At 45.7% G+C, this 60891-nt stretch overlaps 1 protein-coding gene across 3 annotated transcripts; it reads right to left on the bottom strand.

Moving 5' to 3' along the window:
• Nucleotides 1-23817: 23817 nt before the first annotated feature.
• Nucleotides 23818-33675, bottom strand: LOC114199780 (zinc finger protein with KRAB and SCAN domains 4-like). Of its 3 annotated transcripts, XM_088024174.1 has the most exons (7): nt 33420-33675; nt 31104-31274; nt 30133-30581; nt 28647-28791; nt 27486-27568; nt 26329-26452; nt 23818-25433 (listed from the first exon to the last, which is right to left on the bottom strand). In XM_088024174.1, the coding sequence occupies exons 3-7, from the start codon at nt 30517-30519 to the stop codon at nt 24571-24573; spliced, it is 1602 nt and encodes a 533-aa protein (XP_087880300.1). In that variant the 5' UTR covers nt 30520-30581; nt 31104-31274; nt 33420-33675; the 3' UTR covers nt 23818-24570. The 3 variants fall into 3 exon arrangements, with proteins under 3 accessions (XP_087880300.1, XP_027947583.1, XP_027947585.1); XM_028091782.1 differs by lacking the exon at nt 31104-31274; XM_028091784.1 differs by lacking the exons at nt 30133-30581; nt 31104-31274.
• Between the last annotated feature and the right edge of the window lie 27216 nt (nt 33676-60891).

The raw sequence follows: 60891 nt of genomic DNA, 5'->3' as shown, positions 1-60891 counted from the left end.
TTTTGAAATGCCTGTGCATTTTTTTTTAAGGTGGTGTTACTGAGAATGAAAATAAGGACTTGTCTCCAACACAAAAAAATTCTGAAGGTTACAAATCATGTGGTGGGATCTCTGTAGAACTTCAACACCTATGCAGTAAGTGTAGGAGTTTTTAGTCACTGGTGAGTCCTTACTCAGCATTAGGGAGTCCAGATGCCGAAGAGAATCTCTTTGAGAACAGGTTTAGAAAGGCTTTTGTTTAGAGTGGGTCCCTCCTTTCCCACCAGGAGATCTGCCACATGGAAAAATGCTCAGTGCAAGGAATGTGGAAAAGCTTTCATTATGGTGGCCTCATTTTACATCAGAGAATCACATGAATGAGAGACTGCAGAGATGTGATGACTATGGAGGAGGATTTCATTCAGCGCAGAAGCCTTACCGAACCTTATGTGCAGGAAAGAGGAATGCCTTCACCACAAGTCAGGACTGACTGTGCACCAGAGAATCTACACAGGAGAGAAATCTTGTACATGTGATGAATGTGGAAATGCTTTGCATGGAATCACCAGCTTTATTCAGCGTTGGAGAATTCATGCTACAGGGAAATCCAGACTGTGATGAGTATGGAAGTCTTCAGACAGTGGTTGGACCTTGGTAGACATCAGTGAATCCATATCAGAAAAGTTCTTATAAATGAGAGGATTGTGGGAAGTTGAATGGACAGACACCAAGTCTCCAGAACAGAATCTCCACAGTATTGGAAAATTAATTTAATTAATGTAAATGGGCGAGTTATATGGGGAATGGGTATTCTTAATTGCCCAATTTAGCGAGTAAAAACAGTCAGTGAATGTCTCAGGTCAAGAAGAGGAAAGGCCAGCAGTTCTTTTTTGCTTTCTAGGGGAGTCTGTAGATGTAAGCAACCAGGACTTTTGAAACAAGTTGCTTCCTTGCATCCCAGGACTTGTGATACTGTCTCCTGGATGACTGTGCATACATGTTTTCCCCAGCCTGCTCTAATCTTATAGCTTTAATTCATTCATCAAGAGTAGATTATTGTCTACTGTTACATTTTATTTTCTTTATGGGCTAAATAGGTTTGTGTCTCTACCCCAGGACATAAAAATCACATTTATAAAGTTTCAGTACATGCAATGAAAGTAACCACATCATTAATTTTTGGACACTTTCCTAAATTTGAGACTGCTTCTGTGTTCTCCAGCATAAGGTCGTGTAAGTGTCCTTCATAGAATATATATTTTCCAGCTTTGGTTTGATTGTTTTTTTTTAAGATAGTGAAAGATAATTAACATACAGCCTATTGACAGATAACGATGGAGATATTTTCCCTTACAGATAACACATAATATAATGTTGTGAAGGCTAATACTTTAAGTAACTTGCTTATTATCCTTTTTAGTTCTAAAACAGGTGAAAAGAATCTTTAGAAGCTTTTCAGCAAGTTGTTAATATAGCCCAATCTCTATGAGAGATAATGAGGCTTATGTAATTTATAGTAGGTCACTAAATATAGGAAACATAGATTTTAAAACTCTACAGTGATTATTTCAGAACTCTGAGTGTATTTGTTGTATATTCCTAAATTTTTTTGAATAGGTATTACAGGAGGTGCCTGGGTGGCTCAGCCAGTTAAGCCTCCGACTCTTGATTTCGGCTCAGATCATGGTCTCAGGGTGCTGAGATGGAGTCCCATGTCGAGCTCAGTGCTAGACATGGAGCCAGCTTAAGATTCTGTTCTCCCTCTGCCCCTCCCCGCCATATGTGCTCTCTTTCTCTCTCAAAGGAAAAAAAAAGGTCATTTTAGAAGACGGACTGCATTTGGGGTACCTGGGTAGCTCAATCAGTTCAGTGTGTCTGCCTTCTGCCCAGGTCATGATCCCAGGGTCCTGGGATTGAGCCCTACATCGGGCTCCCTGCTCATCGGGGAGTCTGCTTCTCCCTCTGCCTCTGCTCCCCCGCAACTCGTGCTCTCTTGCTCACTCTCTCAAATAAAATCTTAAAAAAAAAGAATGACTGCATTCTGTAAAAGGCCTTTATAGCATCTATAGAAATCATGGGTTTTTTTTTTTCTTAATTTTATTATTGTCTTATATTATGTGAAAGGATTTTCTAATATTGAACCAACCTTGCATTCCTGCAGTAAGTCCTACTTAGTCATGGTGTATTCTTTTCTTAATGTGTTAATGAGTTTGTTCATATTTTATTTAGTACATTTTTCTTCAATGTTTATATGAAATTGGTCTGTAACTTTTTTTTTTTGTACTATATTTTCCAGGTTTAGGTGTCAACATTTTAATTGCATCATAAAAGTAATTATATTTTTGTTCATTTTTAATACTGTAGAACAATTTATAGAGCACTGAAATTAGCTGGTCTTTGAAGGTTGAATTCTGATGTAAAGCCATCTGGACTGGGTGCTTTCCTGTAGGATAGTTCCTTGGTAACTTTTTCTGTTTCTTCTACAAAACCAGTCTGTTTAGGCTTTCTATTTATAATGAGGGTCGATTTTAGTAATATATTATTTGCTTAGAAAATTCTCCATTTCATCTAGATTTTTAAATTTGTTTGCCTTGAATCTGCAATATAATCAGTTACAATTTTTTAAACAGTTTAATGGAGGGAAATTGATACACAATAAACTGCAGAAGTGTACAGTTGTACATGTTTTAACACGTGCACACCTGTGAAATAATCACCACAATCAATATAATGAACATATCGATCACCCAAAAATATTAATGTGTGTGCCTTGATAATCCCTCTCTCCCACACTTGCCTGCACCCACTTCATCTCCAGGCAACCCCTGCTCTGCTTTCCGTTGCTATAGATTTAGTTTGCATTTTTTAGAATTGGATAGGAATGGAATACAGTATGTACCCTCTTTTTTTGGTCCAGCTTCTTTCATTCACCATAATTATTTGGAGATTCATCCCTGTTGTTGCATGTATCAATAATCCATTCTTTTTCTTGTTGAGTACTCCATTGTATGGATACACCACAGTTTGTTTGTACATTTACCTATTGATAGATGTTTGGGTTATTTTCATTTGGGGGCTCTTAAAAATGAAGTTGGTGCAGACATTTGTGTACAAGTCTTCGTATAGACATATGCTTTCATTTCTCTTCAGTAAATACCTAAGAGTGTGGGATGGTTAGATCTACCTGCTAAGAATTTTTTTTTTTAAAGAAACTCATATTGTTTTCTAATATATATATATATATATTTTTTTTAAGATTTTATTTATTCATTCATGAGAGACAGACAGAGAGAGAGAAGCAGGCTCCCAAGGAGCAGGGAGCCTGATGCAGGACTCGATCCCAGGACCCTGGGATCATGACCTGAGCCGAAGGCAGACGCTTAACCATCTGAGCCACCCAGGCGCCCTGTTTTCTATATTTGTTCTCTTTCACATCCCTACCAGCAGTGTATGAGCTTTCCTTCACTACACATTCTTGCCAGCACTTGGTAAGGTCAGTCTTTCATTTTAGACAACCTAATAGGTGTGTATCTTACTGTAATTTTAATTTGCCTTTCCTAATGACTAATGACATTGAGCATCTTTTCTTGGGATTATTTGTCATTCCTATAAAGCCTTTTGCTAAAGTATCTGTTCAAGACTCTGCCCATTTTTTCCTTGGGGTGTTTGTTTTCTACACTTATATATTCTGGATTCCAGTCTTTTCTCAGTGCAAGGATGTATTAATATTTCTTGCAGTCTGTGGGCTTAATAGTGTGCTTTGAAGAGCAGAATTTTAAATGTTCATGAAGTACAATTTTATGTTTTTTTTTTAATGGTCATGTTGGTGATATGGCTGAGAAATCTTTGCCTAGCCCAAGGTCACAAAAAATGTTTTATAATTGGTTTTATTTTTTTGTTTGTTTGTTTTTAAAGATTTTATTTATTTGACAGAGACAGACACAGCGAGAGAGGGAACACAAGCAGGGGGAGTGGGAGAGGGAGAAGCAGGCTTCCCGCCGAGCAGGGAGCCCGATGCGGGGCTCCATCCCAGGACCGTGGGATCATGACCTGAGCCAAAGGCAGATGCTGAACGACTGAGCCACCAAGGCGCCCCTATAATTGCTTTTAGATGCTGTGTAATTTTTAGTTTTTTTCCTCAACTGAATTGCCTTCAAATGTTTGCTGAAATGTTGTTCATATTCGTCTATTTCTGGACTTTGTATTCTGTTCAAATGATCTATTTGTCTACCTTTACACTAGTACCTTTCTCTTTTGATTACTAATATCTTTACAGTAATTCTTGAAATAGGGTGCATTAGCCCTTCAACCTTTCAAAGTTGTTTCAGCTATTGTAGGTCATTTCCATTTCCATATGAATTTTGGAAACAGCTTATCAATTTCTACCAAAAAGTCTGGGATTGGGCGCCTTGGTGGCTCAGTTGGTTAAATGACTGCCTTCGGCTCAGGTCATGATCCTGGAGTCCCTGGATTGAGTCCCGCATCAGGCTCCCTGCTCGGCGGGGAGTCTGCTTCTCCCTCTGACCCTCCCCCCATCTCATGTGCTCTCTCTCTCAAATAAAATAAAAAAAAAAACCTCTAAAAAAAAAAAATCTGGGATTTTACTTTTGTTTTAATTTTAGATATATATTAAAATATTCTTGATAATTTTGGAGTATTCCAGGTCATATGGTTGAATAAAGCTTGTTTCCAGGTGACTCCTCCAGAAAGACTCATGGACACAGAAATCCCTAAGTTCTTCTAGATTTCAAACTATTTTTCTAATATTGATACTTGAAGGACAATTGAGCTGAATATTAAATTCCTGAGTCACACTTTAAAATTTTTTTTTTTAAAGTAAGCTTAACGCTGAGCTCATGCCTCAGGGATTGAACCATGATCCTGAGATCAAGACCTGAACTGAGGTAGAGTCAGTCACTTAACCACTGAGCCACCCGGGTGCCCCTTATTTTCAGTGTTTTAACACTGTGATGTTTTCTTGGATTATGGGCTTTAATATTAATTTTGTTTCATTGTTTTATTTTTCAGGGACTTCATTGGCCCAGCTTCCATTTTCTTCTTTCCTTTCACTTTCATTCTCTTTTTTTTCCTGCCTTTCCTGCCTCAGTGCACCTTTTACAGTTTATGGTTTATGTTTAGAGTTTCCTTCCCTAGGCATATTTTAATATAGTGTTTGTTTCTGAGGTGACTCTCTTTCTTCCATTTCTTTCCCGAGTTCAATCAGCCCTCTTCATTTCCTCCTGGTTTTTTGATCCGTCTTTGTTTTTAAATTTGAGTTTCTTTTTTTTTTTTAAGATTTTATTTATTTGACAGAGAGAGAGTACAAGCAGGGGGAGCAGCAGAGGCAGAGGGAGAAGCAGGCTCCCTACTCAGCAGGGAGCCCGACAGGGGACTCGATCCCAGGACCCTGGGATCATGACCTGAGCGGAAGGCAGACGCTCAACTGTCTGAGCCACCCAGGCGCCCCCTAATTTTTGAGTTTCTGATTCAAGGTATTTTTCATATCTCCAGTTCTTGTTTGAGATGTTCAGTTTACTTTGCAGTGCTGTTTCATTTTTCTTTTTCTTCAAGGATTTTTGGGGAAGTGGTCTAGGTGATTCTTACTAGTTGAGGTGCATTGATTCTGATTTTCTATTTCCATGTAGTACCTTTTCCTAGACTTTTCCATGTTTTTTCCTATTTATAAACTTAGGGTGTGTGCTGGATTCCTTATTCAATGGTCCCTTCTGTTTGTGTAACAAAATCCAGTTTCTTTAGTGGATTATTTTATGCGGACTCTGATTACTGGTTTTGAGATTCTTTATGTGTATATATCTTGCAGGAATCTAAAAATTTTTGCCTCACTCTGTATCCCTTTCACTACACGTTTCCCAAAAAGTACTTCTTTTCTTTTCTTTACTCCTCTCCCTGCCAAAGTGTGTCTTTTGAAGACGCCACCGTCAATTACACACCCTTTTAAGTCCCTTTCTTAGCGTTCTCATCTCCTAGTATATTTTTCCCAATTTTCACACTTAGGATAGACTCCCTCCTTCTGGTGGTGATTTTAGAGCAATTTTTAGGGCCACTACTAGCTCCCCTCTTCTCTCTTCTAGGACTTTCTCAGACTGTTTCCCACCACAAAGCCTAGCTATAGGGGGATTCTGGTGTTTTCTCATTTTGTATTCCAGGTAATTTAAAGTTTAGGCATTTTCTGTCTTCTGGTATTTTGAAGGCATAGTTTTTGTTTTTCTTGTTCTACATTGTTTTTGGAGGATGTTTGGTGACACAGATTGAAGCAGCTGTCATTATCCTCCATCAGTAGGTTTTCCAAAAAATGAAATGGAAGCATTTAGAACAGAAAATACCAGAATTCACTCATAATGACAGTACTGTTTCACAATACTTTTTTGTTCCAGTATTCTGTATTTGTATGGGTAACTGTCATTTGTAAAGTTACCATTTTTATAGGTCACATTCAAAATAATTTAGAGAATGTTGTACCGGATAATCTCCTAACCCCCTCCAAACTTGTACGTCAATAGTTTTGATCCCTCAGTCTTTACATTTTATTGTTCAGCTTCCTTCTGGCATATCCATCTCAAAGAAGTACTGTTTTGTCAATCAACTTTGATAGGTCCATTGTGCTGGGTCAGGCATTTGTTAAATGCAAAAGCCAAGTAGAAAAACATGATCTTCTAACCTCCAGGGCACTTACTAATTGGGAAGAGAGAACTTAAAACCTCAAGAATACCTATGGAGCTACTGCCATCATGTAGAAATGACCAACTATCCCTCACTCCATACACCCCTTCATGGTAACAGTTTTCTTCACTGGTCTGTAGGTATGAAGGAAATCCATGACCTGGAGCCCTGACATTTTATTCAGTAGTTTCTGACATTTTATTCGGTAGTTTCTACTGTTTTTACCCTACAAAATAGAATAATGATGTCTCATCATAAGAGCCTGCCCTTGTTGGGGTGCCTGGGTGGCTCAGTCGTTAAGCGTCTGCCTTCGGCTCAGGTCATCCCAGGATCCTGGGATCGAGCCCTGCATCGGGCTCCCTGCTCCGCAGGAAGCCTGCTTGTCCCTCTCCCACTGCCTCTGCTTGTGTTCCCGCTCTCGCTATCTCTCTCTCTCTGTCAAATAAATAAAATATTTTAAAAAAAAAGAGCCTTCCCTTGTTTGGAGGAAAGGACAGTAATGCTTGGGCAATGCTGTCAGCCATAACAGAAGAGGTAGAGTGGTGATACATCATTAGACTTCATGCTAAAAATGAGGTAACTTAGATTTCTTTTTTAAAAAGTCCTTTTAAATTCTTTTTTAAAAGATTTTATTTGAGAGAGAGCGTGCATACGCACAAGCAGGGGAGAGGTGCAGAAGGAGATGGAGAAGCAGTTTCCCCACAGAGCAGGGAGCTCAGTCCAGGGCTTGATCCCAAGACCCTGAGATCATGACCTGAGCCCAAGGCAGATGCTTAAATGACTGAACCACCCAGGCACCCCAAAGTCTTTTTAATTCTTAAAGATTATTCATTCTTTATTTTTTTGAGAGATTGCAGGAGTGTGCATGCACGGGATGGGGGCCAGGGGCAGAGGGAGAGGGAAAAGCTGACTCTGCACTGCAGGGCGGCGCTTGATCCAAGGACCTGAGATTATGACTCCAGCTGAAACCAAGTCGGAGGCTCAACCAACTGAGCCACCCGGGCAACCTGTAACTTAGATTTCATATGGACTACGAGATTTTGAAAGGTCAGGGAAAAAGGGCTGCTTGGACTGGTTGGGGGCTAGGAGTTGCCATGAGATGCAAATCGGAAAAGACTAGATGAACAAGGTCTTTCAAAGTGTTTTCAAATATCTTAAATAGGCTTAGTTTAAATCAGTACTTCTCAACCAGGGTGATTTTGTCCCCCAGGAAACATTTAACCATGTCGAGACTTGTGGTTTCCTAGCTGGCAAGGAGGTGGGGGGTCAGTGGGGAGGGGCAGGTGAGTGGTTGAGAGGGGCGAGGAAGGAGCTACTGGAATCTAGTGGGTGGAGGTTAGGAATGCTGTTACTTTTTTTTTTTTAAAGATTTTATTTATTTATTTGAGAGAGAGAATGAGAGATAGAGAGTACGAGAGGGAAGAGGGTCAGAGGGAGAAGCAGACTCCCCGCCGAGCAGGGAGCCCGATGCGGGACTCGATCCCGGGACTCCAGGATCATGACCTGAGCCGAAGGCAGTCGCTGAACCAACTGAGCCACCCAGGCGCCCCAGGAATGCTGTTAATCCTACAACGCACAGGACAGCCTTTCTCGCTTGAAATTCTGTATATTTGTAGCTTTTTAAATGTACTACCTGATTCCTTAGGCTGCATTCTCTTGACCAGGAAATAAAGGACTGAAACTGTCATCCTCTGACTCATGTCCCCACCATTATTGAACTTAACACCCCACAAGGTTTTTATGTAGGAAGTTTGTTTTCTCAGTAGGTTATATTAACAACGGAAAGAGGGAGGAGAAAGACGATGCAGAAGAGGAGGGGGAGAAAGAATCAATGGTTCTGCCCACTCGTACTTCCTGCCAGCAAGACCCTTCCTTTGGATTTCGGGTGTTCGCTGGCAGGAGACAGTCCCATCGCAACAGCTGCCTGTGTGGCTTAATGTCAGCCCCAAGAGGTGCATCTGGAAGTACCTATTTCTTAGATCCTCAAACAGCCTTTTTTTTTTTTTTTTAAGATTTTATTTATTTATTTGACAGACACAGCGAGAGAGGGAACACAGGCAGGGGGAGCGGGAGAGGGAGAAGCAGGCTCCCCGCCGAGCAGGGAGCCCGCTGCGGGGCTCGATCCTGGACCCCGGGACCGTGACCTGAGCCGAAGGCAGACGCTTAACGACTGAGCCCCCCAGGCGCCCCCTCAAACAGCCTCGGGGTTGCGGGGGACGACCTGGTGTTTCTCCGAGCACAGCACGGGACACGGATCACTTGAGTCCTGGGCGCCTGACGACACCGGTTAGTTTCTTCAGACACCTCCTGCCCTGGTGCTGCTTTGGGGTCAGACACTCTGTACCCAAAATACCCTTCCAGGGCCTGGAAGGGAAACCAGTCTTCTTCCCACGCCCACCACGTAGCTTTCCTCCTTCAACCTCATCCCGGGCCCTGAGATTAGAAACACAGCGACCAGGCTGGGTCGGGGGGCGGAGGAGGGTCGGGCCAGGAGGGACAAGGCCCTGCCTCGGGGAAACACTCCAGAAGCACTTCCCTACGCCCGTCCGTAACGAGTCTGGTCAAGTCGGCGGACAGCCTGATAAGGAACGTGGCCGAATCGCACAGTCAGAGGGAGGAGAGTCCACGCGCACAACCACCGCCACGACGGGGGGCGGCCCGCGGGGCGGAGGGGCGCGGCGCAGCGGCCTCCGCGGGGAGGGGGCGGGCCGGCCGCGACAAGGCGACCACGCGGCCCTCTGCGCCGCGCCGGCCGCGCCCGGCCTCCGGCCCCGAGCAGCCACCGAGTCTGCGGACCTTCCCGCGATGCTAGAGCGGCCCCGGAAGTGCCACGCGGCCCTCTGCGCCGCGCCGGCCGCGCCCGGCCTCCGGCCCCGAGCAGCCACCGAGTCTGGGGACCTTCCCGCGAGGCTAGAGCGGCCCCGGGAGTGCCACGCGGCCCTCTGCGCCGCGCCGGCCGCGCCCGGCCTCCGGCCCCGAGCAGCCACCGAGTCTGGGGACCTTCCCGCGAGGCTAGAGCGGCCCCGGGAGTGCCACGCGGCCCTCTGCGCCGCGCCGCGCCCGGCCTCCGGCTCCGAGCAGCCACCGAGTCTGGGGACCTTCCCGCGAGGCTAGAGCGGCCCCGGAAGTGCCACGCGGCCCTCTGCGCCGCGCCGGCCGCGCCCGGCCTCCGGCTCCGAGCAGCCACCGAGTCTGGGGACCTTCCCGCGAGGCTAGAGCGGCCCCGGGAGTGCCACGCGGCCCTCTGCGCCGCGCCGGCCGCGCCCGGCCTCCGGCCCCGAGCAGCCACCGAGTCTGGGGACCTTCCCGCGAGGCTAGAGCGGCCCCGGGAGTGCCACGCGGCCCTCTGCGCCGCGCCGCGCCCGGCCTCCGGCTCCGAGCAGCCACCGAGTCTGGGGACCTTCCCGCGAGGCTAGAGCGGCCCCGGAAGTGCCACGCGGCCCTCTGCGCCGCGCCGGCCGCGCCCGGCCTCCGGCTCCGAGCAGCCACCGAGTCTGGGGACCTTCCCGCGAGGCTAGAGCGGCCCCGGAAGTGCCACGCGGCCCTCTGCGCCGCGCCGGCCGCGCCCGGCCTCCGGCCCCGAGCAGCCACCGAGTCTGGGGACCTTCCCGCGATGCTAGAGCGGCCCCGGAAGTGCCACGCGGCCCTCTGCGCCGCGCCGCGCCCGGCCTCCGGCCCCGAGCAGCCACCGAGTCTGGGGACCTTCCCGCGATGCTAGAGCGGCCCCGGAAGTGCCACGCGGCCCTCTGCGCCGCGCCGCGCCCGGCCTCCGGCCCCGAGCAGCCACCGAGTCTGGGGACCTTCCCGCGAGGCTAGAGCGGCCCCGGAAGTGCATGCGGCCGGCGGAAGTCGCGGCCGCGGCGGGGGCGGGGCAGTGCGCGAGCTCCTCTCGGGGCCCTTGGACGGCGGGCAGGTCGGGGAGCGCCGGGAGAACGCGCCGTGGAGGCTCGGGGCCGGGGGCCGGGGGCCGGGCCGGGGAGGCCTCCGTCGCGCGTCCTTCCCGCCGGTGCGGGGCGGGACCGGCCTCTCCGAGGCGCTCGGCCCACCGCGGGGAGGCCTGTCCGAGCCGCCGTGTTTACGTCCACGGCTCTCGCCAGCGCGCGTGCTGTGTAAGCCGCTGTTTCCGTCGGCCGTTCGCCTCGGTGCGCACGTCGCTTCTGCCCTCGCGTTAGTCGGAGCCCCTCCAGGGCGGACGTTTGTGTCTGTCCGTGGAGCTCGTAGCAACTGCGGATTGCTGGAACCGCGTCTGGCGGGAGTGAACCACGAAACGTGGCGGCTCGTATTTTGTTCACTGCAGCCTCCGGGGGGCCTGGCACAGAGTAGGAACTGTTTCTTGAATGAGTGAGTGAGTGAGTGAATGAATGAGGTTCTTACCAGAACCGTATGACAAAGGAAGGGAGCATTTTCTGTCATTAGCGAAGCTGTGTCGCTGAGCTGGGCTCTGGAGATAGGTTCCTAGCAGAGAGGAGCCGCTGGAGCGACGCGGGGGAAGGATAGCACTTTTTAAAGTGTATTATAGATAGCAAATCACCACGTGGCCAGCGGTGGCGGGAAGTGCCAGTGTCGTCTGCGCGCTTTGGTAATGCTGACGGAGAGCTGGCGTCCAGTGTCAGCACCACGAACGTCAGTGGCCGCATGACTTTCGATTACAGTGGATTTTTCAGCGAACGCAGAGCTAACAAACACAGCACTCCGTTCCCTGGAAATAATGCAGGTAGAAATTAAAATGTGAAGTGAAAAGGAAAATGAAGTGTTTTTGATCTCATTGAGAACGCTGTGGTATACAGGCTTCACTCCTAGGTTGTTTTTGTTTGTTGGGTATTTTTGCGGGTTGTTTTGCTTTTGTATGAGTCGTTGGGACTTACTTGGATGTAAGCTATGGGCTGTTTGCTGTCGGACATGGAATGAGACAAATGGGATTAACAATTTCTATTTTCTGACATTTTAGCAACTTAATTTTCATGCTCTTCACATTGTACAGTGTTATTAGCCAAAGAATTCTCCATACTTACAGTCCTTAATCACTTAAAAGAACACATCTTTTAGAGATGGAAGAAGGCATTAATTCTACAGGATTATTGTTAGGACATAACATTTTCTTTCTTTTTTTTTTAAAGAGCTTTTTTTTAAAGATTTTATTTATTTATTTGAGAGAGAGAGAATGAGAGATAGAGAGCACGAGAGGGAAGAGGGTCAGAGGTAGAAGCAGACTCCCCGCCGAGCAGGGAGCCCGATGCAGGACTCGATCCCGGGACTCCAGGATCATGACCTGAGCCGAAGGCCGTCGCTGAACCAACTGAGCCACCCAGGCGCCCAGGACATAACGTTTTCTATTCACAGGAATAAATCCAGTTACTGTGAGGTATCCATAAATAATTTGAGGGTTTAAAAAAATACATACCAACTGAATTGAACATATTAAAATAAGGAAGTATAATTTAGCCCAAGACTCAAAAATTAATGTCATTTAAAATTTACTATCTCCAAAATTGTATTTATTTGGGAGCCTGGATATCAATGTTTTAGTTTCTATCTCTGGGTAAAACCTCCTGTAAAAGATGGCTTTTAGGGCATAAGACATATCCTTGTTGGTGCCCGTTGTGGTTTTGTTTATTCAGTGTGTCTGTAAATCTGACTATACATGCACATATATCTCATACTTTGGAGCACCTTTTATGGATTTTCTTTTTAGATTCATTTATCACCTTTCAGTTTTATGGTGATAAAACTTTGTATGCGTAACTTTTTAAAATTCTATTTCCCTTGGGGCGCCTGGGTGGCTCAGTTAAGTGTCTGCCTTGGGCTCAGGTCATGGTCTCAGGGTCCTGGGTTTGAGACCTGCGTCAGGCTCCCTGCTTGGCGGGGAGTCTGCTTCACCCTCTCCCTCTGCCTCTGCCTCTCCCCTCCGCTCGTGCCCTCCCCTGCCGCCTCTCACGTAAATAAATGAATACACAAAGTCTTCTTTAAAAATTCTGTTTCCCTCAAAATACACACATATATAGGTATAGGAGACCCACATTCACAATGACCTCCTTTTAACTCTTTCCCTGCTTTTACCCCTGGAAGGGCAGCCATCTTGCTCATTTAGTACCTGTTTGCCTTTTTCACCCCCTCTTCCTCTTTCCTCCCTCCTCCATCTAGTTATTCCTAAATGATAGTCCTCACTGCAGACCACAGCTGCTTTCTTTCCTTCAGTTATTTGGCCTGAAGTGTAGTGAAAGTCATGAATTTTGGATTTGGAGACCTACATTTAGATAAAAAACTTTAGGGCGCCCGGGTGGCTCAGTCGGTTAAGCGCCTGCCTTCGGCTCAGGTCATGATCCTGGAGTCCCGGGATCGAGTCCCGCATCGGGCTCCCTGCTCGGCGGGGAGTCTGCTTCTCCCTCTGACCCTCCCCCCTCTCATGCACTCCCTATCTCATTCTCTCTCAAATAAATAAAATCTTCAAAAAAAAGAAAAGATAAAAAACTTTAGTTTCTTCCTTTTTTCTTGTATATGCCACTGAACTATTCTGAACTTGAATTTCCTCATTTGTAAACAGATTATAAGCCCAAAATTGGTCATTTGTAGGAATTAGATCATCAATATAAGCACCATAAATATAAGCCCAGCACAGTGCCTGCCACATAGAGAATATTCAATAAATATTTGTACCAGTCTCTTCATCTACTTCCCTTCCCATTAGATGTCTAGCAGCACCCAACCTTTACCAATGGCCATTTCTTTACATGTTTACCTAAAGGCCATCTAAGTCAAATCCAGCTTTGGCTCACTACTCCCTAAAATAACCCAAACTTTCCAGACTCACCCTTTGAGTAGGTTGGGTTATAGCCCCTTTTAGTGCTCGTTTAGGAAGTAAAAACTTCCACATAATAGAGCATATCCAGAACTGTCAGTGGTAGATAGAGATGTTTCCTAAAAACATTGGAAGATCCCAGTGCAATCTCTATCAAAACACTAAGCATTTTTCACAAAGCTAGAACAAACCTAAAATTTATATGGAGTCACAAAAGATCCTGAATAGCCATAGCAACTTTGGAGGGAAAAAAAAAAAAAAACAAAGCTGGAGGCATCACAATTCTGACTTCAAGTTCTATTACAAAGCTGTAGTATTCAAAACAGTATAGTGCTGGCACAGAAATAGACACGTAGATCAGTAGAACAGAATAGAAAACCTAGACATGAAACCACAACTCTAAGGTCAATTAATCTTTGACAAAGCAGGAAAGAATATCCAATGGGAAAAAGTCTCTTCAACAAATGGTGTTGGGAAAACTGTACAGTAACTTGTGAAAGAATGAAACCAGACCACTTTCTTACACCATACACAAATATAAATTCAAAATGGATTAAGAATCTAAATGTGAGACCTGAAACCATAAAGTCCTAGAAGAGAACACAGGCAGTAACTTCTTTAACATCAGCCATAGCAACTTCTTTCTAGATACGTCTCCTGAGGCAGGGGAAACAAAAGCAAAAATAAACTATTGGGACTTCATCAAAATAAAAAGCTTATGCACAGCAAAGGAAACAATCTACAAAAGTAAAAGGCAACCTATGGAATGGGAGAAGATATTTACAAATGACATACCTGATAAAAGGTTGGTATGCAAAATATGTAAAGAACTTATACAACTCAACGCCCCAAAACCAAATAATCCAGTTAAAAAATGGGCAGAAGACATGAATAGACATGTCTCAAAGAAGACATCCTGATGGCAACCAGACACATGAAAAGGTGTTCAACATCGCTCACCGTCAGGGAAATGCAAATCAAAACTACAGTATCACCTCACACCAGTCTGAATGGCTAAAATCAACAGCACAAGAAACAGCAGGTGTTGGAAAGGATGTGAAGAAAGGGGAACCCTCTTGCACTGCTAGTGGGAATGCAAGCTGGTACAGCCACCCTGGAGAACAGTTTCCTCAAAAAGCTAAAACTAGAACCACCATATAGTGCAATTCAGTAATTGCACTACTAGGTATTTACCCAAAGAATACAAAAATACTAATTCAAAGGGACACATGCACCCTGATGTTTATAGCAGCATTATCTATAATATCCAAATTATGAAAACAGCCCAAGTGTCCATCAACTGAAGAATGGATAAAGATCTAGTGTATATATACCACAGAATATTACTCAGCCATCAAAAAAATGAAATCTTGCCATTTGCAGCAACATGGATGGAGCTAGAGAGTATTACGCTAAGCGAAATAAGTCAGAGAAACAAAATACCATATGATTTCACTCACATGTGGAATTTAAGAAACAAGACAAAGGAGCAAAGGAGGAAAAGAGAGGCAAACCGAGAAACAGACTCAACTTTAGAGAACCAGCTCATGGTTACCAGAGGAGTTGGGTGGGTGGGGGGAATGGGTTAAATAGGTGATAAGGAGTAAGGAGTGCACCTGTGGTGAGCACTGGGTGTTGTATGGAAGTGTTGAAACATTACATTGTACACCTGAAACCAGTAGTACCTTGTGTTAACTAACTGAAATTTAAAAACTTAAAAAGAACATTGGCAGATCTCTGTAGGTTAATCACAGAAGAGACCCTTAGGATTTTGGAGCAGAGCCATGCCATTCTCTTCAAATAATTACTTTCCTTTTGAGAAATAGCTTTTGGCTTGCTACTGGACCTTAATAGAGAATAAATGTGTGGCCATGGACCATTAAGTTACCATGTGACCTGATCTGCTCATCATGAATTGGATGTTGTCTGGTATACCAAGCCATAAAATTGGGTGTGCACAGCACCTTCATTAATAAGTGGAAGTTGTATATATATTGTCAGGCTTGAGCAGGCTTGCAGACACAATTAAGTTACATGAGGAAGTGATCCAAGTACTCCAGGCCTTTACTCCTACTACATTACTTCCTATCTGCCTGAACCTATGGCCTCATGGGGGAGTTCTCTATGACCAGTTGAATGAGGAAGAAATAAACTGGGGCCTGGCTTACAGATGATTCTGCATGACATCTACGAAAGTAGACTGTTGCAGCAGTATGCTGCTGGCCTACTCTGGGACGGTCCTGAAAGACGGTGATAAAATGAAATCCTCCTAGGAGACAGAACTTCAAGCATTGCACCTGGTTGTTCATTTTGTTTAGGGGAGAGGTGGCCAGAAGGATGAGTCTAACAATTCACAGGCTGTGCCTCTTGGTTTGGCTGAATGGTCAAGGTACCATTGGAAGGATTAGAATATTGGAAACAAGGAGGTTTGGGGAAAACTGTGAGTAGACCTCTCCAAGTAAACAAAAATGTGAAGTTACATGTGTGCCATTGAATGTTTACCAAAGGGTGACCTCAGCAGAGGAGGATTTTTATAATCGGGTGGAGAGGATGACCTGTTCTGTGGCTATCAGTCAGCTCGTTTCCCCAGACACTCCTGTCCTTGCTTAACAGGATCCTGAACAAAGCGGCCGTGGACGCAGGGAATCAGTTTAGGCACGGTCTAACTTCCGCTCACCAAGGCCAGCCTGGTTAGAGCCACTGCTGAGTACCCAGTCTGTCAACAGCAGAAACCAACAGTGAACTCTCAGTATGCATCATTTCTCAGTGTGATCAGCCAGCTACTTGACTGAAGTACACTGGACCACTTCCACCATGGGAGGGGAAGTGTTTTTGTTCACACTAGAATACACACTTATTCTGGATATGGTTTGCCTTCTGGGCCTACAGTGAGTGCTTCTGCCACAACTGCCTTCTGTGGACTTACCATTTACTGTATTCCACACAGCATCACTTCTGGCCAAGGAACCCATTTCAAAGCCAGTGAAGTGGGCATTGGACCTGTATTCATGGAGTTCACTAGTCTTGCCATAGTCATCGTCATCCTAAAGCACTTGGGTTGATAAAACAGTAAAATGACCTTTAGAGACTCAGTTACGGCACAGCTAAGTGGACTTAGAGACTCAGTTACGGCACAGCTAAGTGGACGTGCAGAGTTGGTACTGCCTTCCAGGATCGGTATATGCTCGAAATCAACATCTAATATATCATGCCATTTCTCCCATAGCCAGGATTCAAAAGTCCAGAAATCAAGGGGTAGAAATAAAAGTTACTTCACTCACTCTTACCGCTACAAGAAATCCACTAGCAATATTTTTATTTCCAGTACTGAGCTTAGTTTCTGCTGGTCTAGGGAGGGACATCCCCCTAGATGTCCCCACGTGACACAAGGATTCCATTGAACTGGAAGTTGAGACTGATGGCTGACTGCTTTGGGCTCCCTAATGCCCCTGAATCAACAAAGGACCTCTGTACTGGCGGGGGTGACTGACCACCCCAAGGGGAAAGTGGGTTGTTACTAGTCTACAGTACCTGTGGTTAATGCTGGTGGACAACTGTGACAACCCAGTGCAGGCCTGAGACTGCTAATGGCTCAGACGCTTTGCGAATGAAGGCTTGGGTCACTCCACCAAGCAAAGAACCACAACTTGCTGGATCGATGGGAATATGGAATGGATAGTGAAAGAAGGTTGTTATAAATAACAGTTATGACCATGTGACTAGTTGCAAAAAAAAAGGACAATAGTTGTGATTGTTTTATTGTTTTGATATGAATGTTTATATCAACCAGAGTTTTTGTTTTCTCTCTTGTCCTCTTATCGTATAAAATATGTCAATGATAGTTAACTTTATACTTCAGTATTTAGGTTAAGGGGTTTCAAAAGGAGTGTGAATCGGGTAGGAGATGAATGAACATCAGTAAAGACATTTTTTAAAAGGTGGGGGAAGGGCAATGAGAGGCAGAGGACGTATCCTCTCCTGAGAAAAGAGTTAGTGTGGTCCTGGTTTTGTTTTTTAATTTTTTATTGTTATGTTAATCACCATATATTACATCATTTGTTTTGGTGCAGTGTTCCATGATCCATTGTTTGTTCATAACACCCAGTGCTCCATGCAGAACGTGCCCTCTTTAATACCCATCACCAGGCTAGCCCATCCCCCCACGCTCCTCCCCTCTAGAACCCTCAGTTTGTTTTTCAGAGTCCATCATCTCTCATGGTTCGTCTCCCCCTCCGACTTACTCCCCTTCATTCTTCCCCTCCTGCTATCTTCTTTTTCTTTTTTCTTAACATATATTGCATTATTTGTTTCAGAAGTACAGATCTGTGATTCAACAGTCTTGCACAATTCACAGTGCTCACCATAGCACATACCCTCCCCAATGTCTATCACCCAGCCACCCCGTCCCTCCCACCCCCCACCACTCCAGCAACCCTCAGTTTGTTTCCTGAGATTAAGAATTCCTCCTATCAGTGAGGTCATATGATACATGTCTTTCTCTGATTGACTTATTTCACTCAGCATAACACCCTCCAGTTCCATCCACGTTGTTGCAAATGGCAAGATCTCATTCCTTTTGATGGCTGCATAATATTCCATTGTGTATAGTGTGGTCCTGGTTTTATGGGGATCCTGGTATCATTTAGATGGAAGTACAGTTTTGTTTTGTTTTTAAAGATTTTATTTATTTGACAGAGAGAGACACAGCGAGAGAGGGAACGCAAGCAGGGGGAGTGGGAGAGGGAGAAGCAGGCTTCCCGCGGAGCAGGGAGCCCGATGCGGGGCTCAATCCGGAGACCCTGGGATCAGGACCTGAGCCGAAGGCAGACGCTTAACGACTGAGCCACCCAGGCGCCCCGGAAGTACAGTTTTGTAACTGTCTGTATTAGGCGATTAAGTATGGTTAAGGAGATGTGTATTAGTACCAAGTTGACAAGGGTTGGATTGTGATGGCTTATGATGTGCCTACTTGCCCAAGCTGAACTACATTCCCCAGAATTCTCATTCTAGTGTGTTGCAGTTAGGGTGGGTTGCGCGAAGATTGTCTCCTGAGAGTTACTGGGCAGAAGGGGGTTACAACCATTATGTAGCATACATACATTGTTGCTAATCAGCTCACCTGGTTGGTGTGAGGCAGCACCTGGGCTTGCAGTTGCTCTCTTCCCCTGGACCTTCCCTGTGGTTTGACTCCTGATCCCGCTGTGTGTGTTTAACTCCACAGTGAAGGGCTCCATTTTCACAGGATACCTTTGTCACAGAAGTCAGAGGCAACAGAAATGGACACAGGTACTAGACGGCTTGTGATCTTCCTTTCCTGACTACCTGCTTGTGGGCTCTGGAGCCTCATGAAGACTGGTTAGCCAGCCCCCAAATGCATAAGCCTAGTGACAGACAGATACCTAGATGGTAGGTAGGTAGGTAGGTATCATTTGTTCTGTGGTTGAACTCTGACTGATTCAGGGGAAAATAGGACTCTCTGAACCCAGAATCTTTGGCCCACACCCCCTCTGTGGTGTTTTCTTTACTTTTTTTCTTCTGGTCCTTAAAATTTGTGGCTTTGGCTTTCTTTGAAGCACATGCAAACATGGGTTCTTTTTCTTTGTCCCACTTCCACAGCAAAGTATTACCAGTGATTTTCAAAAATGAGTGTAAGCAAATCACCTGGGGATCCTGTTAAATGTAGGTTCAGATTCTATGGGTATGGATCTTAATTTTTAATAATTTTCCAGGTCGGGAGCCTGGGTGGCTCAGATGGTTAAGCATCTGCCTTTGGCTCAGGTCATGATCCCGGGGTCCTGGGATCGACTCCCACATCGGGCTCCCTGCTCAGCGGGAGCCTGCTTCTCCCTCTGCCTCTGCCTCTCTCTCTCTCTCTCTCTCTGACTCTCATGAATAAATAAATAAATAAATAAAGTTAAAAAAAATAATTTTCCAGATGATGCCTATAATATTACTTGTATTCATTTTCTGTTGCCACCTTAACAGATTACCACAAAGTCAGTGGTTTAAAACAACACTTCTTTAAGTCAGAAATCCCAGTTAACTCAGCTGGTTTCTCTACTCCAGGTTCCACAAGGCCAGAATCAAGGTGTTAGCCATTTGGGTTCTTCTCGGTAGGCACTTGGAAAGAATCTGATTCCACGCTCATTCAGGTTGTTGGTGGAATTCAGTTCAGCACTAAGTTGCCCATATCCTGATGAAAGAAAGCAAAGATTTGAATCAATGGAGGCACACTGTGTTCATGAATTACAAGACACAACATAGTAAAGATATCGGTTCTCTCTACACTGATTTATGGGTTTAATACAGATCCTATCAAAATCTCACCAGGAATTTTCTGTAGATAAACTTATTCTAAAATTTATATGGAAAGGCAAGGGACCTTGAAAAAACTAAAGTTTGAGCAAGAATAAAGTGGGAGGAATCACTATTTCCAATGTCAGGGCTTACCGTCTATCTACAGTGATCAAGAGAGGGTGGTGGTGTAGACATTCAGAGATACAGAGTTCAGTATAACAGATTGGAGTACCCAGGAGCAGATCCACACAGAAAAGCCCAACTGATTCTTCACAAAGGTGCAGAAACAATTCAGTGGAGGAAGGATAGTCTTTTCAGAAAATGGTGCTGGCGCAGTTGGGCATCCACAGGCAAAATAAAATAAAAATAGCCTACATTTCACACCTTATACAAAAATCAGCTCAAAATGAATCATGGACTAAAATGTATGACCTAAAACTATAAAGTTTTAGAAGAAAAGATAGGAAATCATTAGGACCTAGATTTAGGCAAAGATTCTTAGAATTGATATCAAAAGCATGGTTGATTAAAGGAAAAATTAATAATTTGGTCTTCATCAAAATTTAAAAATGTTGCTCTGTTAAAGACTGCTAAGGATTAAAAGACAAGCTACAGGGGCGCCTGGGTAGCTTAGTTGGTTAAGTGTCTGCCTTCGGCTCAGGTTATGATCCCAGGGTCCTGGGACCGAGTCCCGCATTGGGCTCCCTGCTCTGCAGGGAGCTTGCTTCTCCCTCTGCCTCTCTCTGTCTCTCATGAATAAATAAATAAAACCTTTAAAAAAAATAAAAGACAAGCTACAGATAGGGGAAAATACTTGCAAACCATATCTCTAACAGAGGACTTGTGTCTAGAATATAGAAGAACTCATAAAATCTCAAGCAACAAACAATTCAGTTAGCCCTGGGCAAAAGTCCCATACAGGCACTTGACTGAAGAACACCCAACCACGGGCAGGCTCCATTCATGCTCCACATCACTTCTCAGGCACCTTCACTCACAGGGTTACTTTAACTTTCTTCTCTTCATTGCAAGTTTTTCTCAAATTCTGTCTGATGAATTTAGACACTTTTCTCTTTTTTATAGAAATACCAAGACACTTGAAGGGTTACAACTGCCAGGAGAGGACACTGTGTGATTGGCTGGCAGCTCAGGGAGCACGGGAGTGATGTGGACGAGTCCATCGCAGAGGTGGCTGGAGCATTAGGGAGCCTTGTTTCCTTACCGGAAGTGAGGCTGGGGTGTAGGGCAGGGAAGGCTCAGAGGCACGGAAGGATCAGCTCCACACCAGTAAGCTTAGATTTATACTGACTTTCATTTTTAAGTGGCTATCCACTCAGCCTCAAGAGACAAACTTTAGTGACAGTTATGGCATGGGGCACCTGGATTCAGTCCTACGTTTGGTGACAGCCTCTGAACGTTCATGAGCAGGTAGCACATGCTACGTTGTTCTGTAACTTAGCCAGGGCAATACCGGTACAACAGTGGGAAGACTCTTCCTTGGACTCTCTCGCCCACCACAGAGTCAAGGACGTGTGCTGCCAGATCCCAGGAATTCTTACCACATATGCTATCCTGTTGTGTGTGGCCATGTCCTTCTTCAAAAAAGGGCACTGTGCCCTTAATGGCCCCATGTTTGGCACCAGATTTTTTTAAAGAAAGGCCGACAGATTTGGTCAGAAAACAAATAGCCCCTTTTAGACTGAAGCAATATTTAAGAAAGAATTTTTTTAAAGATTTATTTGAGAGAGCATGTAAGCAGGGGGAGGGGTAGAGGGAGAGAGAATCTCAAGCAGACTCCACGCTCAGCATGGAGCCCAACGTGGGGCTGAATCTCACAACCCTGGGATCATGACCTGAGCCACGATCAAGTCCGCCACTTAGCCGACGGGGCTACCCAGGCGCCCCAGCAATTTTTGAATCTGTGTAAACAGCAAAAGCAGTAATAGGCGAATGTATTCGCTCCCTGTGTCCCACAGGATGGCGCCAAAGCAGCCATGTGATAGCAGTGCAGACAGTGGAACAGACTGCTGCCGAGGAGCTGGTATGGCTGCCGCCGAGTGGGCCTTACTCCACGGGAGAGGAGACCCCTCATGACAGTCTCCGTGCTGGCCAGGGGAGGGGCAGGTGGCCTTGTACAGGCTGCGCCCCGTGCTCGCCCAGTCTCACATGCTGGGTGGACCCCAGGCCTAGAGCAGCTGCTGCTGAGTCCTGGTCTGTGCAGCACCTGTGTGGACATGGGGGTTGCCAGGCCGACTCACAAAATGAGAACAGGCATGGACAGAACACCGTAAAAGAGAGTTTAGTTCTCCTGCTCTTCAAAGGAAGAGACAACTGTTCATCTTCGATTCCTTAGTGTGTGACCTAACACTGTGAGATTTGCTGACTGAATGGCTGTAAACAGAGTTTGTTTAGAAATAGGGAAGGAAAGTTTATTTCTGGAAATAAGGCTGTGAACACTGTGCTCTCTAGCAGTAGGGATTTTATGTTACTAGGAGAGAGCAAGTAGAATCAACCCATCTTCAGAATCATTCATTCGTCAGGTCTGCCAGGTGCTGAGCATACAGTAGTGAGCCAGTCATTCACCTCTGTCTCAGCTTCGTGGCAGCCCTCTTCTCTATCCTGATCTGTAAGCAGGGGATGGAGGCACAGACGTTATTTCCTAGGTTCTTACTATCAGTTGTAATAACTGCAATCAAAAGTTGGGGGGGAGTGGGGAGGAGCATGGTTAAAAGTTTCAATTCTGTAGTGAATACCCCGAAACTACAGTTTTATAATGATCAGTTTTATGGGTCAACATGACCAGGCCACGGGGTGCCCAGACATATTCTGGGTGTGACTGTGAGGATGTTTGGGAAGACACTAACATCTGAACTGGTATATGCGTAAAGCAGAATCTCTTCCCTAATGTGGGAGGCACAAACATTATTCCTAGGTTTTTACTATCAGTTGTAATAACTGGAAATCAATTCTGTAGTGAATACCCTGATTACTAATAGCCTACTGTTGACCAGGAAACTTACCAATAAAGCTGACTAACATGTATTTTTTGTTATATGTATTACATACTATATATTTGAAGTAAACTAGAGAAAAAATGTTATTAATAATAAGATATACTTACAGTACTGCATTTGTTGAAAAAAATCTGCATATAAGCAGACATGTGCAGTTCAGACCAGTGTTGTTCAATGGTCACTGTTCTATAATGGTGACTTAAAGTCTTCTCACAAAACTGAAACTTTGACTATCATGAAGGAAAAAAAAGATGGTCTACAAAGTGTGCTTAAGAAAAGTAAATAGCAGGGCGCCTCGTTGGCTCAGCTGGGTGAGCATCTGACTCTTGATTTCAGCGTAGGTCATGATCTCAGGGTCCTGGGATTGAGCCCCACATTGGGCTCCACTCAGCACAGAGTTTGCTTGAGATTCTCTCTCCCTCTGCCCCTCCCGCTCATGCTCTCTCTCTCAAATAAATCTTTAAAAAAGAAAAAGGAAAGAAAGAAGATAGCCTGAGGAATTAACTTAATGGCTAAAACTGTCATCATGAATAATTGAGATGGTACCACATTGGTGACCTAGAAATTAATATGTAAGACCAAAATAGGGCACCTGGGTGGCTCAGTCAGTTAAGCGTCTGCCTTCGGCTCAGGTCATGATCTCAGGGTCCTGGGATCGAGCCCTGCGTTGGGCTCCCTGTTCAGGGGGAGTCTGCTTCTCCCTCTCCCTCTGCCTCTCCCCCCAGCTTGTGCGCTCGCTCTCTTACTTTCTCTCTCTCTCCCAAATAAAATCTTTTAAAAATAAAATAAAACCTTAAAAAAAAAAAAAAAAAAAGACCAAGATGGTTGCACACTAATAATGGAGTTTTGAAACCATACGTGATACTTGCTTTAAATATCTGGTATGAATCTACTGACCTGAAGGAAGTTTGAACTTAGCAGGCATAAGTTGTGATTCAGTCTACCACACTTTCCAGTGGAGTGGGTTGTGGGCAGCATAGTGTCTGTGGCTGTAGCGAGCACATGGTTAGGCCCAAGAGGACCGAAAGCTGAGAACCAAGAGGCTAAGCATTAGCAAATTTATCATTTTATTCTGATTTGATTAATTTTCACACTGTCTGCGTAGGAATCTTTTCTCTGCAGAGAGTAGCAATATTAAAGAATGGCATTCCATGCCTGGCATACCTTTACAGTGATTTCATGATGAAAAACCTAAGGTATTCACATTGGAATGCCTAGTCTGGTCAAGAAATCTGAATTCTTTCTATCACAGTAACCTCACCCCCAACCTGACAATCTTATGTGATCTGCAAAAAATGTGCTAGATTAACTCAGAATCTAGAGCCTCAGAATTAGACACAAGCTCAAAAGGCTATGGTGAGAAGCTCCTCAGAAGTCTAGATGATGTCATATCCAGAGCTACAGGGTCAGGCACAGTGGGCAGTGTAAGTAAGACGTCACGGATCGGACCAGCTGATGGAGGATTCTTTATAGGCAGAGCCTTCTGCCCACGAGACATCATAAAGTGCTGGCCGGCGGTGGTGAGCCAGTCTGGAAGCCCGTTTCAGTCCAGTAGGTGAGAGTAAACATTTCAGGTCCTACCCCTTCCAGACAACTCTCCTGTAACCTCCTATCAAATAAGCTGTTCCTCAGCCACCCTCCAGAACGTAGAAGAGAATCCATCTCAGCCAGACTCCGCGTCTTCTAACACAAGGTGATGGGAATGGTCAGTAAAGCCCAGCCCAGTTTCTGTGGTCAGGAAGGGCTGCGGGTGGCTTCGGTTCAATGAGGAACGAGCACGAACTCTGCCACACAGGACGTGGGTCACTGCGATAGGACTTTTTTTCCGACGTGGCTTCTCTGATGTTGAACAAGGTATGAAGTCCGGGTGAAGCCTTTTCCACAGGTTTCGCACTGATAGGGTTTCTCACCAGTGTGGATTTTTTGGTGTTCGATAAGGCTTCTGTTCCGAGTGAAACTTCTCTCACACTCGTTACATTTGTAAGACACGGGGGCCTCGACGTTTCCCCACTGGCCTTCCGCCCTCCCCTGGCTCTCCCAGAGCTCTCCACGTTCGGGATCCTGCACGTTTCTATCGCCATGGATCCTCTGGTGTCTCAGGAGGTGTGAATTCCGCCTGAAAGCTTTACCACACATGCTGCACTGGTACGGTTTCTCCCCCGTGTGGATTCTGTGATGTTCTAGGAGGCTGCAGCTCTGGCTGAAGGTCTTCCCACAGTCCTCACACTCATAGGGCTTCTCCCCAGTGTGGGTTCTCTGGTGTTTGATAAGGTCTGAGCTGTGACTGAAGGCCTTGCCACATTCTTCACACTCATAGGGTTTCTCCCCAGTGTGGACTCTCTGATGGATGACAAGGGCAGAGCTCCCGATGAAGGTCTTGCCACAGTCTTCACATTCATAGGGTTTCTCACCAGTGTGGATTCTCCTGTGTTTAGTCAGGCCCGAACTCTGAGCAAAACTCTTTCCACATTCATGACAATAGTGCCGCCTACTTCCCGTGGCATTTTTCTGCTTTCTTGGTAACCTGCCCTCCTGTTCACCAGCTTCTAGACAGGCAGGAGTCTGGGCAACGTCTTCACGCAAGTGGCACGGTACTTCCCCAGGCTCTTGTCTTGGATGTTGCTCATCTGGGGGCAGGTCCGTGATCCCGGCCTGCATGTTACCACCTGAAATAACAAGTGGCCAGACGTGGTCACTTACGCCCTGCCACAGGGTTCCACAGACGCTGGGATGAGGCTTTCCATGAAAGGGTAAGGGTGGAATAATGGGGGACCACGGGTGCTGGGGAGGAAGGAGACCGGAGAACAGGCATGGGGCCATCGGGAGCAGGGCGCACACGGGGAGCGGAGGAAGGTGGTGAGGACTGTGCTGGGGACACAGGGGCTCCAAGTCCTCGGGACGAAGGCAGGGCCCTGCCCTGGGGCTGGACGCTAGGAGGGCTGGGCAGAAGGCAGCAGGAAGCAGGCAAGTGTAAGGACTTGCAACACGTTCTGTAAGAAACGGGGCAAGTGGGAACTCAGAAAGTGACCCCTAATCAGGGATACGAGCAGTCACTCTGATCCCAGACAAGGACTGGCCTCGGTGCTGACAGATGTGAGCTGGGGCTCCCACTGTACCGGACGGGGCGGCGTGAGCCCAGACGCGTCAAGCTGTTGCCCTGTGCCCTGTCCCCTGATCTCTAGGTCAGCTCTGCTATCCATTCCAGGCCGCTTCTTGCTCTCCTGCTGTGTGGGCCCATGGCCCATTTCCTGAAGAGGACCCAGCTCTCCTCTGTCGAGGCTGGCAACGGGGAGGGGATCAACACTGCGCACCTCCCGGGAGCGAGGCCTGTGCTGGGGGTTGCATGGGCTGCATCCCACTTCACCAGAACACTGGCCGACGGGGAAGGAGGCAAGGTCACAGGGGGGTTAAGGAGCTGGTCACACGTGTGGGTAGGAGCTGGGGTTCAGAAATGGTGGCTCTGAATGCAAACACTTCAAACAGGTTCTCACAGCCCGGTAGGTTCTGACTGATAAAGGAAGCCCCGAAAGCCTAGGAGAAACCAGCACCCCTCCGTCTTACCCAGGGGGGTCAGGCCGCCACAGTTCTCCTGCCTCTCATCTCTGTGGAAGCTCCCCCGAGGTGAATCCAGCTGTGTCCATGCAGGGGAGAAAGCCAGGGCCACATCTTCCGTTTTCAGCAGGCCCTGAAACGGCACACGATCCCACCTAGCGCCTCTTCCCCAGTGTCACGCCCACAGCGGGGCACAGGAGAGTGAACGTGCCCCTAAAGGCTCTGCAGACGACGCCAGTGCAGCACCTTAGTACCTATTTCACCCGGTCAACAGAACAACCATGGAAGTAAACCATCAGCGAACACATGAGGACGAGTGTCTTCACGTCAGTATCTAGACAAAATAAAGGCCAACCCAGTGAAAGGACTGGAACCAAACCGAAACCTCTCAGAAGATTCGTGGGGTGATTTTCAGCAAAGTAGTGATGGGGGCTCATTGACATGAATGATTATTAAAATACAATGAAATGTAGGTCTGAAGTGAGAACAGTCAGGGAAGAAAGGGGGGCTGTACAGAGTCTCAAGGACATGAAGAACTGGATAAGAAAAGTAAAATCCAGTTTAAGTAGAGACTGTTCGGATTGTACTATTAGTTGAGATAAACGGACATGGCTCATCTGTCCTCTCAACTTTTAAGTTCCCTTGAGAGCCAGAGACCGTGTGTTTATACCCTAGTAACAGCATTAAAAAAACACAAAACTTGGGGCGCCTGAGTGGCTCACCTCTAACTTTAGCTCAGGTCATGATCTCCGCATCGGGCTCCCTGCTCAGCGGGGAGCCTGCTTCTCCCTTTCCCTCTGCCTCTCCCCTCTTCTCATGCACTCTCTCTAATAAATAAATAAAATCTTTAAAAAAAAAAACCACTTCAAAAGCACCATCACAAAAACTTCTGCTTGCATTTGCTGAATTGTACTTATTGAAGGAAATCCCACTGAAGCAGGGGCTGAGCAGAGAGACGGAGTAGGGAGGATGTGGGAAGTACAGCACCCAAGCTAGTCATAAAATAGGAAAAGGCTCTTAACTAGGCACCAAGAAGTTAGACCATGACAAACGAAACTGGCATACATGAGAAAATTAAAATCCCATCTAGGACTTGGATGGGTGTAGGATGTAGGGTGGGAGGGAGGGCCGGGCACAGGATGCACAACAGGGGGGCTCCAGCTCACCTGGGCCTCTGAGGGCAGCCTGGCAGCCACCACTGCGTCCCGTCGGCAGCGCCCTCCCGGGGCCAGCCCAGGAACCTGGAGAACTAAGAAGGAAACACGCTCTGGATGAGATGGACCCTGGCACCCAGCCTCCCTGGCCTGTGGATTCCAAGTTCAAAAACTGGGCTAGTAAATTCCTGCCAGGAAGTTCATACAGAATGTGCTCCGTTCCCCAGTGCCTGGTCCCTACCAGCTCCAACCCTAGGGCCTGGAGAGGCGTGGTGTGCTGTCAATATACAAAAACTATACAAAAAGGGCAGGATCCTTGGAAGGAATGGTGAATTTAAGGAACATAAAACAAGCTTTTCATCTGAAGATCCTCTGAATTTTGCTTGGGAGGGGGAGAAAAATAAGATTTTGGTTAAAATGCCTTTAGTGGTTGTTAAGGGCCTTCTTTGGTTTTGAAAAACCAGAGTCAAAGAAGGCTAGAACCAGAAACGCACAGGCATCTGGTTGTATAGAACTTGCTCAGAGTCAAGAGAGAAAAGCAAGAACTTCAGGTTTCCCTGCAGGAGGCAGACTTTAAAAAGGGCCCAGAACAGTTGGTTTAGGCTAGAACCTGTGTTGAGAAATGAAGACTGTGGCGGCTTCCATGTCTTGGTGCTGTGTCCTGGGAACCCACACACACGTTCGGGACATATGGTCATGTCCTGTGGAGTGATTCATGCTATTTTAACAACAGACCCAGGGTTGAGAAGATTTATACTCTCATTTGCAATAGTCCTATAATCTGTGGGACATTCCTACTGACTTTACAGATTCTGGTCATTTTCTTCTTCGCACTTACCACTGTCTGAAACTATATTGTTGTGTTTATCTACTGTCGTCCCCACTAGAACATAAGCTCTGTGGCAGCCAGTACTGTCTCACCAACAACACTGGGCTACCATGTAGGAGGCCTTCACAATTATGTGTGAAATAAATGGAGAACCAATTCTTTCCAAACCAAGTTTTACTTATTTAGCTTTTTATTATGTCCGGGCTTGATTAGGAAAGCTTTCCACCACTGTTTAAGAGTCAGTCAGTGATGGCCAAAGTAGCAGTCAATGGACCTATTAGGTGATCCTTAATGAAGCTGGATGAAGTCTGTAGAATTCACACTGCCCAGAAGATAACACTCACCTCTATCTGCGGAGGCCTGGGATCCCAGAGATTCGTGCTTGAGCAGAGGCTTCACTGGCTGGAACTGGGTACTCCATGGCCTCTGAGCTGGTGTCAACACTGCCATCTTGCAACGGAGTAGCTGCCTCTGGTCACCACCTGGGACCTGGAAGTCATTCACGTATTGATTCATCAAAACTTCTATTATGTTTTCTATGTGCTAGTAACTTTCTATTTTCCAGGCACTGTTTCTAAGAGCCTTATGAATATTAATTCACTGAATGCAGATAACAATTCTATGAGAAAAAAAACAACTCTATGAGCTAGGGACTATTATTACCTGTATTTTTGTACGAGGAAATGGAGGTCCAGAGTTGAAGCAACTTGCCCAAGGTCACCCAGCTAATAAGTGGTGATGCTAGGATGGGGGGTCTGGCAGAGAGACCCCGGAGTCCATGCTCTTAACCACTACCAATGCTCCCTTGTTATATACATTGTGCTCTAAGTGAAAACTCTTTGGGAACTAGTGTTCTCAGAATACTGTGTCTTTTCTTATCTGAAAAGTGAGGGCAATCATTTCTCACTTACAGGGTTTTGGGACCAATAAGATGACAATATGTACAATCACCTAACTCAGGATCCCGTACATGGTCTGTCCCCACGAAAAGCAGGCTTCCTTTTAGACATTTATAGTTAAACTACATTTTCCAAGTTACTTTCTCACACGCAGTTCAGACTTAACCACTTCTGTGAAGAATGAGGAGGCTGAAGCTAAGAGCCTTGAAACGACTGCTCAAGGGCTGGTGGGCAGCAGATCCCAGTCCAGAGCCCTGGGCTCCCGGTCAGTGCTTGGAACGCTCTGCCACATGTCCTCTGAAGGAACATTCACAAGGTGGTACACAGACGACACAATCTCATAAAAGATTGGCGAGGCAAGAAGATGCAGGGGTGTTTTTGAGCCTGAAGTTCTTGGACTCCTTCCCAAGTGGTCCAGGAAAAAAGTATTTTAATGCTTACTAGCCTCTAAGAGAAATTTGGCATTTCCTTCCATTGTAAATGGAAGCAACAAACCAATGTGGCATAAGCCACAGGACTTAGTCACCAATAGAAATTACAGATGTTTTCACACCACATCACAGCCAGGCAAACATTGTCAAGAGTCATTCATGCTTATAACAACTTTGAAACTCCACCAGTTACTGGGCCTGTCCCTAGGTCTTACTATTTGGTGCATTAATTTTAAAGAACATATAGATAATTTTATCACTAATTTGTTTCATGCTGTTAACCGTGTTTCCATATAATTGAGTTCTTTGGTAATCCTTCATGTTCTTAAAAATGCTAGTATGAGGAGGGGTCCAGGGATTTCTCCGGAGGGGCAAAGAGGTTCATGATACAAAAAGAGATTGAGAACTTCTGGATCTTACAGAAACGCCCCTCACCCCGATCTTGAGGCTTCAGGAAGAGACAGAGCTCGGCTCTCAGATACTAAGCCCTTTGCCTCTACCTGCGGCCCTGGCTCCTCCAGCTGCCTCTGCAAATACTCCAGGAGCACCACCGCCTGCTCCCCGGTCTCGGGGTGCTGCTCCCGCACCCGGGCCTGCAGCTCCTCGGGCAGGATGGTCAGGAACTGCTCCAGCACCAGCAGCTCCACGATCTGCTCCTTGCTGTGCGTCTCGGGCCGCAGCCACTGACGGCAGAGCTCCCGGAGCCGGCTCAGCGCCTCGCGGGGCCCGTCGGCCTCGGGGTAGCGGAAGCCCCGGAAGCGCCGGCGGGAGTTTTCTGAACCCTGAACAGGGCTGGCCTCGTCTTCCACTTTTACGACCAGAAGCCCGATCTGGTTCTCTGCAGATTGGTCGTCCAAGGCTGTGCCTTCCTTGGATTCTCTAGCCATCCTGGGCCAAGGCGGTACTTGGGCCTCTCTCTAGTGGGCAGCTGTATCTCTGCAGAAGATGCCTGCAAGTGGGAAATCACTATTAACCCGTCAAGTGCTAGCAGCCTCCCTCGGGCCCACGAGTCGAGGACATTACCAGGGAGATCTGGGGCACTGTTATGTGAACAAATACTGCCAAAGTCAGTGAATCAGTGTCATCAAGTCTCTAGATCCAAATACCAGCAAACAGGTGAAATACAAAAGCAAATTAAATTACAGGTTTTCAAACTTTGCTACACATAAGAATCATTAGGGAACTTTTAAAATATCCTGATACCTTGGCTGAACCAAGATCAATTATATTATTAGTCTGTGGGGGAGATGCCTGGGTGTTTAATAACTTAAATTTTTCTAGATGATTCCAACATGCAGCTGGGTTTGAAAAGTAGTAATTTAAAGATACTAAAAATAAGCAATCAGCTAAGTTTAGAATGTGAAACATTTTATAGGACAGAAGACTGAAGCTGTTCCCTAAATGTTTAAAAAAAAAAGGGGGGGAAGAGAAGGAAAACTGTCATAGACTAAAAGGGACTGAGTTGGGGCACCTGGGCGGCTCAGTCGGGTGCACGGCTGCCTTCAGCTCAGGGCACCATCTCCGGGTGCTGGGATCGAGCCCTGTGACGGTCTCCACGCTCAGCCCACAGTCTGCTTCTCCCTCTTCCTCTTCTTCTCCCCCGCCTCCCCTGCTCACATGCCCTCTCTCCGATAAGCAAAATCTTTAAAATAAATAAATAAAAGAGACTGAGTAGACAAGTCAACGAAATGCAAATGGTAAATTATATCTGGATCCAATAGGGAAAAACAGCTGTAAAAAGATGTATTTCAGGGGCACCTGGCTGGCTCAGTCCATAGAACATGCAACTCTTGATCTCAGAGTCATGGGTTCCGGACCCACTTTGGGTACTTAAAAATAAAATCTTAAAAAAAAAAAAAAGACATTTCAAATAATTAGGAAAACTTGAACACAGTGATATTAAGGAATTACTGTTGATTCTGTTGAGTCTAGTAAGACTATGATCACATTAAGGACCTTGTTAGAAATTCACACTTAAGCATCTGTATTTACGGGTGAACAGATATGATTGCTGGAGTTTTCTTTAGTAAAAGAAAGGGGAATGAGGGAAGGAAAGATGGAAGGGAGGGGAAGAAGGGAAAGGGAAAGAAAGGGGATAGAAGAATGAAAGAAAATGGCCAAAAGACAGTATTTGTTGAAGTTCAGGGACAGGCATATTGAGGTTCATGCTGAGATGTTTGAAATCCCTCCTCCCACCCCATTTAAAAACTAAAATCCTGGACACCTGGGGGGCTCAGTCGTTAAGCGTCTGCCTTCGGCTCAGGTCGTGATCCCAGGGTCCTGGGATCGAGCCCCGCATCGGGCTCGATCCCAGGGTCCTGGGATCGAGCCCCGCATCGGGCTCCCTGCTCCGCGGGGAGTCTGCTTCTCCCCCTTCCTCTGCCACTCCCCCTGCTTGTGCTCTCTCTTGCTGTCAAATAAATAAAATCTAAAAAAACAAACCACACTAAAATCCGACCTTCTTTCCTTCCTGAATAACACAGCGTAAAAGCATTTAGGTGGGGTCATGGGAGGTGGGAGAGCGCCACAGCTCAGCCACTTTGGAGCCCAGGTGGTGTGAGGAGGGTGTCATGGTGGTGGGGAGGCAGGAATGACAGGAAAACCACCACCACCTATTCCACGTCCCCATGCACGTGTCACCACCTGTCCTATTTGGGGTTTTAGCCCAAGGGAATGGGGTGAGAAGGCACTGGATTGGGAGACTTGTTATAAACAGGAAGTGTTGATCAAATAAGGAAATGTATGGAAGTGAATGAGAGCAAAGTTGCTCATGATCAGAGAAGAGAGTTACAAATAGGGAAAAAAGCAATCTGATGTGAACCCTGTAATTTGGATTGGAGTTACCGGTGTCAGTATGAACTCAGTTTCCCACACTTAGGGTAACACGTGGAAACACAGAAGTTAAGTCCTGAAATACATCAGGCTGGGACTCAGGACTCTCCTGGAGCTCAAACACTGGCACGTGTCCAGCACTGGGCCGGGCCGTGATTTATAACACCTGGGGCCCTAGACCTTCACTGTTAAAAACCATCCTTGCTCCTGCTAAATCCAGGCGGCCCCAAGGAAAAGGCATCCCCAGATTGTAAGGCCTTGGGGAGCTTAAGCGTCACAACACACAACACAAGCCAGTTTGGGTCTTTGCTTAGGGACAGGCTCCTTTCCCTCCTAAAATAGAGAAATCATCCATTACAAAGAGAACTGATGAAAGATAAGATTTAAAGAAACGTCAGAAAAGCCAAGACCACTCATTAAAAATAAATGTGCTGTCATAATTAGAACCACAGCAATAATCATGGCAAAACTTTTTTTTAAGATTTTATTTACTTACGTATTTAATTGACAGAGAGAGACCCAGCGAGAGCGGGAACACAAGCAGGGGGAGCAGCAGAGGAGGGAGAGGCAGGCCTCCCGCGGAGCGGGGAGCCCGATGCGGGGCTCGATCCCAGGACCCCGGGACCATGACCTGAGCCGAAGGCAGACGCTTAACGACTGAGCCAGCCAGGCGCCCCAATCATGGCAAATCTTGAAACCGCCCTTACGCTGTGCCTGGCACTATTTTAGGGGCCTCACGCAGAGTAACTCGCGGAATGCTCACAAGCCCGTGAGTTAGGCGACCTCATTCTTCCCATTTTACAGAGCAGTCGACTGAGGCACAGAGAGGTGAAGGGACCAGCCCAAAGCCACCCAGCCAGGACGTGGCAGGGGCAGGAATGGAACGAGGCAGGCCGACTGCGAAGAGCGGCTCCAGTCCAGTACCACAGGGGAACTCAGAGACCTCGCCACTGACCTTGTCCACAGACGGAGCCAAACTGCGCGGGCCCCATCCTGGCGGCTGGCGTGTGCGTGTGACCCGAGTATCCCGTCCGCAAACGCGGGGAGGCGGCGGCCCGAGCCCGGAGGCGGGCACGGCCGCCCCGGGGAGGGGAGGGGGCACTTCCGCACCCCGAGCCAGACGCAGGGCCGCCGCACTGGCGCCCGGAGCCCCCGAGGGACGCTCCGTGGACACCCCCCCACGCCCTGAAACTAGCCGCCCGGCGCCAGGGGCGGGGCCGGCCCGGCCGGGCTGCGGCTGCGCAGACGACTCCCGGGCCGCTCTAGCCGCCGCCGGGCCGGCCCTCGGTGGTCTCCCCGCCACCTGTGCGCCTCGCGCGCTGGCCGTGCTGCGGGCGCGAAGCCGGTGTCCGGCGGTCGGCGAGGGACCTCCGGCTGCAGCTGGCTGCATTGGCAAATAGAAGGAAGGAAAGAGGACTTGTATTTTCCTGTGCAGTCAGAAAGAAACCCTGGGAAAATACGTAAGAAAATTAATAATTGGTTACCTGGGAGAGGTGAATGGTTAGAAACTGAGTGAAAAGGAGGACGAGGGTGAGACCTGGAGTCTTGCTGTTTTTAATGTATTTTAAGTTTTAGAGCTGATTGTGTTGCGTAACGAAAGCATGAATTATACATAATTGTTAAGCAGCACGCTGAATTGTTTGCAGAGAAAAGTTCATCTAATACTCAAATTATAATGATTAATAAGAGAGTATGGCAAGGTCGTGTAGTTTTGTTTTGTTTTACCTTTTTAAAGATTTTATTTCTTTATTTGTCAGAAAGAGACTGAGCACAAGCAAGGGGAGCGGCAGGCAGAGGGAGAGCCAGGCTCCCCGCGGAGCAGGGAGCCCGATGCGGGGCTCGATCCCAGGACCCTGGGATCATGACCCGAGCCCAAGGCAGACGCTTAACTGACGGAGCCACCCAGGCGCCCCGAGGTGGGGTAATTTTTAAAAATGTATAATCACAATTTCATTTCCTATCCCCAGCACAAGTTAGGAAACACGATTGTAAAAGACAGCAGTTGCGTGAAGGGCAGTAGGAGGTACTGCTTCCAGTTACGGAATCAAGAAGCGAAGGGAATCAAAGGCACAAGGCAGAGAATATGGTCAATGGTATTGTAGTAGTGATGTGTGGGGACACATGGCAGCCACACTTGTGGTAAGCACAGCCGCATGTATAAAGTTGTACTATGTTGTACACCTGAAACTAATGTAACAGTCTGTGTCAGCTACACTCAAATTTAAAAATGGGGGGGGAAGACAGCTAGTACAAGAGTGAAGAAATACATGAGGTACCTTAATGGAAACATTTTATAAACTTTTATTTATTAAGTGTAGGTAATGGAGTTATATATCATGTCTGTGTATAGAAGGACTCAGTATCATAAAGATGTCATTATGATATTCCTAAGTTAGTATACAAATGCAAAGTCAAGCAAAATCCCAAGAATGTGTTCCATGGAAATTAACTGTTCTTTTTAATTTTACTTCTTTTTTTTTTAAAGATTTTATTTATTTGAGAGAGAGTGAGCAACCAAGCGAGACAGAGAAAGAGAGAGAGCGTGCACATGAGCAGGGGTAGAGGCAGAGGGAAAGGGAGAAGTAGACTCTCCTGATGAGCAGGGAGACCAACTAGGGGCTCTATCTCGGGACCCCAAGATCATGACTTGAGTGGAAGGCAGACACTTAACCGACTGAGCCACCTAGGTGCCCCAAGAGTAAAGTCTTAAAAGTCAAAAAGTGAAACTTTAATACTTTTTTTTTAAAAAAGATTTTATGTATTTATTTGAGAGAGGGAACACAAGCACGGTAGGAGCAGAGGGAGAGGGACAAGGAGACTCTCTGCTGAACATGGAGCCCATCTTGGGCCTCCATCCCACAACCCTGAGATGGTGACCTGAGCTGAAATCATGAGTTGGATGCTCAACCGAGTTACGCAGGTGCCCCAAAACTTTAATACTTTTAAAAGAAAACTTAGGATCATTTCTTTGTGACCTCAAGTAGAGCAGGATTTGCTTTAAAATGCATAGACTGTGAAGGAGTAATAGATAATAAATAAATTTGGCCTTATTAAAAATTAAAACTATATTTAAAAACACCAGAAACTAGTGGGAAAGTTAAGCAAATGACTGAGAGAAGATATTTGCAACATGTATAACCAACAAAGTTTCAGTACACTGAATATATAATGAATATCCATAAATAAATAAGGGGAAAAAAGCCTGCAACCAAACAAAAAAAATGACAAAAAAAGTGCACAGGCAATTCACAGAGGTGGAATCTTGCATGACCAGTAAACATAGGCAAATACGCTGAATCATTAGTAATTAAGGAAAGGCCAGTTTAAAACCATATCATACCCACACCTTAACAATAACATTTGTGGAAAAAAATGGAATGCTCATACACAGTTGGTAGGGGTATGAATTACTGTACTCACTTAAAAAGCAACTTTGAAATATATATTAAAGTTGAAAATGATATGCATACTAGCCCAGCAGCTTCAAAGTATTTACCTTGTAAGAGCTTTGAACTTAAACAAGAGTGTTTATTGAATACTATTCTAGGCTAGACAGCTTTTGATGCTCAGGATACAAAAGTGTCCCCCCCACACACACACACAGAAAAGAGACAAAGATCCCTGCCCTCATAGAGCTAATGTTCCAGTGGGGATTGACACCCCCCCCCCAAAAAAAGACAAACAAAAACCAAAATTTAAACAGAATAATATATAAAGTAGAATGGTAAATGGAAGCTGATGAGCACCATGATAAAAGAAAAAAGAACAAAATCAGGGTAGAGAGATTAGAAGTCCTGGCACGGGAGGGGGCTAGATAAAATATCAGGTGGAGAAGTCAGTGTAAATCACATTGAGGAGGTGATATTTTGGCTGAAATCTGAAGGAGATGGAGTTAGCCATATCTGGATATGGAGTGCATATCTGGATAAGAGTGTTCCTGGTAGAGGAAACAGCAAGGAAGCCAGGGGTTGTGAGATAATAGGTAGTTGGTCTCTGCCCCTGGTTCCTGGCAGAGAGCTCCTAAAACCCTCGTAATTTCCTAAGTGATAAGAACATTAGGAGCATCTCTTGTTCTACTGAGGTGATTCTGGGTGGGCTCCTGGATGGGGGCTTGTTACCAGACAGACCAAGCCATGATTAGAAGCTTGGAATTTTCAACCCATCTCCCACTTCTCCAGAGAGTTAATAATGGAGAAATGGGGTTAATATTGGAAATGGAGTTGATAATTCATCATGGCTACACGAGGAAGCCTCCATAACATCCCAGATGTAGAGTTCAGGGAGCTTCCAGGCTGGTGAGCACACCGACACTGAGAAGGCAATGCATCCCAACTCCTCAGCTTCCCATCACCATCTTGTAACTCAATCCCTGTATTAAATTACTGGTATGTGATATGCCTAGAGTACTTTCTTTTCCCTGAGTGTACTCTGACTGATTTCTGAGTGTACCCTGAAGTAGAAATATTGCGAAGGCAGCTGGAGATATGAATTTGAGACTCAGAAGCAGAAAGATAGCATCTAGATCCATGAAGGTGTGTGAGATCACATAGAAAGTTAGTATAGAGAGAGGAAAAGGGAATTGTTATAGATCAGGTTTGCAGGAAGCTGACCTAAGGCTCCAAGATTTGTATGCAGGAATTTTACTGAAATATATCTTCAGGAATAAGACTCATGAGGAGATTAAGGAAACAGGACCAGGCAGAGCAATTGAACTGTGATATGGTTATAAGAGAGGCTCCAGCTGATCTTATCAGAAGCTCATGAGCTGGGATGGTCCTTTAGAATTGCCCTGCCTTGGTGCAAGGTGTCTGGGAGTAGAGAATACCCTTGTGTGAGGCAACTCTTTTTAAGGGGGCAATTCCCACAGACTCAACTAGGAGCCGTTGTCTATCAATTCTCCAAACAGCTGGGGAAGAAAATGCCTCATTTTGGGTACAGAAGCAGAGCATGTACCACAGTCTACCCTTGAACCTTCCGATCTATTTGTGTGCTATAATAAGAAGTAGGAACAACTACACCAGAATTTCCCTCTCTTCCTGGGGCAAGCTTATAAGGGTAGATGAGTAGGAAGAATTGCAGCCCCTGCTGACATAGCACGTCTTAAAGTCATAAAGAATATTCATCTTCCCCCTCCTCTACCACCCATTCTAGATTCCCCTCATCCTTGACTACTCGCTCTGATGATCTGGGGGGCATTCCTGGCGGGGGACCCATACATTCATCCCTGATAGGTCTAAACTTCTGGTCACCACGCTCCTCTCAGGCGATAGCTGTTGTATTTGTCCATTTTTTATAAAAATTGCTCAGCAAAGAACCAAGACACATCCACTCAAGTGGATCACCTGAGTGACAAACTTTTTGTTCCCTGTCTTCATTGTGTAACGGCACTCCTACCTCCTGATGGTGAGACCATCAATTCCTGCCTGGGTGGTTACTCCTCTCCTCGTCTGCTGGAGTCTTGGAAAAAGGAGGCTTAAATGTCTGGGTGCCAGCCCTACCTTTAAGTTTACAGTCTCCCTCTTTCTCAAGGCAGAAGCATCCAGGAACTGAGGCTTCCAGACTCGGAGGGTAGAAAGCACAAATTTCCCCACGTGGTGACATATAGTCTCTTCCCTTCCTTAACAGACCCCCAGTGCTGCCCCAACCAGCTTTTGCTGCATATAACGCTAGGAACTGACCTAGTGGCCCGATGTGGATGTGGATAGATCCTGAAGAGACATATGATGTCTTGCTGAGCAGAACCTCGACATCATCTTCAAGCAACACTAGCTTTTAACTGGGCATAATGGAATAATTCTGCAGGCCCATAGGGTTCATTGAGGAATCTGAGGATCCATGACTCTTGAGGCTTTGACTGAGCTATCCTTGTCTGAAGTCTCAGAGTTACAGTCCTTCTCAGTCAGCTCTCTGGCAGTGGCTTAGCATACCTACCAGGTTTGATAATATCCTTGTTTGGAGCTCTGCTACTCTTTCAATTAAGTCCTGGATCTGATCCTCTGCTTTTTCTGCCTTCTGGCTGAAGGAGATAAGACTTTATATGGTGCCAAAGAAGCCCTCTGGATTTCACACTTTACCTTATATTAGTGGTTAATCACCCTCAGAATTTCACTGCCTTCCTTTAATACATCAGTGGCCACCAGTGCAAAACCCTGACCGTTCTTTTGGCCAAGCTATTTCTGAGAGTTTATGCAGCTTGTAACTTTGAGAAATGAGGTGACATTTTCCTCTAGACAAAGTGTAAACTTAGATAACTACATACTATAAAAGTGGCAGATTCCTGGGGCGCCTGGGTGGCTCAGTCATTAAGCGTCTTGCCTTCGGCTCAGGTCATGGTCCCGGGGTCCTGGGATCGAGCCCCGCATCGGGCCCCCTGCTCTGCGGGAGGCCTGCTTCTCCCTCTCCCACTCCCCCTGCTTGTGTTCCCTCTCTCGCTGTGTCTCTCTCTGTCAAATAAATACATAAAAATTAAAAATTAAAAAAAAATTTTAAAAGGTGGCAGATTCCCTAAGCTTAGGTCTCCCCCACCCCCGAGATGCAACATAGACTCACTGTGTGCATCTCATCCATCTGGATCCATCTTGTAACTTCTTTCAGAGTTGGGGGCAAGTGGAACTGGCACATGTATGAATATTCATGCTGCTTGCTCTCTATGAATAATGAAGTCCTTTGTTTCTGACACTGAAGTCTTATGTCTTTGAGACCATCCATGAAACATTAACAGGCTAGTTTTTAGTTTGTAAGATAAATAAAATCAAATCCTAGATTCACCTCACCTGAAATAACGCACCCCAAAATTTATTACCTCCCACAAGTATTCTACTCTCACCACCATTGAAGTTTTTAACAATTGTACTGCAACCTCCTATCAGGGCTATGGGTGTTGCCCTATGCCCTTGCCCCGGATTCTCATCACCAGTTCACATCAGGTCTCCAACTCCCAAATCCCATTTTTGAAACTACTTCCTAGGATCATTTCCAATATCAAATGTAGGTTCAATTCTCTAGGTAAGAGATTCTGAGATGTATGTGCAAGAAATTTATTGAGTGAGTGCTGTAGAGAAGCACTATTGGGTGGAGAGGGAAGTTGAACAGAGACATCAACTAATTCTACAAGGAGCTCTGAAACCAGAGCAATTGTCCTTCAGAGTTGTCTTGCCTCAAAGCAAGGAGTCAAAGTTGCATATACCCCTCAGCAATGATTGGCCACTGAACGTGAGATGCCATGTTTGGGGACCTGATCTTGAGCTATGGAGTTGTCATTGTGGTGAAGGACGTGTATCAAGAGCTTCTCAGTCATTGTAAGCAGCAGGGGGAATGAGTGCCTCACTTGTGACAGAAGGAACTGACCATCAAGCAATAGATTCACTACAAGAAGCAATGACTGAACTCTAACATCCCAACATTTAGAGAGTGAAATGATATAGATAGGATCCATATGGAAATGATGCAGTAAACAAGGTGGGAAAACTATGAGAGTGGTGCCCCAAAGAAGAGTGTGTTTCAAGGAAGAAGGCGTATTTAAAAATGTGAAATGTTGCCAAGAGTCTAGGGTGACAATTTATCACTAGAGTTGGGAATGTGGAGGTCAAGAAGTTTCAATGGAACGCCAAGCATAAACACATGATTTCAGTGGGTTTATAAAAGAAGGGGTATTTTTCCATTTCTGAAACATGAATCTTAATTATTCAGACCCATTCTCTTAGTAAAAACAACCCATGCAGCATACATTATTTACAAGTAAATTCTTAAAAGCATTGCAGAGCTGATAAAATAGTAAGGAATCTCAACTTAAAATCAAAGTAGAAGTGAAAATGCAGAGAGGCAATCAGATACTTAAGTTGATTTTTATCCTGAGACCTTTTGCCAAACAACAATTTCATCTTCAGTCTGATGGTCCTGAAAGTATAAGGCAAAGCCGCTGGCCTGCCTAAGGTAAGCATCTGATAAGAGGTCCTTCTTTGATAAACCCAGTTTCCATAGGGCGGTGGCAGCGGTGAACCAAAAGTAACCCTACTCCTACCTACATCTACCTCTAGCAGACTGTAAAGGAAGTTGCCTTGGTATGAACAGAACAGAACACAACACAACACAACAGTGCCTGAGAATTGTAACTACAAGCCTGCTTTTGCACGCATTTGCATTCCAAATTCACAAAACCAAGATGGGCCAAAAAGTCTCAAATCATGAATTCAGTTTAAAGTATTCCCCTACCTACCTGACAGAGGCAAATGCAAATCTTCTCAGGAGTACCCACTATTTTCCTTCATTCTACTTGCTTTGAGTTTAGTTTGTTCTTTATCTAGTTTCTTACATTGAGAGGATAGGCTATTGATTTGAGATCTTTCTTTTTTGATACAGGCGCTTACAGCTATCAATTTCCCACTAAGCATGGCTTTAGCTACATCCCATATATTTTGGTATGTTGTTTTGTTATCAGTCATCTCAAAGTATTTTCTAATTTCCCTTGAAGTTTCTTCTTTGACTCATTGATTACTTAGGAGTGTGTTGTCTAATTTCCAAATATATGTGAATTCCCCAAATTTCATTATTCATTTCTAATTTAATTCCAGTGTGGTTGGAGAACATACTCTGTATGATTTCAATCATTTGAAATTTACTGCTTGTTTTATGACTTACCATAAATCTGTCTTGAAGAATGTTCCATGTGCATTTTAGATCTCCATGGGTTTTTATTTATTTGTTTAATGCCAGTATGATTACTGTACATTGTTATATTAGTTTCAAGTGTACAATGTAGTCACTCAACAATTCTATACATTATTCAATGCTCATCACAATAAGTGTGCCCTTAATCCCCTTCACCTGCTTCACCCATCCTTCCACCCACCTTTGTTCTCTATATTTAAGAGTGTGGGTTTTTTTGTCTTTTTTTTCTTTGATCATTTGTTTCTTTTTTTTTTAATTTTTTTATTGTTATGTTAATCACCATATATTACATCATTAGTTTTTGGTGCAGTGTTCCATGATTCATTGTTTGTGCATAACACCCAGTGCTCCACGCAGAACGTGCCCTCCTCAATACCCATCACCAGGCTAACCCATCCCCCTGCCCCCCTCCCCTCTAGAACCCTCAGTTTGTTTTTCAGAGTCCATCATCTCTCATGGTTCGTCTCCCCCTCTGACATACTCCCCTTTTCTTCCTCTCCTGCTATCTTCTTCTTTTTCTTTTTTCTTAAAATATGTTGCGTTATTTGTTTCAGAAGTACAGATCCGTGATTCAACAGTCTTGCACAATTCACAGTGCTCACCATAGCACATACCCTCCCCAATGTCTATCACCCAACCACCCGATCCCTCCCACCCCCCAACCACTCCAGTAACACTCAGTTTCTTTCCTGAGATTAAGAATTCCTCATGTCAGTGAGGTCATGTGATACATGTCTTTCTCTGATTGACTTATTTCACTCAGCATAACACCCTCCAGTTCCATCCACGTCGTTGCAAATGGCAAGATCTCATTCCTTTTGATGGCTGCATAATATTCCATTGTGTATATATACCACCTCTTCTTTATCCATTCATCTGTCGATGGGCATCTTGGCTCTTTCCACAGTTTGGCTATGATGGACATTGCTGCTATAAACATTGGGGTACACGTACCCCTTCGGGTCCCTACATTTGTATCTTTGTGGTAAATACCCAGTAGTGCAATTGCTGGATCGAACGGTAGCTCTAATTTCAACTGTTTGAGGAACCTCCATACTGTTTTCCAGAGGGGTTGCACCAGCTTGCATTCCCACCAACAGTGTAGGAGGGTTCCCCTTTCTCCACATCCCCGCCAACATCTGTCGTTCCCTGACTTGTTAATTTTAGCCATTCTGACGGGTGTGAGGTGGTATCTCATTGAGGTTTTGATTTGGATTTCCCTGATGCCGAGCGATGTTGAGCACTTTTTCATGTGCCTGTTGGCCATTTGGATGTCTTCTTTGGAGAAATGTCTGTTCATGTCTTCTGCCCATTTCTTGATTGGATTATTTGTTCTTTGGGTGTTGAGTTTGATAAGTTCTTTATAGATTTTGGATACTAGCCCTTTATCTGATATGTCATTTGCAAATATTTTCTCCCATTCTGTCGGTTGTCTTTTGGTTTTGTGGACTGTTTCTTTTGCTGTGCAAAAGCTTTTTATCTTGATGAAATCCCAATAGTTCATTTTTGCCCTGGCTTCCCGTGCCTTTGGCGATGTTTCTAGGAAGAAGTTGCTGCGGCTAAGGTCGAAAAGGTTGCTACCTGTGTTCTCCTTTAGGATTTTGATGGACTCCTGTTTCACGTTTAGGTCTTTCAACCATTTGGAGTCTATTTTTGTGTGTGGTGTAAGGAAATGGTCCAGTTTCATTCTTCTGCATGTGGCTGTCCAATTTTCCCAACACCATTTGTTGAAGAGACTGTCTCTTTTCCATTGGACATTCTTTCCTGCTTTGTCAAAGATAAGTTGACCATAGAGTTGAGGGTCCATTTCTGGGCTCTCGATTCTGTTCCATTGATCGATGTGTCTGTTTTTGTGCCAGTACCATACTGTCTTGATGATGACAGCTTTGTAATAGAGCTGGAAGTCCAGAATTGTGATGCCGCCAGCTTTGCTTTTCTTTTTCAGTATTCCTCTGGCTATTCTGGGTCTCTTCTGGTTCCATACAAATTTTAGGATTATTTGTTCCATTTCTTTGAAAAAAGTGGATGGTATTTTGATGGGGATTGCATTGAATGTGTAGATTGCTCTAGGTAGCATTGACATCTTCACAATGTTGATTCTCCCAATCCATGAGCATGGAACGTTTTTCCATTTCTTTGTGTCTTCTTCAATTTCTTTCCTGAGTATTTTATAGTTTTCTGAGTACAGATCCTTTGCCTCTTTGGTTAGATTTATTCCTAGGTATCTAATGGTTTTGGGTGCAATTGTAAATGGGATCGACTCCTTGATTTGTCTCTCTTCTGTCTTGTTGTTGGTGTATAGGAATGCCACTGATTTCTGTGCATTGATTTTATATCCTGCTACTTTACTGAATTCCTGTATGAGTTCTAGCAGTTTTGGGGTGGAGTCTTTTGGGTTTTCCACATACAGTATCATATCATCTGCAAAGAGTGAGAGTTTGACTTCCTCTTTGCCGATTTGGATGCCTTTGATTTCTTTTTGTTGTTTAATTGCTGTCGCTAGGACTTCTAATACTATGTTGAATAGCAGTGGTGATAGTGGACATCCCTGCCGCGTTCCTGACCTTAGGGGAAAAGCTCTCAGCCTTTCCCCATTGAGAATGATATTCGCTGTAGGTTTTTCATAGATGGCTTTTATGATATTGAGGTATGTACCCTCTATCCCTATACTCTGAAGAGTTTTGATCAAGAAAGGATGCTGTACTTTGTCAAATGCTTTTTCTGCATCTATTGAGAGGATCATATGATTCTTGTTCTTTCTTTTGTTAATGTATTGTATCACGTTGCTTGATTTGCGGATGTTGAACCAGCCTTGCAGCCCAGGAATAAATCCCACTTGGTCGTGGTGAATAATCCTTTTAATGTACTGTTGGATCCTATTGGCTAGTATTTTGGTGAGAATTTTTGCATCCATGTTCATCAAGGATATTGGTCTGTAATTCTCTTTTTTGATGGGGTCTTTGTCTGGTTTTGGGATCAAGGTAATGCTGGCCTCATAAAATGAGTTTGGAAGTTTCCCTTCCATTTCTATTTTTTGGAACAGTTTCAGGAGAATAGGTATTAATTCTTCTTGAAATGTCTGATAGAATTCCCCTGGGAAGCCATCTGGCCCTGGGCTTTTGTTTCTTGGGAGATTTTTGATGACTGCTTCAATTTCCTTAGTGGTTATAGGTCTGTTCAGGTTTTCTATTTCTTCCTGGTTCAATTTTGGTAGTTGATACATCTCTAGGAATGCACCCATTTCTTCCAGGTTATCTAATTTGCTGGCATAGAGTTGCTCATAATATGTTCTTATAATTGTTTGTATTTCTTTGGTGTTGGTTGTGATCTCTCCTCTTTCATTCATGATTTTGTTGATTTGGGTCATTTCTCTTTTCTTTTTGCTCAGTCTGGCCAGGGGTTTATCAATCTTGTTAATTCTTTCAAAGAACCAACTCCTAGTTTTGTGGATCTGTTCTACTGTTCTTTTGGTTTCTAGTTCATTGATTTCTGCTCTGATCTTTATGATTTCTCTTCTCCTGCTGGGTTTAGGCTTTATTTGCTGTTCTTTCTCCAGCTCCTTGAGGTGTAGGGTTAGGTTGTGTATTTGAGACCTTTCTTGTTTCTTGAGAAAGGCTTGTATTGCTATATACTTTCCTCTCAGGACTGCCTTTGCTGTATCCCAAAGATTTTGAACAGTTGTGTTTTCATTTTCATTGGTTTCCATGAATTTTTTTAATTCTTCTTTAATTTCCTGGTTGACCCATTCATTGTTTAGTAGGATGCTCTTTAGCCTCCATGTATTTGAGTTCTTTCCGACTTTCCTCTTGTGGTTGAGTTCTAGTTTCAAAGCATTGTGGTCCGATAATATGCAGGGAATGATCCCAATCTTTTGGTACCGATTGAGACCTGATTTGTGACCTAGGATGTGATCAATTCTGGAGAATGTTCCATGGGCACTAGAGAAGAATGTGTATTCCTTTGCTTTGGGATGGAATGTTCTGAATATGTCTGTGAAGTCCATTTGGTCCCATGTGTCATTTAAAGTCTTTATTTCCTTGTTGATCTTTTGCTTAGATGATCTGTCCATTTCAGTCAGCGGGGTGTTAAAGTCCCCCACTATTATTGTATTGTTGTCAATGTGTTTCTTTGCTTTTGTTATTAATTGCCTTATATAATTGGCTGCTCCCATGTTCGGGGCATAGATATTTACAATTGTTAGATCTTCTTGTTGGATAGACCCTTTAAGTAGGATATAGTGTCCTTCCTCATCTCTTATTACAGTCTTTGTTTTAAAATCTAGTTTGTCTGATATAAGGATTGCCACCCCAGCTTTCTTTTGGTGTCCATTAGCATGGTAAATGGTTTTCCACCCCCTCACTTTCAATCTGGGGGTGTCTTTGGGTGTAAAATGAGTCTCTTGCAGACAGCATATTGATGGGTCTTGTTTTTTAATCCAATCTGATAGCCTGTGTCTTTTGATTGGGGCATTTAGCCCATTTACATTCAGGGTAACTATTGAAAGGTATGAATTTAGTGCCATTGTATTACCTGTAAGGTGACTGTTAACTGTCTGTTGTCTGTGTTCGTTTCTGCTCTTTGCTGCTTTTAGGTTCTCTCTTTGCTTAGAGGACCCCTCTCAATATTTCTTGGAGGGCTGGTTTCGTGTTTGCAAATTCCTTTAGTTTTTGTTTGTTCTGGAAGCTTTTTATCTCTCCTTCTATTTTCAATGATAGCCTAGCTGGATATAGTATTCTTGGCTGCATATTTTTCTCGTTTAGTGCTCTGAAGATATCTTGCCAGTCCTTTCTGGCCTGCCAGGTCTCTGTGGATAGGTCTGTTGCCAATCTAATGTTTCTACCATTGTAGGTTACATATCTCTTCTCCCGAGCTGCTTTCAGGATTTTCTCTTTGTCTCTGAGACTCGTAAGTTTTACTATTAGATGTCGGGGTGTTGACCTATTATTATTGATTTTGAGAGGGGTTCTCTGTGCCTCCTGGATTTTAATGCCTGTTTCCTTCCTCACATTAGGGAAGTTCTTTGCTATAATTTGCTCCAATATACCTTCTGCCCCCCTCTCTCTCTCTTCTTCTTCTGGGATCCCAATTATTCTAATGTTGTTTCGTCTTATCATATCACTTATCTCTCGAATTCTGCCCTCGTGATCCTGTAGTTGTTTCTCTCTCTTTTTCTCAGCCTCTTTATTTTCCATCATTTGGTCTTCTATATCGCTGATTCTCTCTTCTGCCTCATTTATCCTAGCATTTAGTGCCCCCATTTTTGATTGCACCTCATCAATAGCCTTTTTGATTTCGATTTGGTTAGATTTTAGTTCTTTTATTTCTCCAGAAAGGGTTTCTCTAATAACTTCCACGCTTTTTTCAAGCCCAGCTAGTATCTTTAAAGTCATGATTCTGAACTCTAGGTCCGACATCGTACTAATGTCCGTATTGAGTAGGTCCCTGGCTGACGGTACTACCTCTTGTTCTTTTTGCTGAGGTGATTTCTTTCGTCTTGTCATTTTGTCCAGAGGAGAAGAGATGAATGAGAGAACAAAATGCTAACAGGTTTACAACGTCCCCAGCAAATATACTGTATACAAATCAGAAAAGACCTGAAACCAGGGGAAAAGAAAGGGAAAGAAAGAGAAAAAGAAAAAAAAAAGATAAAAACAAAAACAAAACAATACAAAAAAGGCAGAATATGATCAAATATGATCAGGCTAGTGCATAGATCAGTGCCACACACTAGATTTTGGGCGTATTTTGGTCTGTTCGAAAAAAGTGCCTCCTAAGATTTTAAAGGAAGAAAGACATATATGTACAAAATAAGGGTTGATACAATGAAGGGATGGAAGATGACTGTAAAGATGAAAATTATAAAAGATTTTATAAAAGGACTTGGTAAGATAAGTTGTTTGAAAAAAGAAAGATTTAAGAAAAAGAAAAAAAAAAGGAAAAAGGGAGAGAATGTGATCAGGCAGGAGACTAGAACAAAGGCATACACTAGTGATTTAGGGTATATTTTGATCTGTTAGAGGAAACTGTACCTCAAAATTTTAAAGAGAGAACAACTTATATATATATGCCAAAAATAAGGGTAACTACTATGAAGGGATAAAATATGACTCTAAAAATGAAAAATAAAAAATGTTTTTTTTTTTAAAGGGATTTATAAGATGTTGGTTGAAAAAGGGAAAAAGAAAAATAAAAAAAAACAGTCAACAAAAATTAACTTTGATGAAATAATGAATCATGGTAAAAAAAAAAAAAAAGCCATGAATCTATGTGCAGTATTCGCCTAGCGCTGGAGTTCTCCTATTGTCCTTGATCGATCAACTTGGTCTTGGCTTGCTGGCTGTTTGTGCTGATCTTCTGGGGGAGGGGCCTGTTGCTATGGTTTCCAAATGTCTTTGGCAGAGGCGGAATTGCCCCGCCCTTGTCCGTCCGGGCTAAGCAAGCTGCTCCGGTTTGCTCTCAGGAGCTTTTGTTCCCTGCAAGCTCTCGGTACAGCTTTGGAGGACCAGGGCGAAAATGGTGGCCTCCCAATCTCCACTCGGAGGAGCTGAGAACTCGGGGCCCCGCTCCTCAGTGTGCCCCCAGAGAAAAGCAGTCACTCCCGTGTCCCCGGTCTCCGGCCGCACTCCGTGCTCACCCGGCCTGTGACCGAGCGCTGCTATCTCTGGCACCCGACGCCGCGCAGAGTCTCCAAACCCAGCAGATCCCTGCGGTGCGTTCCGGCACCGCTCCTCCCCGGGAAGGAAGGGGAGTCTCCCCAGATCTGCTGCTTGTTGGGTCCCTGCTGGGGGAGCCGTGCCCCGACTGGGCCGCAGATCACAGTTTATGGCAACCCCGAGCTGAGACCCCGCGACTCTGCTCCGTATCTGCAGCCGGCTTCCCTGTTCTGATCCCTGGGAGCTCTGCCGCACTCAGGCACCCCCGGTCTCTCTGTGACCCCAAGGGTCCTGAGACCACACTGTCCTGGGAGGATTCCACCCCCTGCTTAGCCACTGCAGCGACGTCCCTCCGCCGAGCCAACTTCTAAAAGGTCCGATTTTGTGCTCCGCGGCTCTATCACTTGCCAGAAGCGGCCGGCGGAGGCCCCTCCCCCGCCGTCTATCCTCCCGAATATCGCCTCGGATTCACTTCTCCGCACGCCCTACCTTCCAGTAAGTGGTCGTTTCTCTGTTCAGAGAGTTGTTGCTACTCTCCTGTTCGATCTCCTGTTGAGTTCGTAGGTGTTCAGAATGGTTTGATCCCTATTCAGCTGAATTCCTGAGACCAGACGAAATCTAGGTCTCCTACTCCTCCCTGATCATTTGTTTCTTAAATTCCACATATGAGTGTGAAATCATTTGGTATTTGTGTTTCTCTGACTTTTTTCACTTAACGTTATACCCTCTAGATCCATCCATATCATTGCAAATGGCAAGATTTCATTCTTTGTTATGGTTGAGCGACATTCCATTGTGTGTGTGTGTGTGTACACACCACTTCTTTAACCATTCATCTATCAGTGGACACTTGAGCTGCTTCCATATATTGGCTGTTGTAAACAATGCTGCTATAAACATAAAGGTGCATCTATCTTTTTGAATTACTGTTTTCATTTTCTTTGGGCAAATACCCAGTAGTTCTATTTTTAATTTTTCAAGGTGCCTGCATACTGTTTTCCACAGTGACTATGCCAATTTACATTCCCACCAACAGTGCACAAGGGTTCCTTTTCTCCACATCCTCGCCAACATTTGTTGTTTCTTATGTTTTTGAGTTTAGCCATTCTGACAGATATGACATGATATGGTTTTGGTTTGCATTTCTCTGATGATGAGTGACGTTGAGCATCTTTTCATGTGTCTGTTGGTCATTTGTATGTCTTCTTTGGAGAAATGTCCATTCATGTCTAATGCCCATTTTTAATTTATTTTTTTTTTTTAAGATTTATTTATTTGAGAGAGAGAGAGCTTTTGGGGGGAGGAGCAGAGGGAGAGAATCTCCAGCAGACTCCCCACTGAACACTGAGCCCCATGCAGGGCTTGATCCCATGACCCATGAGATCATGACCTGAGCCAAAACCAAGAGTTGAGGCTCAACCAGTTGAGCCACCCAGGCACCCCTGAAAGAAACTTGATAGAGGTTTACCCAAATAAAATGTTTTTGATCAGGGGCACCTGGGTTGCTCAGTCATTTATGTGTCTGACTCTTGATTTCAGCTCAGGTCATGATCTCAGGGTTGTGAGATTGAGCATGCTCCCATGTTCCCCCCCTGCTCCGATGTTCCCTCGCTCCTCCCCCCCTCCTCCGATGTTCCCGCGCTCCTCCCCCCGCCCTCCTCCGATGCCCCCGCCCTCCTCCCCCCTCCTCCGATGCTCCCGCGCTCCTCCCTCGTCCTCCAAGTTCCCGCGCTCCTCCTCCATCCTCCGATGCCCCCGCCCTCTTCCCCCCTCCTCCGATGTTCCCGCGCTCCTCCCCCCTCCCCCAATGTTCCCGCACTCCTCCCTCGTCCTCCGATGCTCCCGCGCTCCTACCCCCCGCCCTCCTCCAATGTTCCCGTGCTCCTCCTCCATCTCCCGATGCTCCCGCCCTCCTCCCCCGCCCTCCTCCGATGCTCCCGCGCTCCTCCCTCATCCTCTAATGTTCCCGCGCTCCTCCCTCGTCCTCTAATGTCCCCGCGCTCCTCCCCCCTCCTCCGATGTTCCCGCGCTCCTCCCCCTCCTCCAATGTTCCCGCGCTCCCCCCCCTCCTCCAATGTTCCCGCGCTCCCCCCCTCCTCCAATGTTCCCGCGCTCCTCCCTCGTCCTCCGATGCTCCCGCGCTCCTACCCCCCGCCCTCCTCCCCCGCCCTCCTCCGATGCTCCCGCGCTCCTCCCTCGTCCTCCAAGTTCCCGCGCTCCTCCTCCATCCTCCGATGCTCCCGCCCTCCTCCCCCGCCCTCCTCCCCCGCCCTCCTCCGATGCTCCCGCGCTCCTCCCTCGTCCTCCGATGCTCCCGCGCTCCTACCCCCCGCCCTCCTCCCCCGCCCTCCTCCGATGCTCCCCCGCTCCTCCTCCATCTCCCGATGCTCCCGCGCTCCTCCCCTGGTGCTCCTCCGATGCTCCGCGCGAGCTCCGCCAGCTCGCCTCGGTGTTCTTGGCCGCCGATTCGGCTTAGTACAGGTATCTGTGCTCTAAGTACAGTGCGGTAACTACAGCCTAGGCTGACTCACAAAACATTTATTTCATTGCACGTACCCATCAGCCTTAAAGTAGTACTTGTTCACCCGCCCGCGTCTCCTCCTCGACTCCGAGAATCCAGAAGACAGTTGCAACAAAACCCTGTATTCTCAGCCCCACAACCACCGTCTCGTTTGGTGCTGTCAACACCAAGGGCGAGCGGTGGAACCCGAGAGACCAATGCGTTTCCGAAGCCGCCTGACTCCGAGGCCTGGCCCTCCCCCACGGGAGCCGGAGCTGGGCGGCGAGGTGGCCACCGAGACGCAGCGCCCTCCGGGGTCCTAGAGAGGACAGGAGAGCTCCCGGCAGGCGACTGGGCGCAGGCGGCTGACGCACTTCCGGCCTCTGGGGCCGCTCGGTTGCCGGGGTGCTGCTACCCGCCGCGGTGCCAAGTTGCCCTGGACCGCAGGTAGTTTCGGCCCGGGAAGATGGAAGGTCCGCGCCTTGGAGTAGGCGGGGAGGAGCCGTGGGCGCTGGCCTGGCCCCCGGACTCCTGCAGCCCGGGCGGGGCGGGAGAGACTCCCCCCGAGGGCGGGGCTGGGGGCGCGGCTGGGGTCCTGCTCCCCGTGGACAGCCGCACCCCCACGCCCCTCTGTTTAGCCCGTGTCAGCGCTGTGAAGCACTTCCCGCATGTGTTCTTTTCTCTGAATATTTCCAAGGAGGTAACAAGAATCAGGACTTGCCATTCCTAAATAGTCCCCAGTGTGTGTCTGCAGAAATCGGCGTCTTACGGACGCGAATCCTGACGGCAGTACCATTACCACACTGACTGCGGGAGCGGTCCGTCAAAGCACCTAACGCCTAGCTCCCCTTCCCTCAGTTGTCTTACAGGCGTCTTTTGCAACTGATTTGCACCAACTGGGATCCAGTTAAAGACCATTCATTGCATGTAGTTGTCTTTGAAAATTTAGAACAGTGCTGCCTGTCCCGTGTCTGTGCCCCGTCGGCTGCCTTGTTGCCGGGAATACCTGCCCTTCCTCTGGTAGAGGAGCGCCGATTCTGGATGTGCCTGTTTCCTCATGGTATTTAAATGGTTCCTCCATTCGTTTGTCATTGTATTTGGTTATGCTTTGGGGTTTATTTTGCAACAGAAGTGGTTGACGATTTTTGTTATTTCTCTTGTTGCTAATATGGTGAAGCTAATAGGAAAAGTGCTCTTTTGTGCTGTTTCCTCCGTGATTTTAGTTCAGTTAAGGAACAGGACGACACATTATCAAATTCTGCGATTGTATCACCCTTTATCATGTGTTTGCTGGCTGACACCTCATAGGCACTGAGCATCTGTGAAGTGAATTCTTTTGTGGGTTACAGGTAATGCATGGAAACCGAATACTGGATTTAGAATGAGCTCTCCTACTTCCTTCAGGAGTATACCTAACACGCCTCCAACATTATGGCTTTTATTTCACCAAGTTCTAATTCTTTCCTGCCTCCCTCTGTGAGCTACAAACTCCTGTGTATACCCAGCTCTTCATACAGCTCCAGAAACATCTGTCCAAGGACTGAAGCACTTTTTTACAAATAAAGATTAAGCTGTTTTGCTTTCAGGAGTATTTTTCAAAGTTAAGTTAACTTGAAGAATACAGTAACATACTTGGGTGGAAGTCTTTCTGGATCCAGTGCAATAGCCTCCACCCCCGTTCTTCTTTCAACTGGGCTTTTCTGCTTCCACCTTCATTCCCTAAGCTCATTCACCACCCAGGAGCAGAGCTTCTTAACACATAAATCCAGTTAAATCCAGTCTTTTCACGTCTCTTCTTAAAAGTCTTCCATGACTTTTGCACTTAAAATCCAAGCTCCTGTCCTGCATGATCCGGCTTATCTTGCCAGCCTAAATTTTTACCACTCTTCTCTCATTTGGCTGGATCCACTCCAGGCTCTTTTCATTTGTTTGACCACACCTTACCCTACATCAGGGCCTTTGAACAGAGTCAGGTGCTCTTTCTGTCCCCACTTCTAGGCTTTGCATGGCTCACTCCTTTTCACTCTTCAGGACTCCACTTAGATGTTTACCTCACCTCCTACCACTCTATCTTCATAGGTCCTCCGTTTATTTGATACCTCAGGGTCTGGTTGGTTTTCCTCGCAGTACTTCTGTCACCTGGTCCTTATTTGCCTGCCTCCTTACCCACTTTTGTTGTTGTTAATGTTACTTTCGGTTTGTCTTTCCTAATGGAATGTAAACTCCAGCAAACAGAGAGGTGGTTCTTTTTCACAGTTTTATCTCTAGTGCCTCGCAAAGTGGCCGGCTATGTCATAGGTGCTCAGAGAACATTTATTGAATGAATAAATGGCAACATTATCTGTCTAGAACACAGTCAGGAACCAGGACATCAGAAAAAATCAAATAGGAAAACTTGAGTGTGTAATATAAACGGCACCAAATCTACACCGTATATTTAAAAAACACAAGAGTCTTAAACAGTTGTCAAAATTTAATTTCTTGTGGTTGTAGGATTGAAGTTCCTGGTAGAACTGAGGTTCTCCTCACCTTGCTGGCTGCCAGCTGGCGATTGGCCTCAGCTTGTAGAGGTTGCCTGCATTCCTTTACCCGAGGTTCCCTTCTCCATGGACAAGCCAGCAAATGTGCGTCAGATCCTCCTCTTGCTTCAAATCTGACGTGTTCTTCTGTCACCAGACAGAGCTCTTCTGTCACCAGAGAATATTCTACTGTTAAAGGGATCATGCAAGTAGTTTAGCCCCACCCAGAGATGGATCTCCCTATCATAAGGCCAACGAATTAGTAACCTTAATTATGTTGCTGGGTGAACTTGGGAGACCCCAGGCCCTGAGGCTTTGACCCAGCCTGTCCCAAAGATGTCGCCAAAGGGTCTTGGTCTCGTCACATAAAGAATTCAAGGACAGACACAACACAGTAATGATACATTTTCGAGATGTGAGAGCACCAGTGCACTGCTGCCTACTGCGGTTTGGGTTTCTTTTATTGACAGTTGTCAGTAAGGGGGTGGAATATTCATTTCTTGGGGCGGGGATTTCTTGGAAGCAGGGTTTTGTGCTGGTTCGATTGGCTTCTTGTGGCTTTGTTTTGGAGTGCTGCCAGGACGGGCCTCTGACCTTCCCCACAGCTGCCCATGACCTCCTCCTTGCTGGCCTCCAGGCATCCTGTTAGAGCCTCACTAACTGCCCACTCTGACAATTACATCTTAATTATAACTTTTGGCATGGAAACCAACAGTCAAAAGAGAAATACTAGAGGACAGAGATCATGGGGCCATCTTTGAATTCTGCCTACCACAATCTTACTATTTATTTATTATGCAGTTGATGAACATTTGGGTTGTTTCAAGTTTGGAGCTATTATGAATAAAGCTGCTCTGAACATGTATTTAGCTTTTAGTGGAGTAAGCACTTGTTTCTTTAGGATCTGTAGCTAGGAGTGGAATTACTTAGTTATGGGGTACACCTGTGTTCCACTTGTTAATAAATGATGACACTATCACTCAGTATCTGAAACTCGAAGACAGAGCTGAAGATGTATGCTGACTGGGTACAGTCCTGAACAGAAGAGATTGCTGACCTTCTATAGGAGTTTTGAGAAGCATGCAGTTCACTATTGCTGGATCTTTATGGGGTTAAGTGGGCTGACGTCATCTGTGGAAGCGTGGTTTCATGGAACAGACTGTCGTCAGTTAGTTGGGACTCAGATGTGTTTATTGGAATGAGTTATTCTGAATTGGCTGATTTTCAAAAGCTATGGGTTGTCACTAATTGATTGACTTGCAAAAATACGTTCTCTGAAGTGAATTGTTCAGTGATTGAACAAACCACATCTGGGCTATTTGACACCATGGGTACAGACCAAGCAGTCTTTTCCTGGGAAGGAGGGAACTTTTTTTTCATTCTGAAACTTTAGTAGATAATTCTAAAGAATTTTCTAGGGGTGCCTGGGTGGCTCAGTCGGTTAAGCCTCTGCCTTGGTCTCAGGTCATGATCTCCGGGTCCTGGGATCAAGCCTGCGTTGGGCTTCCTGCTCAGCAGAGAGCCCCCTTCTCCCTCTCCCTTTGCCCCCCCCCCCAGCTTGTGCTCTCTTGCTTGCTCTTTCTCTCTCAAGTAAATAAAATCTTTTAAAAAAGAAAAAAAAAAGAATTTTCCAAAGTGGTTGTACATACTGAACTATCAGCATTCTTATGTGAGTGCTCCATTCATTCCATATGCTTGTGATTTACCCTTAAATTGTAAGAGGTGTATTTACCTTTAGAATTTTTTAAATGAAGTGTTTCATTGTTCAGTATTTCTATTCCCCTGACGACAGGGGCCTTAACACTGTAACATTTAACTGAACTGAACACGTACCTCATCTTGTCATTACCTGCTAGAATTTTAATTTCATATCCTTCCCCTTTTGTGTAGTAAAATATTCTTATGTAAAAAAAAAAGTGATGAAGGATATTCTTTGAAAAATTGCACGTCATCCCTGCCCCCAGCCACTCCTTTTCCATCCCAAAGACAAATAATGTTGCTTGGGAATTCAAATACACATATACACATATTTTGTATACAACTGATAGCGTGTTAGTCACACTCGTTCTTCACGTTGCTCTTCCCAGTTAACTGTCTTGGCAGTCCTTTCCTATCTGTGCATAAAGAGCTTTCTCATTTTTTTAAACTGCATCGTAATCCCATATACTAATTACTGGAATGTGTATTTGCAGTGCCCTGCTGGCGGACGTTCATGTTGTTCCCAGCCTTTTCCTGTCACAAGCCGTGCCTCAGTAAATAAGCTTGTACGTACAGCATTTTACACATGATTGAATATATTACTTTTTAGGGATTTTTTGCCATAATCGTTTACATTTATTGTCATATTTTTAAGTTCTTGGGCTTATGTTACTTCTTCTTTTCACACCTTCTCTCTGAGTTCACTTTTATTTGCTGAACTGCATCCTTGACTTTTACGGGGGGTCTGTGGGTAGCATATGACTTCCTTCTGTTTGGCTGGGGGCAGATTCTGAGCTGGCCTCCTTTCCCCACTCCGGTTGCATTCTGTTCTCCCGTTTTCATGAGCAGTCTGCTGTTTCCTTTGTAGGTCATCTGGTCAGCTTTTAAGGTTGTCTCTTTGTTCTCAGTAGGCTGCAGCTTCACTATATTTCTGTCTCGGTATGTACTCTTGATCTGAGAAATCATGCCTTTATTTCTGGAAAATTCTTAGTTTTATTATCATCCGTGATTTATTTCTCAGCCATTCACTACATTCTCCTCTTCTGAACCTCTTGTATTAAAGTTGTATTCTCTCATCATACATCGTTTCATCTTAATTGCTCCATGGTTTTTGTCTCTTGCTGCATTCAGAGTGAAGTCTTTAGTGTTGTCAGATACTGAACAGTTAAAAGTCACTGTTATTCTTCAGCTGTATCCATTCTGTGGTTTATCCTCTAATGCATTTTCAGTGTCAAAATTTTTTTCTAAGATTTCAAATTCTTTTTTATATCTACTTGATGTTACATTTTACCTGTTTTGGTTTCAATGTATTTCTCAAAATCACTTACTCTCTAAATTTCTTGGACTATGGATAGAATAAATTTCATCCCAAGTGAATTTCTATTTTAATTTTTGATTGTTTTTCTTAGGGTTAGAATTTTGCATGTTTTGGAATTTCTTTTGAGTGGGAAAGTATTTTAGATTTTTCTCACTTCATTCAGCATTACATCTAAGACCCTTTCTGGGTCTTACATCTAGGGCATTCGTGTCACTGCCCCGAGTGGTTATTAGGTGGACAGACCTGGTATGGAGCCAGCAGCTCTTGGCCTTGATTACTGCAAATGAGGCTGGTCCTGTCGCTGGCTGGGCCTGTAGCTCCTGATAAAGCCACAGGCCGAGTCAGCAGCAGAGTCGTTTTTTTCCTGCCGGCCACCCCCACACCCCCATGAGTGTGGAACTCCCCTGAGGCCCCTGCCATCAGAAAGTGAGCCTGGATGCCTGCACTCTGACACACGCCACTGCCACCTCGAATCCTGAATTCTAGGCTGTCCCCAGCTGTTTGGAGACCCGTTAGCCCATAGCCTCACTGCACTTGCTACTCTGTGTGTCTGTTTCAGTCCACTGAGATTTTTATCTTGTATTTGTGCCTGGCCATGTCCTTTTCTTTATTTCTTCTTATGTATCATCTAATGTTTGGAGCCAGTTGGTAATGAAGCATAACTGGCTGTACCATGTTACTCTGGAAATCTGAATCCAATCTTCGATTTGTTGCTTTTGAGCTGCCATTGGGATTTCAGGGTTATGCCCCTCTCGGGATCTAGAATTAGGCTTCAGCACACATTTGGAAGGTCACTGCAGGTCATAGTCTGTCTTGGCCTTTCTTGAATATTTCTTCCAGGATTTTCAACTATCTACTGAATATTGGTCTATGAATTCAATGTTTTATTTTGTTTGCCTTATTTTCTCTATACAAGGATATTCAAGTCATTAATACTGCTTTGCTAAGAATACCAGGTAATTAATATTTATTTAGCAGTTGCTGTGGGCCAGGTACTGTGCTGAGCTTTTCATATACATTATATAATTGTCACAACAGTCTTCTGAGATGGGTGCTTTGGTCAGTCCCACTTGACAGAGGCCACATGATTTGAACATTACTCACTATGCAACCCTGTTTCTCTAAAGACGATTTTAAAGAATTCATTCCATTTGGTTCATCAGAGGACACCAAATTGCACATAATTGAATAAATCATGTAAACAAAACATTTAAGAAAGATTCATCCAGGGGCGCCTGGGTGGCTCAGTCGTTAAGCGTCTGCCTTCGGCTCAGGTCATGATCCCAGGGTCCTGGGATCGAGCCCCACATCGGGCTCTCCGCTCAGCGGGAAGCCTGCTTCTCCCTCTCCCACTCCCCCTGCTTGTGTTCCCTCTCTCGCTGTGTCTCTCTCTGTCAAAAAATAAATAAAATGTTTAAAAAAAAAAAAGAAAGAAAGATTCATCCATAATTTCGTGGCAAATCTAAACTTGTAAATCCTCTAGGTGTTTTGTCATAAGAGGTGTTTAGGATCTGTAGCAGGTTGGAACGTGGTTGGAGTGGGGACAGACATGGAGGACTGGTTGAGAACACTGGATAACGTATACAGATCCTGGGAGCAGGAGTGGTGTGGGGAGAATCGAAAGAGGCTGTCTGCCCACCCTTCTTCCCTTCCCTTTCCTTGCCACAGCTTGATGAAATGAAAAGGGAGAATTCAGTTACTGATCCCGAGAATGTCCATGGAGCCCTTGCAGTGGGTCGGCACCGTGCCGGGCATTAGGGGTAAAGACAGGGTTCACTGTGGCACAAGACCAGGAGGTCAGTCCGTTTTTTGTTTTTTTTTTCTCAGGAGGTCAGTCCTAAGCCCAGCAACAGTCGGGGGAGCAGCACAGCAAATAGAGAGGCCGCCCCACCTGTGGCGGTGGGGCTGTGAGGAGTCTTCCTGTGGTGTTCCATGGTTTCTCAGTAGCATTAAGGTGCAGCCCCATAGTCATAGAACAGTTTGTGCCTGTAAATCTAACCCCGTGGGAAGCCACACTTAATAATAACGAAATCCAATGCAAGTTCATAGTTAGGAATTCTCAGACTTACAGGCTTTCTGGACTGAAGACTCAAAAACCCTGACACCCAGATGCTGCAGTAAAGAGTGAAAACAGTGCAGTCGTGGGCCTTGGACATTGGCAAAGAGCAAGCTCCACAATCTTGGTTAACTCTCTGTGTTTTCAACCCTGTAACCTAATTTTATGTGAACATTGCACAAACGTCTGTCTCTCCCACTTTAAATGCCAGGAAGGCAAGGACCAGGTCTGCTTCCTCTTACTGCTGTGGCCGAGGTGCCCCACACCGTGCCAGGCTTCTGGTGGACACACAGCATTTGCATGAATGGAATAAATACATTTTCCCACAATAAAGCATAGCTGAAAAACTTTAAATTCTCTCATACATTAATAATTTATTAACACAGAGCTGAAGTCATATATAAAACTCAAATTCTACCATGAAAGTAAACTACCAGTATAGCCACCATTCAGCCTCCCGACTTAAGTGCCACAACCCTGCAACATACTCTTACCATTTCCTTCCTGAATCGTACTCAGTATTTCTTTAAAATACAGATCTAATGCTGGGACAATGAAATAAGAGCTTCATGCCCCTCACTTTTCCATATAATAAAGTCTAAACATCTTAGCCTAGAGTTCAAGGCTGTTTTCTAGTACACTGCATCTTTCCCCACACTTCTACCCTCACCCTGTAGCCTGCAGTTCATCCACCAGGACCCCTGCGCAGTGTGACCGAACATAACTGAGGTCCTGTTGTTTGCTTGGCTTGTCATGTTGAGTCCCCTCCCAGCGCCCTGTCCTTGCCTGAAAAATTCCTCTTTGTTCTTGTAGGCCTAATTCAAACACACTTGCTCCTAAGCCACATGCTTTCACTGCTCTGCACCCAGTCAGGATTATTTTTTCTACTCTTTGCTTTCCTGGGTGAATCCTCTGTGATAGCAATCATCATTTGATTTTATCGCTGGTTTTGTGCGTCCTGTTCTTTACCTGATGCTACTATATATTGATAGTCCACAAGGCTTTTCAATCACTACTATTTCTTTGTTTTCTTGCAATAAGTATTTCAAATGATACAAAAATGAGAAAAAGCACAGAGTATTCTGTGAAGGTAAATTTCCCTTTCTCTTTTTTGCACTTACCTAGTTCCCTCCCCAGTAGCCACCCCTGTGTGTCAGTTTTTCCGTTTTTCGTTGCCATAGTAACGTGATATAACAAACGGCCATAGAACTTTGGTGGCCGGCAGCAATCAGCATTTCTTTAGCACATGAATCTGTGGGGTTCAGCTGACCCGGGCAGGGCGGACTTGTGTATCTGCAGTGACCTGTGGGTATGCCAAGCAGTTCTGCAGACCTCATCCAGACTCACTCACGTGTCTGGGGGCGAGCTGAGCCCGGGCGATCCATCTGCCCTGCTGGGGGTGACGGGTTCTGTCCCACGTGCCTCTTTCATCAGGAAGCATCTCCTCCCCCTCGCAGTTGTGGAGCGCAAGGGCAAGCCAGCTACTGAGTCGCACAAGTACTTCCCAAGCCTTTGCTCGTGTGACTTGCCGGTGTGACGCTGGCCAAATCTGACCACGTGCTTAAGCACAGCCTCACAGTGGGCTGGTGGGTGGGGGGCGGGCTACAAGTACATGGCTACAGGAAAGGGGGAAGCATCGGGGCAACTAGTGTATTCTGCCATATGCTTTTCTCCAGATGCTTCACATATAACATAGATGATAGCATGATCGTCTTTGTTCCTGTCCTTCAGTTTTTCCCCCACTACTTTTTGATTTCCATTAATACATGATGTTTCATCATCAGGTGTGTCCTCTTAAAGGAGAATACATCAGGAAATCTTTTTTTTAAGATTTTATTTATTTATTTGAAAGAGACACAGTGAGAGAGGGAACACAAGCAGGGGGAGCAGGAGAGGGAGAAGCAGGCTCCCACTGAGCAGGGAGCCCGATGTGGGGCTCGATCCCAGGACCCTGGGATCATAACCTGAGCCGAAGGCAGACGCTTAATGACTGAGCCACCCAGGTGCCCCCATCATGAATTCTTAAATGGGGTTCCTCTTCACCCCAGGCTGGAGTGAATCTTCTAAATTAACCCCAGAATGGCTTCAAGAGAGGAACAGGAGGGACTTAAGATTGTGAAGGTGGAGGAAGATGTGATCTGGGACCAGGAAACCTACCATCGAGAGAACAACTTTTCTAGCCAGAAGGCCTCCCGACAACTTTTTAGGCACTTTTGTTATCAGACTCCTGGACCCCGCGAGGCGCTGAGCCGGCTCCGGGAGCTCCGCCGTCAGTGGCTGCGGCCTGAGACGCACAGCAAGGAGCAGATCGTGGAGCTGCTGGTGCTGGAGCAGTTCCTGACCATCCTGCCCGAGGAGCTGCAGGCCTGGGTGCGGGAATAGCACCCGGAGAGCGGGGAGCAGGCGGTGGCTGTGGTTGAAGATCTGGAGAAGGAGCTTAGTGAGCCTGAGAACCAGGTGAGAGGAGGAAGATGGGCTCCCAGACGCTGAGTTCTAAACGAAGGGTGAAGTTTGCTGCCTCAGCGGGCTGGCTGCAGCTGGTTCTCAGCTGCTGTGTAATGAACTGTCCCCAAGCCTAATGGCTTAAAAAACCCAAACATTATCTCTTGGTTTCTGTAAGTCAGGATTTAGGAAGCAAGTTAGGAGGACGTTTCATGAGTTTGCAGTGAAGATTTTTTTTTTTTTAACTTGGCGTCTCTTTTTTACCAGTCCTGTAAGGGTGGGGCGATCTAATCCACTCTTGAGGTGGAGAGGGAAACTGAGGCACAGAGCAACAGGGCCATTCAGTGAGTCAGGGCCCATTACCCAGAACCCAGGCACGGTGAGGTGAGGTATAGTGCTGGGGTTGCAGAGCTCCTTCAGGATTGCCTGTTTCAGCCCCAGGCAGTGGGGACCCCACTCCCAGAGAGCATCTGAAGGCTTGGCGGGGCTGGTGGATCCACCTCCAGGTTGGCTCCCCTCCATGGTTGCTGGGAGGGGGCCCCAGTTCCTCACCGGCTGTTGGCAGGAGGGTTCA

The sequence above is a fragment of the Eumetopias jubatus genome, unplaced genomic scaffold (genome assembly GCF_037043125.1).
Source record: "Eumetopias jubatus isolate StellerSeaLion01/CBP00866 unplaced genomic scaffold, mEumJub1_p1.0 scaffold_6, whole genome shotgun sequence".
NCBI lineage: Eukaryota > Metazoa > Chordata > Mammalia > Carnivora > Otariidae > Eumetopias > Eumetopias jubatus.
This window is presented reverse-complemented; position numbering and strand designations above follow the sequence as displayed.

Coding starts and splice junctions, on each gene's coding strand:
- LOC114199780 (XM_088024174.1), bottom strand. CDS start 30,519: ATGGCTAGAGAATCCAAGGAAGGCACAGCCTTGGACGACCAATCTGCA. Junction 27,569..28,646: donor CCAGGCCTCCGCAGATAGAG/GTGAGTGTTATC, acceptor TTTCCTTCTTAG/TTCTCCAGGTTCCTGGGCTG. Junction 25,434..26,328: donor TGGCGGCCTGACCCCCCTGG/GTAAGACGGAGG, acceptor TTGTTATTTCAG/GTGGTAACATGCAGGCCGGG.